Consider the following 60948-nt stretch of genomic DNA (forward strand, 5'->3'; position numbering starts at 1 on the left):
CCGAATACCAAATAGTTTATAGATGAGTTAAATATATTTACCGTAAAGGATGATAAATAAAATTCTGGGCAAATTCTCTTTATTCTGTTTGTGAAACTATAAAGACTTCTATATTAGTTTGCTAGGGCTTCCATAACAAATTCGCACAGGCTGGGAGATTTAAACATCAGCAATTTATTTGCCCACAGTTTTGGAAGCTGGAAGTCCAAGATCAAGGTATTGGCAGGATCGGTTTTTCTGAGGCCACTGTCTTTGGCTGTCAGGTGGCCGTCTTCTTCCCGTGAACGTGCATGGTCTTTCCTCTGTGTGTGCATGTGTCCTGATCGCCTCTTCTCATAAAGATGTTGGTCATATTGAATTAGAGCCCACTTCATTTTACTTTATTTGTTTTTTAATGTTTTTTTTTTTAAATTTTACTTTATTTTTTAATGTTTTTTAAAATTTTCTTTTATTGACCTCATTTTCCTTTAATTACCTCTTTAAGGACTCTATCTCTAAACATAGTTACATTCTGGCTTCAATAGGTAAATTTGGGGAGGCAGGGCACAGTTCAGCCTGTAACAACTTCCATCATAGAAATGTTTAACTTAAATAATTCGAGAAACTGATAATTAATACCAGCGATGAAAACAACAATATCAGGACTTTGAAATCATCCTGTGTCTTGCCTCAAATACTTCATTTCTGAAACAAAGAATATTTTTAGAGTAAACCTTATAAGACTTTTCCAAAGACTCCATAAAGAGCCATGTAAAGGTCTGATACTGTTAATACAGATGTGCATTTACTGTACAACAGGAATTGAAAATCCTATGACAAATCATCATTATGTCATGTTTCCTAGTGGTTTGTAATTGTGACTCAAAATTTCTGTCTTCTACATTTCATGAGGCATGTGCAACATTTTAGAGAAATTTCTAGAGTCCAGCTCATAAGCTATAAATCCTCAGAATGCTGCATCTGAAAATGCCTTTTGTTTGCTTTGTTTTCTCCTTGTCATTTTCAGTGATGCGTGATTCATTCACGCTTAGGAACAATGAAGCAATGTATAACATCGCCTCAGAGACTGTATAATAAACCAAACAGAAGAAATTCCACTCCTTGCCCTATCTTTGATAAGATCAACAAGTTAAGTACACAGTATTGGGGGGCAAGAAGAGGATGGTCACTTTCTCCAGAGGCCCTGATGCTGGTGGGGACTGGCCAGAAAGGAAACCCTGAATGAACTTTGTCCTTTCTACCCTCTTGATTTTTCTCATGACTTTCCCACTAATTTGTAGATTCCCAGACGTCTGCTTCCCACCCGACACCAGCCACTCACTCCCCATCTCTGCCTGCCAGTTGAATGCCATCTAACCAGCGAGGTCTGGCCAAGAACCCAGATCACCTCCTCTGGAATGCCTACCTGGACTGGACCTTCAATGCCACTGCCTTTTTTCAATATTTGTAGACCTGTCTAGAATGAAGCTCCTAGAAGACAGAGAACTCTTCTTGTCCCTAAAATGGTTTTATCTTAGTAATGCTCAATAACTAGGTACTAAGCGAATGCATAAATGAATGAGTCTCAGATAATGGAGCCCTCACTTTGGGCACGGTTTCTACATTAATTACTTATTGCTACATGACAAATGACCCCAAAACTTAGTCACTTAACACAACAAACATTATTTCACAGTTTCTGGAGTCAGGGATCTGGGAACAGGTTACAAAAGCACATGTACCTTAAGGTCTCTCACAGACTGCAATCAAAGTGGTGGCTGGGGCTGTAGTCTCATCTGAAGGCCAACTGGAAAGGATGCAGTTCCAAGTTGGCTCATGCAGTTGTTGGCAGAATTCATTTCTTTCCTGGTTGTTTCACCAAAGGCCTCCCTCAATTCCATGCCACATGGGCTTCTTTATAGAAAAGCGCACAGTATATCGGCTGGCTTCCTGCAGAACCAGTGAGTGAGAGAGATAAAGAGGAAAGATGGTAATTAGCATCTTTTCGTTACCTACTATTGAAAATGACATCCCATAACTTTTGTCATATTTTATTCTTTAGAAGTGAGTCATTATTTCCCACCTACATTCAAAGAGAGGTAATTACACAAGGACATGAGTACCGATAGAAAGGGATCATTAGGAGCCTGTGCCTATCACAATCCCATTTGCAGCCTGCATTTTTTCTTGCTGCACTTGGCACTTTTATCTCCAAGAAATCAGTTATAACCCCATGGAACAGACTTCTGGGGGCCCCAACTCTGGGCTGTGTATAAATGCAAATGCTGAATGAATAACTGTTGCTTTAATTGAAGACGGTTTCAAACAGATTCAAACATTTGCTCCTGCTCCTCTTCATTTGCGTTCCATCGATTGGGCTTCCCTTTTAACTCTGAGTGATTGTCCTGGATTTTTAGCTTTCTTTACACTCTGTAGATCAAACTACAATTCTGGATTTTTTATTGACCCATTAACCACAATTTGGATTCCTCTTACTATGTCACTTTGAAGATCATTATGGTTTCAAATTGGCCGAACTCTTTAAGTTTATCCAGAAACCAATAGAAAAGAATCTTTGATTTTGTAGAATACTCTTGCATGGTCTTGATTTAGGTTGAGAGAGATTTTAGAGTTAGGGTAAGAATGGCTTATTCTTCAAATCTAATTCCTACCACCAGTTGTTAAGTCAAAACTGAACAGGATACACCATATTAAGAATGTCATATTCCATTAATATACACAGTTATACTCTTACCTGAAGACCAGAAGTACCAGAACCGGATGTTGAAGAGACCTGCGTCTTATTTGCCGTGTGATGTGGGGAGAATCATTGAAATCTCTGTCCTGGGGTTTCTACGGCTCTAAAGTGAAGCTAATAATAGTGACCTCACCACATTATTTTCAAGATCAAATAAAATTCGTCCATCAACAGATTAAAAAACTTCATTCTGTTATCATGATTGGATAGTCTATTTTTGAACATGACAATCATGTGAACTTTTTGGATATATGAAAATAATGACAAATTAATGTTAATTTTTAAAAAAGTGTTCCAAAATATGAAGAAACCCACTACAGTAGTATTTAAGAACAAAGTCTATAGAGTACAACCATCAAGTTTGGGCCAATTTACTAGGTTTATGGTTTTGCCTCTATGTCTCAATTTTTATTGTCTATAAAATGAGTGTAGTAATAGTAGCTTTCTCATCTAATCAATAGAGGTTAAATAAGTCAATAGATATAAAAGTGCTTAAATGGTAATTGGTACATAATAAGTTTTCAATAAAAGTTAGTTTTCTTATGTGCACAAGGATTACAACACATGAGTGAAAGCCTTTAGGAAAAGAATAGAAGTAAATTTGGAGGGGTATAATAAGGCCGTATGTCATTAGTTTTTTTCATTTTCTTTAATATAATAACTAGCACATACTGTAAAGACACTATAAAGCTCAGAGCATTATAAAAATTATCTAATTCTCACACTAATCTTATGTGATAGTTATTATTCCCATTTCAGGATGTAGAAATGGAGACTTAAAGAAGTTAGGTCATTTTGCCAAAAATCACACAATAACAATGTGGCAGAGATGGCACTTGAATATAGATTTGGACCCGAAATATGTGTTTTTAATACATTTGCTATACTGCTTTCCATAATGGTATATTTTAGTAATACTTTCAATATTTATTGAATGTCTGCTATGTGCCAGACTCTTTCCTAGACACTGATTCTACAGGGGTAAATAAAATAGCCACAATCTCTGGCTTTAGTAGCGAGAGACAGAGAAAAAGCAAATACGTAAATAAATAAGCACCCAGAAAATCCAACTATGGTATGAGTTGTGCCATGGATTACAGTAAGATGAGGTGACAGAGTAGCTGGACATCTATTTCAGAAGCAAGTAAAGAAAAGCCTCTTTGAGGAGACAGCATGTAAGCTGAAGTCTGAATTTCAGTATAGTGTAATGGTTAAGAGCAAAAACTTCAGAGTCACCATTCTCATTTAATAGCTGTATGACCTTGGGCATGTTATTGTGGTAAAACACACACACACACACATATTGTAAAGTTAGCTTTCTTAACTATTTTTAAGCATATAATTCTTTAGCGTTAAGTGTATTCACATTATTGTGACTTACAATGCACATTTTGCAGGAGTTTGCAGGATGGGAAGATTGCTGGGACCCAGGGAAGACTTTAGAGAGCTAAAGGACTGTGAGAATCTAGTCTGAGGCAAGTGTAATATGACTGGTCTGATCAAGGTCATAGCCTCCATTCTGGGGAACCCAGATCTCAGAGCTCATGAAACATTTAACCAGGTGACATTCCAGTGAAGTCAAAGGTGCTGAACATACCAATTTAATCCCCAACATCTAGCAGAGTATGGCTGCTTAACTGATGCTCAGTTATTCATGAACAAATAAATGAAAAAAAAAATCCTGCGAGTTTTGTTGCTAAGCAACTTTTACCATCTTATGTAGGCCCAGCTCATGTAAAGTCAGTATTGGACTAAATAATATTTTCGTGCAAGTACAAAAATGGCCACTGTGCATCCTTCAAGAGCTCAGGGATGCTGGAGAGACTGATTGAAAGGCTGCTTCCTGGAGTTTTCTTTAGCGAAAAAAGAAAAAGAACTGTATTGTTTTCCCTCTCTATAGACCTCTAACTGCTAAGCATGAAGCTTTTCTCAGACTGTCCATAAACCTGACCCTTGGACCAAGAAAAGAAAATTCCAGGCTTTTTCTCAGAGTAAAAGCAAATAAGATTTCGACAAAAGTCTTTAACTCCAAGGAACGCTGTCCTTACTCTCACCAGAATAAACGATTACCCGGCCCCGGGCCTCGGGGCCTGTGGCTGGGCACTGCCAGTGAACACCCAGGAAGATGGGAGCCTGCTGAGGTCTGCGGGACTGCCACACAGCTGTTTCCCCTCAGGCTGTCATGCCACTCACCACGGACCTTCCTAAGAATCTTGCCTCTTCCTTTTATCAGTCACTTCTTCACTTTCATTATGACCCTAAATTGCTTTGCTTTAGGAAAAAATATCTACTCCCTTCTCTCAGGATAACAAACTATGCATAACATGCAATTGTGGTCACCAAAATGGCAGGGCACGAGTTTCGAGTCTCTCTTGAAAGCTACGAGGGTAGATAAGAGTCTGGCAACAACCTTAGAACAACACTTTAAATTGAGTTTGGTCCGTCTTCGACGCCATGCTATTCTGGCTAAGTGTATAAACAGCTCCTCCAAGATCCTTGTTGAGGCCCCGAGCTCCAGTGAGAAAGGGGCTGATGGTCAAAGGGGGCAGAGATTGGCTTTTGGAGAAGCCTCTCTGGACTCACACTGCCTCTCTTGTTGCCTTCCCGTACATTCCTCACTGTGCACTGAAGCTATCTCTGAAAATACAAATCTGATCATGTTACACACGCACACCCACCAGGTCTGCACGGCCTGGCATGGTCTGGTCCATGGGCATGTCTTACGTCTCATCACTTATCCAGCCACACAGTTCAGTTCCTTCAATTGGCCATGCGCCTTCCCACCAGAGGTCTTTGCACATGCTCTCCTTTCTCCGGCTTCATCTGGCTGGCTCATACACCCCTTCCATAGTGCAGCTCAATTGTCGCCTCCCCAGAAAGGCCTATGCCAGCTCTGAACAGGCTCCTTTCCATTCTTTACCCTCTGCTACTTAGCACCTGTTGATGTTTGTTCTACCTTTTGACTGTAAGCTCGGTAAGGTTGAGAAGGGGTTTTCTTCTATTTTTTTTCTTGTTTGCTTGTTAATTTGTGTTCAGCACTTAGAACAATGTCAGAGCTTAAATATTCAATAACTGTTTTTTGAATTAAGGAAAAACACATCCTAAAGACAGTGACTGAGACACTATAAATATTATATCTTCCCTTCTTGGGATTCCCTTGGAGTTTTGATATATTTTTTAATTTTTATATTACTTCTGGATAATAGAGGGAAACAAATATTTTTTAGGGAAGGAGAACTATAAAGAAAGCAAATTTCACACAGCCTACAAGTGGCAGGAAACCGATGAATTATTTGAATGATGTTTTCCGTTGACCATGAAACACATCAGTTTCTGGTTGTTGTTACTGGCTGATTGCAGACCAGTTTAGCTTAATGAAACACCTGGATACTTATTGAGAAACTTTCATGTGCTAGGTATTGTGATGGCCATTGCAGAGGATACAAACTGAGTAAGACACACTTTCAGCCCTTAGGAGTTCGTAATCTGGAGAGTGATAAAAAAAAAAAAATACAAAAATAGCTAGAGGAGAGAAAGGATGTGGGAAAGGTGTCGAAAAATGCTGTGAAGGATCCAAGAAGAAAAGGATTTCCTGGTCCACCAATTCCTACATCAGTCCGAGGATGGAGGGGGCAGGGACCTGCTGCCTTCTGGGGCCATGCAGGCTAATCTAGGCAAGTGAAGAAGAGGACAAGAAATGGAGAGGTCGCTGTAGACAGTGCATTTTCGCTTCCAGCCTTTGGTCTATTTTTAGCCCAATTCCCAGGGTGAAGGTAGCTTGTTAAAACATTGTGTTGTTTAATAAGTAAGAAAATTTGTATTTATAGCTCATACTCATGTTAAAATCTATGTCGAATTAGTAGCCTTTCAAAACTTGCCATTGCTAGAGTATCAGTTCTACAGTAGTAAAAGGCTAAAGAAAAAGTTCTTACAAAGATAATTTCATAAAATTCTCAGCTGTTTAATTCATCCAGAGAATTCCTTAGTTTTAAAGAATCTGACCACCAAGTACAACAAGAAATGTGAGAAAAATAACCTTTTAAATGCATCAGCAGTTCTAAAGTTCCCAAACAAAAAAACTTTATTGAGGAGCACCCGTACAAAGAGAACCGGGCTAAGCATTGTGGGGAGAACTGGAGGCATCACACATTACCCTTACAGCTTATTATCTATCTGCAGAGTTAAGAAATACAAGTTTGATGACAACGTACAAAAACCACACAGCAGAAGAGACTTCAGTCTTCTACATGCTCATCGAATCATGTAAAACTAAGTGTGGAGGGCACTTGGAGGAGGGAGATTTTACATCGGACTGGTGGGCTTTGGAGTCACTGGGACTTAGCTGGGATTGAGATAAAAACAACAACTAACACTTTGTGAGTGCTTACTAAGTCGGGCATCGTGCTAGGTGCTTACAAGTATTTTCTTACTCAATCCTCACAACAGCCATACGGAGCTGTTAAGCAACCAAAAGCTGACCACTGTGGCATCATTGAGCAGAGACTTATTTTTCCTCACATGATAAGAACCCAGAGGTCGGCAGTCTGGGGCTGATGCAGGTGCTTGAGAAAGCGTCCAGGGTCCAGGGCCTGCTCGCTTCCTGCTGCACCAGGCTGCGGGTGTGGTTTCCACCGCCACGCTGCAGAATGGCTGATCCACCTCGGGCATCGCGCTGCATCCCAGCAGAAAGGACACCGCTGATGATCAATGGAAAGAAAACTTCGCGGAGGCTCCCAGCAGACTTCCGACTTCCACTCCATCCCGCTGGTTTGAACCGTGTTGTATGGACATCCCAGCTGCAGGATTGGCTGAGAACTGCAGCCTTCTTTTGTCTTGTTTTTACATTCTAATCTGAGCACAGAGTTACCTAAAGCCTTTGGAGCTGTGGAGTGAAGGGCGGAGAAAGGAAAAGGATGTTGGCCGACACTCCGCGGTGCCTCCGCCAGAGTACTCCTATCGTTCTTATTTTCCACATGAGAACACCTCAGCGTTGAGAGTTAAGTAACTCGCTCAAGGTCATACAGTTAATAAGTAGAAAAGCTGGACACAAACACAGGCAATCTGATCCTAGGGTTGCACTTTCAACCCCGTGCTTGGATTTGTACTGGAGAGCGGAGGGGAAAGCACTCTGAGGCAGGGGATGGTGCCCACGAAGGTGCGGAGCGGGGACAGACCAGGTGCCATGGAGGTGTGAAGGCTGGAACAGGGCAGCCACACCAAGGAGTGTCAGGAAATAAGGTGGGAACGATAATTTGGGTTCATGCCATCTGCCTGGTTACGTCTTCAGGGTCATGAGCTTTGTCAGATCTGAGACTGAAATAATGATGACGTGACTAGGCCCGTGTTGTCGAGAAATGAAAACCTTGTCCAGGAGGCAAAAGCCAAGTCAGCTAATACAACCAGGGTCCGTACATTAGGAGATGGCAAATGTGAGCAGAACCAAGGCTGAAGCTGGAGCAGCTAAGGTTTGGTCCAGGCGTGTTCAGAGGTTCAGATGCTTCCCATAGTCTTAAAGATAGAGGAGCTAGAGGCCAGGCTCTGGGTCTGATGGTTTAGAGTCAGACATTTGAAGAACTAGAACCCTGGAATATTACACACTTACGGACTGACTGGTTTTATAGCAATATTTGTCCACTTCAGCATCCTTGGAACATTACTGGCACATTACTTAGCTCTCGTTTTCAGCCTTTACAGTTAAACACCTAAATCGAAGAGGATGTGATGACCCCAGACTATCAGAGCACCAAAGCAACAAAGAGAGATGTTTTCCATTGGAACTCATCACTTTCAAATATTAGCTCTCTCTTTGTCATCTCACAGGATAACCGGAATGGGAACACAAAGGAAGAGGTAGAATTCATAAGGATGGAGCTGTGAAAAATGGCTAACCACATCGGTTTTAGATTATATAGGTAGTTCCTGAGTGCAGAGCTTGGAACTTGAGATTCCAGGTTCATGTAAGGAGACATTACTTGTGATTTGGTACCTGAGCAAGACAGTGTACCACCTCTCCGAGAGGTGAGCTCTCCGGACTGGGAGTGTTTAAAGCAGCGCCTAGAAGATTGTTGATGAGCGAGGTTTCAGAATTGCTTTCTGCATAGAGTATGAGGACTTCAAATCTACATTTTTATAACTGTACAGCATGCGCATCTTAAATCAGTCTGAATTTTAGCCTCCAAGTAGTCATCTGAGAGCATTCTTTCCTGAGGCAGCTGCCAGACAAATAGAGAGCCTTCTGCATCCTAGCACAAGTCTTTCTTCAATTGAAAAAGCATAGCAGTTAAGGTATTTTGAAAAATAGTTATAATGACTATTCTCCAACAATGAAAAAAATGAAATTAAAAATTGGATACTATGCATTTATTTAAACGTACCAAGCCTCAGCATGCATGTACCTTAGTTTTAAAAATGAAAACAAAATATACACACATGTATAAAAGTAAACTCATGTTTCTCGTAGCACTTAAACTCCTGAACTCACTCAGCTCCTCTACTTTTAGATCCGAACCTGGGTGACCTACTTAACATTCCTTTGCTTCAGTTTTCTCGTCTACAGAGCATGAGTAATAAGGATTAAGGGTTAAAGATTGTGAGGATTACATGAACTATTACCTATTGAAAGGCTTGGGATTGTGACTGGCATATATAATAGCCATTATTATCGTAGACTTTTTAGAAAAAAACGCCTGAGCACCAAGAACTCAAAATCACCCTTACGCTGAAGAAGAACCACCGTTCGTTCTTGGAATGTCTTCCCAGTCGTCTGCCATGTGCCTGCCTTCTGTTTGCTCTCGCTCTGGAGTCACAGTCCAGTGTCTGAAATTTCAGTGCGTGAGTGTGTGCTCATACTCATGTACACGCATTCACACTTTGTAAATATTTCTTGTAAAGGTGAGGATATGTGCTTTAATGGTTAGATACTCCCACCTAAATGTGTATTCAGGATTAAGCTATGCACTGAAAGGTCAAAACTTGCTTTAATAGTTATCATATGGTCATTTTTCCAAAAAGAACAAATATTTTACCATTTTTTCCATGAAGTCTTTAATCAGGAAAAGTATATATTTCACAATTGGTTGCTTTGTCTAAATATTTACATTTTCAAGTTACATAAACACGGAAAGCCTTAGAACTGAAGTAGATTCATTATCTACACAACCTGTGTTTCATTTCAAAAGGGACAATGAGGACTATATTACCAGCTCTAATTGTAAGTCACTGACGAACTGCCAATAGTGTTTCAGGAAGCCGACACACCCCTTTACTCACCTTGCTCCTGCCTTCCTCTCCTTCCTTCCCCTTGTAGAGAAGTCATTTTATCTAACATGGACCTCTCCTCGCTTATTTGTGAATTGGCCTGCGGTGATCTTTCTCCCTTCTCTGAGTTTATGATTCTAGGTTTTTGTAGTAAAAGACATAGTTACTGTTTTACAAATTAGAAACTTGGAAGTTTCCAGGGAGAAGTGGGGAGTGGTCTCTCCTGTTTACTATCTGTCTTTCAGAAGGAACATGCTCTATTTAATTTCTTTTCTTCTTTACAACATGATTCCTGCAGGCCCCAGGACCATGCGTCTTGTTAGTGAGCAGCATCACCCAGTAAGTACACGGTAAGTAAGGTGCGATGATGACAGTGCGATTACTTACATGCTTAAGGCTCTAAGCTCTGTAAGTTTCATCATCTGACTCTCCTGGGCCTCCTGTCCTTAGGCTCCTGACCTTGACTGTGCTAACCATTTGCTTTATCTGAAGACTTTCTGGAGACAAGGAAGATTCTATTGGGAGGATGTAAGGCACAGAGGAAGTGTTTTTGTTTATCTGCCTACAAAGAGAGCTGGTCCCACAAACAATCGCTGTTTTTATCTATTTCTTTTAAAAATGACCATTTTAATGACTGCTTGCACCAGCACTATTGAGAGTGTTAATGGTGGGGCAATAGGAGAACTTAGAACTAAATATGAGTGCTGGCTTTATATACTTAATAACTTTATAGACTTAATAACTAAGTAATGCTATTACATTGAAACTAGGTTATAGCAAAACCTAGTCTGAAAACTCCGAGAGAAATTGGGGTGTCATGCCTCTAACCGGCATTTAAGGTCATAAGAAAAGACTATCCATTCTACAACTAGGCTTATGCTGCTAATAACCGAGAATTTAAAAGATACATTTATATAAGTCGGTACATGAAATAGCAAAGGAAAACATGCAGAGAAATCCAAATTCCCTTTAAATGGGATAGTTCTCCCTTATCTGCAGGGAAGACGTTCCAAGGCCCTGAGGGGATGCTTGAAGCTGCAGAGAGCACTGAACCATAGATAGACTATGTTTTTCTATATTACATACATTTTACCGCTTCCCTTTGTCATATCCTAAGCATCACCACTCTTGGGCCATTACTAAGTAAAATAAGGGTTACTTGAACATAAGCACTGCGGTATGTGACAGCTACTATGATAACTAAGACAGCTACTGCGTGACTGATGACTGGGTACTGTATACGGCGGGGTTATGCTGGACAAAAAAGTGATTCACGTTCTGGGTGGGCGAGAGCAAGATAATGCAAGATTTCATCATGCTACTCGGATCGTGCACAATTTAAAACTTACGTTTACATTTGGAATTTTCCATTTAACATTTTTGAATTGTGATTCACCATGAGTAACTGAAACCATGGAAAGCAAAACCGTGGATATAGGGAGAGTACTGTAATGTTTGTAATCAATTTTAAAAGATAAAACAATTAAAAGTAAAATAGCCAAACAGAATGCGCTGGCATTTCACAGAAGAGGAAGTACAAATGGTCAATGTTATGGGACGAACTGTATTCTCCTAAGTTTGTATATTAAAGTCCTAACCCCTAGTACCTGGAATGTGACTGTATTTGGAGATAGGGCCCTTAGGAAGGTCATATGGATACACCTTCATTCAACATGACTAGTTTCCTCATAAGAAGAGATTAGGACACAGGTATACACAGAGGAAGACCAGATGAAGACACAGAAAGAAAACGGTTATCTACAAGTCAAGGAGAGATGCTTAAGAATGAAACTGACTCTGCTGACGCCTTGATCTTGGACTGCTAGCCTCCGGAACTGTGAGGAAATAAACTTCTGTTGTTTAAACCACCCAATGTGTGGTACTTTGTTATAGCAGCACTAGCAAACTAATATAGTCACTAAACTTACAGATAACAAAATGAAGTAAAATTAAACAGTAATTTAATGATAGAAACAACTATTGCCGTGTATTTTTGAGTAATAGTATAACTTGGTATACTTTGAAGGGAAATTTGGTAATAATAATCAAAATTTAAAATACGCATTCCCTTTGACCAACAATTTTGCTTCGAGCAGAAATTATATGTCATTCACAAAGATATATATATATATATATATATATATATATATATATATAAACATAGTCAATTAAATTTTGAAAACTGGAAACAGCTTACATTAAAAGGAATTACACAATATGGAGTATTTATAGAATGAAATAATGTACAATTCTTAAACAAGAATAATGAGGTAATCCCATACATGTTGACGTAGAAAGATGTCTATGGCTTGGAAAGATGTCCATGGTCTGAACTTTTTACACTTAATTGGTTATTCTATCAGAAAACTCATAATATTTGCTTTAAGATTCTATCAGAAAACTCTGAAGTTTTGAGAAATCATCAACACAAGTCCCAGAAGACTTTTTGGCGGTATATACACATGTAAAATGAAGTGTCAGATTAAGACCGCCAGAAAATTAATGGCAGCTTGTCTTGAATTATCTGTTTAACTGAGATGAGAGGCGTGGTCCTGGAAAAAATGTTTCAAGTAGATAAATCTTGCCTCTGCAAACTGTATAGCATGTTAGACACAACAGAAAGTTCTCTAAATTTTAAGGAAAATGAGCATAAGTTTTTTCAGCAGCTAGTCTAAGGCATTATTAGTTTTGAAGAGGAATTCATTGGACAGACCCGTTTCTTAAGTCTAGGTTATATGAGGAAATGAATATTCATTTGAGCTTCATCAGCAATATGGCAGCTCTGATCATGACAAATGTTCAAGATAAAAATAATTTCAAGCAAACGATTTACTTTATTAGGTTTAGATCGTTCTTTGGATTACAAGGAATTTCATGAGGATTGCAATGGAATTTTATACTCCAGAATTTGGACTTCTCATTTCATAAGTCTCATGTAAAAATTTATCATTTATTTACACATTCTTTCAACAAATACTTATTACGAGTCAGTCGTTTGTATCAAACTGCCAGGTGAATCTCCACTGTTGTGATTCAGAACCTCTAAAGTTTCTGAATGTTAAGTATGTAAGAGCCAATTACTGTCAACAAGACCTGTCAGGTGTCCAAACAAGCATGACGTTCAGATTCTTCTTTTGATCCCAACCTCCCTGATCTTCTCTCTTGGTTCCTTTCTTCCGAGTTCCATACCTGGCTTTTTGAGCCCTTTTGTTGACTCCCCTTGTTTGTTGACGCATTTGAACGTTCACAAACCTCAGCTTCTGACTTAGATTTTAGCTGTTTAGGGTCCTTCAACTTCGGTGTCTCTTGAAGTTTTGAGTCAGAGACAATCCAATCAGTCTTAGCCAATTCACTTTTATAAGAAAAATGTAATGAGTGAGGTTTATTTATTAGAAAATATAAGAGTAGGAACCAAAATGAAATAAATGTGTTTCATTTTAGATTTTGTGAAAACTAGATAGGATGCTTAGGAAGAAATTCCGTAAAATCCATTCCAAATGCTGATCTGAGCAATGGCATAAAATTTGCTAAAAATATTCTTTCCGTAAAAATAGTTTACTAAAAAAAATCATTAAACCTACAAAAGGAGTCCTTGATAAAGCCACACGTTTGGTTTGAGGGCTAGTTAACTTTGACATTAATTTGCTTTTTCTTCAACAAAGACTGGGGACCCAATCTACCTGTAGTCAGGGCAGATGGCATGAGTCAGATTATCACTTTCCCACATTATCTGTCAAATGTGGCTGCAGTTGACTAAAAAAAAATCTTAGCCTCTCTCTCTAGGCATAATAGCTGTGTGTGTTAGAATTAAAATTCCAGCTATAAAGTATCAATTGGACATGGCTCTAATATATGCAAAAATACTTCTTAGAGCCTTCAAAAAACTAATGAGAAACTCCGATACTGCTTTTTAAAAAGACAAGTTAAAAATAAGTTAATAGAACATCAATTTCAAGAGTATGTAATTCTTAAAATGTCATCATAATGTTAAAAATTCAATGTTAAGTAAAATACTTTTAAACTTAGCTGAAATATTTTATTCTTCATTTTTTGAAACAAAGAATGTTTAAAAAAATCATTAATATTAACCTTATTATTTTAAAAAACCTAACAACTGGTTAAAAAAAACTGTCAAATTCTGCCAGTTAGCAAATGTGTTAAAATGCTTATACATGCACTTGATTTTGCTGTAAGTTAAAACACAAATGGTAGACCCTATAAATGTGGGTGTTTTATTCAGGGGATTAATGTCATTTGGGGACCATTTGATGCTCCCACGTGCTTATTGCATGTCGATGCCAACATTGTGTCCCATGAGGAGCTGCAGGCACTAGATCGAGAGTTGACGAGTTTTCTTTCTTTCTAATTAATTAACTAAGTAATAACATCCCGTTCTCTGAATGTGCTCATCAAACATGAAATTTGGCACTATATGTAGTTCCCTCCTTAACTGAATTTATGTTTGATATATCGAACAGTGCTCAAATCTGTAAACTTGTGGCCTTGAAGAAGAGCTCCCTTTAAAGCATATTTCAGTTTCATGTGAATCTCAAAGGAATCAAATTAGTCCTTATCAAATCCTAGTTGCTGTTCCCATACCTTCCTCTGGTTATTGTTCTTATTTATCATGTTCACTTTGAAAACATCTTGTTTTTTATTTCCTAGGCATCCTTTGCATATCTCTTAATGTTCGAACTATATTACATTTGGTACAATGCATAGGATGATGTCTAGGGCACCCTCTTGTACATGCAAGGGAAGGAAGAATAACTTAAGTCAAAAGGCAGTATTTCCTAAAATACTGGGGAAGCCTTCATTTCCCTTTGCATGTAAAACATCCGCTAACAATCAAGCTAAAGGGGTTAATATTTTACACAGGCCCTTTGCCATAGCGGTAACACTCTTTCGCTTTCTATTTTGAGACATCAGTGTTTTACAGTGTTAATGGAGCGATGCCATATTATTACCTGCTATAGCTAATAAACTGATTTATAAAATCACAGTTCATAGCCCTTCTCTCTTTTAAGTATATCATGGACTCGCAGATTTATAGGAGCCTATTCTTCATAGAGATCACCTTTGACCCATAATGAAAGTGAGAATGCTGATTAAAAACATGGATTAAATATATGTATAACTATTTTGGGGACAAATGATAAGGTTGTGGAAGAATGAGACGGTATGAAGAGATAGGTGCTTGGCTTCAGGTCTGGAAGTTTTAAGAGATGAGGTTATTAGGAAAAGTAAACTTGATAGGACACAGTCGGTAATCTTAATGTTGGACTGTGAGGCAATGGCTAGAGCAACCCAGCAGGAGGTTTTACTCATTCACAAAAAATTGACATGAAACACCTTTCTAGACAGCGCTGTGGTCAGATCTGCTGGCTACTCTGAAGCCAGAGTGTAAAACTGAAGATGAAATGCCTGTCAAACTTGCTTGAGAATGTGCTAACCTATCGTGCTGGCCTTATCTCCAAGCTGATTAAAATGTTCCTTTTTTCATTTCCAAGGTTCCAATAGAATTGTGTGTACAGCCATCCCAGACATTATCACATTTCACTTTTTTTCTACTTGTTTGTTTGTCTGCCCTGTCAGGTTTTGAGACACTTGAGAACAAGAGAATTTAGCGTTGTGCCTAGCATTAGCACCTAATAAATGTTTATTTAATTTTGTTTGATTTAATATCCAATAAAGGTTTGTTTGAAAATCTTGCTTTCTTAAAACTGCAGACTGCTCCCAGGTTGCTTGGCACAGACGAGGCTATTAACATCAAAAGTTCTCCATCTCCTCCTCTTGCCGTGTGGGAGTTTTTGACACACATGGCCTGGACACAGACAATCCTGGGTACTTTGCTTTGAGGCTGGCTGCACAAGGGTAGGGAATCCTTCTGGGGTAGGAGGCAGTTGCTGCTAAGTCACATGTAAAAGATGGTGAAATATTCAATTTCCTGCTGCAAGACAGATGCAATATGATTTTTTAAGAAAATAAACTGCAGAGGGGACATCTGCTTTATACAAAAAATTTTCACAAGCTTCTTTTGAGAAGCAAGTATGTATATGTGCAATTTTTTTCCTCGGAAAAAATTAAGCATTTAATTAGCTTCTCAAAGGGATACGGAACCCCAAAAGGTTAGTAACTACTGCTCAGTGTGAGTAAACAGAAGTTGGCTTTCAAATATCAAGCTTCTGCTACGATAATAAGTTTCTTTACAGGAAAGATAACATCTGAGCCTCTTTTTTATTTCCCGTACCTTGTACAACAGTTCCCAGAACAGTCAACAGGGGTTTGTTGGGATAAAATGCATCAGAAGTAAAAGCAAGGCTTACTTGAAAACCATCACTACCCAGGAAGGCCGTCATTACGTTGCTGCTTGCCTTACCCACCACAGTGTACTCGCTTGCAGGCTAGTGGAAAGAATTTACCCCTTTCTGGAACAGTAGGAATTTTCATTTTTATTGGTCCGTTTTGAAATGTCCAAACCCTTTTCAATGTCCAACTGCTACCACCACTAACTTTTATTTGTTTGGTACTTCTATTTGTAAAGATTTTACACTAAATTCTTTAAAAATTCTGTGGGATACATAGCTCTTCCAGGGAGTAGGACTTCTGTGATAATGAAAATCAGGCCTGGTTTCCCTCAGATAGGCGGCTTATTTTCTTATTCTTTTCCTCAAATGAAAAAGAAAAGACCAGAGTTCCTGTGAGAGCCCACACAATTCACGTTTTAAACACAGCAGAACAATCCGAGCAGGTCTGTAACAGCAGGAGACCAGGAAGATGTGAAACAGCCTGTGACTTTTCTGATAAAGTCCACACAGCTGGGGTTAGGCTAGCACCTGGCCACTACAAAGCAAGAGGAAAAAAAAAAAATTTCTTTTTTCTTTTTTTAAAGGAGCAGTTTAACTTGCTGGCTCAGCAAATGTTTTTCCGGACTTGACCTTACTCTTAGCCCTTCCTCCCGCCCTCGACTGTACCATTAAGTCTTAGATACTGGGGAGACTAAAAAGTATAGAGAATGAATCAGTAATTGCCCCAAACTTTCCCCCACATTGTGCTTGGCGGCACTTGCTACTTTCTTTTAAGTTGATTGTAATAATCAGGTCAGGGGTTTGCTCTGCATACAAGGTCACAGCCAGAGTGAGCATTGAACTTTGGACTGTAGCTGAGGAGTGAGGTAAACAACAGGACTATAAATATCGGAGTTTCTCACAGTGCCTTTGCGAGCAGCTGAGCTGAGCAAAGAGAAAGGAAGCTACCCTGTCAGAAGGGGCGGGTAAGTAGGAACTTTGTGTTCTCCAGTACTTGATGCCTTTAGAGTTTGGTAAATATTATGATTCTGAATCTTACGACAGTGTTTCTTTCCTTAGAAGAGATAAAAAAAAAGAGATAAGTAAAGAAAATAAAAATGATACAGAAGAGAACAAAATACTCTAAAACTGGGAGCGGTGAGTGCAGTTCGGCAGTGGGCGCATTGACGGTCTTGTTGATTTCTGCCCTGCTTTCTGCACAGCCCAGAGTGAAGATGGGAGCAGGGGATGATGGAGAAAGTTAACTTTGACTGTAGAAAGTCGTGATAAAGTCGTGATGTTATATAGGCAGTATTGTATGTGGAGCTTCATTATTTCTCACTGCAATGCAGAGTGAGAACTCTAGGGGCAAAAACAGCCCATGGGTTTGAAGAGCAGAGATAAAATATGGCCATGCTATCTATGGTGCTGTAGAAATGTCCAGGGATACTGTGAGTAGTTTCAGACCCCTGCCCCCTACCCCCCTTAAAAAAAAGGGAGAGCAAGTTTGGTCCACTGTGCAGGAATGGTCACCGTTGAAAGAGTGAAAATCCATGTCAAAATCGGGCGGGCTGGGATTAAGTGCTAAGTGTTGCAGTTGATGTGGTGTGTGGATGCTTTCAGGTGAGTGAGGAATAACCCTCAGATGCCTGGAGTTCAGGGGAAGAGGATGGAAAAAGGTTCTACATGCCCTGCCTTTTAATGGGGAATTTTAAACAAATGTAGGTTGTATGTGGCCAGCAAATCTAGGTTATGTGACTGAAAAGTGGTGGGATTAGTAAAATTTATAACTACTTTCTAAACATTATTGATCAGCCTCCAGTAAATACAATTTTGTTATTTATCTTCATTATTTTATGTAGCTGTCTGATCACTCTAATTACAATAAAAAATCTACTATGTAAAAAATTATCTTAAACACAGGTGAAAAGCTTATTGATTATAACAGAGGAAAATCTGAAACCTTTGCCAATGGTTTTAGTTATTTTTTCATCAAAAAATTAAATAAGGGAAATGAAATAGCCTTTAAATTCATATTCACTATTTAGCCAATTGGAACGTTATGCTACACGGCAAAGTGAGAGTATCAAGTGCTGATTTACGCTGAAGGTTCTATAATTACTAAACTACTAAATTTATTTTCTAGCTATTCCAGCAAACAACAAAACAGCTGGAATGACTTTAATGGTCTATTTGCCATAAACAAACAAAACCCTGGCTGCTGTAGTTATTGAAGGTGACCTATCTAAAAACTGCTATTTAGTCATGTTTTATATTTAGCAGAACTGGTTTGAATCCAGATTCTCTAGTGACTTTCTACCTGTGTGGATTGGGCAAGATGCCTAAAGTCACTCTTAGTCATAGTTTCCTCAACCGCAATAAATGGTCACATAGTTGTTAGAATTAACTGACATAATATAAAATAGTGCTTAGCACGACCTGCATATAGTTTTATAAATGCTCAATAAATGATAGGTATAATAAGGATAATTGTACCATCAATATAAATACTAAAGAAATTCCCTAGATTCCATCCAGATGTATCTTCTCCTTTTTTAAATATTATAATTTAAAAAATATTATAATAGTTGGGATGGTCTTAATTAATTTATCCTCTTAACCAACCCCTACCCCTTTTAGTTAGGCTCTTATTATAGAGGTAGGAATTTTGTGGTGTTAAATGATATAAAAGATAATCAGGTTTTATAAAGTTCTATCCAGATTTAGCAGTGCGCTGGAGCCCAAATCAATCTGATTTTAGCCTTTCTACTCCCCTCTTAATTCTCGGCTAAGAAACTTATTATTAGCTTCCTGCCCTCCAGGCACCCCTCCCACCCAGAAAAGTGTTTTTTTTTTAATCTTTTTTCTTAATCTCAGATCAGCGCCTGAAAATGTGCCAACTTCCTAGCTCTGGAATTTTGTCTTGATCTCTCTCCTCAGACTCCTATGTCAAAATGAGCCTGATTGCCTGTGTGAATTTTTCTTTCTTGGCTTGTCTCTGCTTGTGTCTGCTGAGTGTGTTTCTTTTTTCATCATCTCTCTACAATTCGCCTATTTTATTTGTTAGTTTCGGGAATATTTCTGGTCAGCTATTTAACTTTCCTACTCAGAGGGGGCATCTTTTTACCCGAGAATGTGCTGTCTAGTAACAGAAACTTCCTGAAAGTACTGGTAGCAATAAATAGAGTGTAGATTCCAGTGAGTCATAAATGGTACAGGGGACAGTGAGTTCTCCTTGGTAAGATTTTTTTTTCACTGGTTCTTATTTATCTTAAACATGGTAGTAACATTTGGGCAGGTTTTTAAATCTGAAAAGATTCAGATCCTTTAATATTTACATAGCGTTATATTTTAAAGAATAAGAGCGACAAAAGGAAGCCATACCCCAAGAGACTTATAAATGTAGAAGGTTTGAACCCGAAGAGCTAAGTGCCCCACATGAGCCACCTTCGTGTTGGCAGACTGTCCTCACCGCTACCTCCATTATTCCTGTGTTCTCTTTCCATGCTGGCTCTTTCTCTTTCTGTGCAGGATCCCTGGCTTACCCTTTCCTTTCTTAGATTGGTGGAGAATGGAAAGGAGCAATCAGAATATGCTGTATCTATCTCAAAAAAAAAAAAAAAAAAAAAAAAAAAAGCCCATTTGCAGAATGTTAGTTATAGTGGCCACAGTCTCAATTTTTATTCTAAATATGTATGTATCATCTCCTAGAGAAGTGCTTGGCTCCCTGTTCAGGCAAGTCTTAGCATGCTTGGTGCAGTGTCTTACCTAATAGCATATAGTTAAGAGGGACTTTGACAACTCCCTTGCCTCCTCCCGCTGATCTTTTCACCTTTATAGGAAGATTTGGTGCATGGAGGTCCAACATAATGAGCCCAACAATATGGAGACAGAATCTATGGCTAGAATTTATAGGAAAGTGAATTATATCTGCTGGATTTATAGAAATCCTAGATATGACCATGAAGCCATCTTTGAAGATGACATAAAGATTTTTCTCTTTTACAGGACAACACTAGCAATGTGGAGAAGCCTGGGCTTGGCCCTGGCTCTCTGTCTCCTCCCTTGGGGGGGAACAGAGAGCCAGGAGCAAAGCTCCTTTTGTAAGCAGCCTCCAGCCTGGAGCATAGGGGATCAAGACCCAATGCTGAACTCATATGGTTCAGTTACTGTGGTTGCTCTTCTTCAAGCCAGCTGATACTTTTGCATTCTACAATCATCTAGGTAAGATAGCCTTTCTGTGGTCTGAGGGAAAAGCTATTAAATACACACACATATAAAATAAAAATAGAAAAGATATATTTATTAAATCACATTTTTGGAAAAACTATACATCTTTGCGTAGAACATGTTAGAAGAAAGACTAGGAGGAAACACATCAAAATATTTAGTGGTTTTCCTCGGTCTATGGAAATTTTTTCTTCTTTTTGTGGACATATATTTTATAATGTCCTACTAAGTATGTATTACTTGTGTAATGAAAATGCTCTAAAATGTACTCCTGCAAATGGATTGTTATTTCGATATAATATAACAAGCAAAGATGAGTGCTTGCTGTGCCAGAGTAGACTGAACACTAGATTTGCTACAAAGGTCTTAGATCGTTTAACAAACATATATGTAATTGTTAAAGGTATATAACAAATGTGTTAAAATATTTCTTGGGTTCTTTGCCAAATATTTAGTGGGTAGAATTCTCTGTAACTGTAGGATGGATTAAAACATATACACTTCAACCAGAGGGTATAGGGGATGATGGAGGGGGAAGGTAGACAGGGAAGAAAAAAAAATTTAAATCAGTTCTTCAATTAAAAAAAATTAATTAAAAAACCATATACTCTTCATAGGATCAGTTTGAGGACTAGATGAGCTAATGTTTGTGCAAGCATTCAGCATAAGGTTTTAACTGGGCACAAGTGCTCAATAAATAATTTTAAAAATGAAAGTTTTAGTCCTTTATAACAATATAAAGAAGAGGTGTAAAGAGAGTTTTATGTGTAAAAAATAGAGAATGAGGAGAAAGAGATGTCACTAATAAAATTAAATGAATTATTTAATTTAAAATTGAATTATTATTATTATTTTTTTGTATTTTCCCCAAATATTTTAGTTTGGAAGATCTGCGAGTAAAACTGGAGGAGCAAGGTTTTTCTAATATTTCTTATGCTATTGTTAATCATCAAGGAATCTCTTCTCGATTAAAATACATGCATCTTAAAAATAAGGTTTCAGAGCATATTTCTGTTTATCAACAAGAAGAAAACCAAACAGATGTCTGGACTCTCTTAAATGGAAACAAAGATGACTTCCTCATATATGACAGGTGTGTACACACATGCACACACACACACCATAAATTAAAAGATAACTGTTTGTATTTAATAGAGAGTGATTTAAGATAAGACATTTGCTTTTATTTTATTACCACATACTCAGTTTCAAAGTGAGCCCATTAAAATGTTTGGTTTTCATATTTTTGAAATGACTTTCTTTCACATAAAAGAATTTGCCATTCCAGTAAGGAAATAAAGAAAAGTGACTATACTTTCCCCTCCTGTAAATTGGCTTTTTGGTTAAACAAAAAGAAGAATCAATTTGTGTATCACATACAATTCTAACCTAAGAATTCTGCAGATGAATAACCACACTTTGCTAACCATTTGCTTATCTCTAACCTAATTAATAATTTTAATGCTACATATCTAAATTTCTTAACTATAAAGTATGTTAATTATTTAGGTATAACCAGCAAAAATCTACCTTCAATTCCATGAACAAATAAAACATTTATATTTTGAGGGAACCTGAGTGCATATATTCGTTGATATTATTAACATTCCTAGTTGGTGCTCTGTTTCTTTTTGGCTCTTCAGAGATGGTGAGACACTGCTTAGGCCTAAGCCCTCTTGTTCTTACTCTAAATAATTTTTAATATTATAAGTCATTCTTTTAGAACCACAAACTTCTAATTTAGTCAGTTGCAAAGTACGATCCTTTGATATTCACATAAAATCATACATACTGGGTAAAATGTGGGCAAGAAGGACATTTCAATTCTACCATTTTTGAGAATGCCAAGTGTTATAATTCAACATAATTGTGTCAGATATATTTTTAAGTAAATGGGCTACTGGCCAAGACTCTTAAGATTTTTTAGTTATGCTGTGATTTCTTATTCTATGTAATTTGTGCTTCCTTAGCAGCTATGAAAAGCTCATGTGATTTGCAGAGCCTAATGTATGACAAGTCAGGGGTTTGGGCATTGGTAGAATTTTTAAGTCAATTACAAAATTGTATTTGACTTAATCACACTGACTATATACTACACGGTTTTGATATGCTTTATAGCGATCTATCTGTAACACAAAAAAATGCTAGTATTAGACTCACTGTAGTTTTGCTATGGCCACCTGACCTGGTATGCAGGGCCAAGGAACTTGTTTGAGACCCCATTGAAGAAATTTTACTGAACGCATGAAAGTGTCTTAGTTGTAAAACCATTAAACCTATATAATACTATTCTAGACCATGCTCAAGTAGCATCACGACACAGAAAATATTATAATGACAGACATTGTATTTGTCCTTTTTTTTTTTTAGATGTGGCCGTCTTGTATATCACCTTGGTTTGCCTTTCTCTAGCCTAAGTTTCTTATATGTAGAAGAAGCCATTAAGATTGCTTACTGTGAAGACAAATGTGGAAACTGCTCTCTGACGGTATTTTTCTCAATTATTTTTACTGAGAGAAAAGAGGAAATCTTTTAAGAGTTATCTAATTAAGTTAGTGTTTCCTGACCAATTAGCCAGTCCGTGTTTCTGCTGGTGCACTAAAAATAAACTATGACAGTATTTATTTTTAATAATTATACATACTTCCTGTTACGTAACACACACTTTTAGTTTAAGACATCCTTTCAAGACCATATTGATACTTTTATCTAGAAAGATTTTAGAAAACAAAAAAACAGCATTGATCACATATTTCTATTACCGCCAAATGACGTGACGTGAGTATAAGTGCTCAAAGAACTCTGCCAACATAAAATAACGTTAGTGTAATATCCTGAGTGTGGTTCACATAAGAGCATACCGGATAACTACTTAATTTGTCAAGGATTCAAGACTGTCATCTTTTCCATGAAGACTTTACACCATCTGCCCATTCTGCAGTTGGATTACTGCATTTACTTCAAAAAGGAATAGGTTTTCTACTCATTACTGATATTTTTTTCCTAATAAACATGAGCATATTTCTTCTTTGTAATAAGGAAGCACTATATTTAAATATTGTTTATAATAGAGATACTCAAGGAATTTTAATTTTTATTAACTAGACTTTTCTCCTTTTACATGGAGAAGGAAAATAATTCCAAACAATGTTTACTAGATAGGGTAGATTGGCAAAATTTAAACTCAGGTTTAAAAACAATTCTGAATTTTAATCATAAGCTATACTTCCATCACATTTTTCCCAGCTCTAAAAGAAGGCTTCTCAAATTTTAATGAATCATTTAATTTAGTTGCTAAGGAGTACAACAGGTTAGTTACTTTAATTATGTCATTTTTCACATTTTAATCTTCACAATAATCTTACTGTTTAGGGTCATTTTACTGTTTTTTAAAGATGAAGAGACTGAGATAATGCAAATAAAGTGTTAACTCAATGTCTAACTTTTACCAAGTGCTCAACCAATGCTAGGTATATTGATTACTCATATTTTGGGGTTATTTCAATATTTTGCATTTTTGCAAAAGCCTAATAGTTATAAATATATGTAGTCATATTGAAATAAAGGCAGTATCAATTCCAACGATATGCTCAAAATTTACAAATCATCTGTTAAAAGGAATAATGTACCATATGTATCTGATATGCCAAATAAAATTGGAGTTTTTCTATTTTATTGTACCCTGGATGCCATCAATTATACGACATATTATTTTATGTACTATTACAAAATGCTGTCAGTTAAAGTAGGACACAAGTCTACAATGCCATCAATAGTAGGATGTATTCTGATTTTAAAGATATTAAAATATGAAAAAAATATGTAGTAGAATCAATAAAATATGGTAATTGGTTTCTTGAAACTAATTATACTACTATAATTGTGTTTGTTTAATCATTGAACATTTAGAATATTACACAGCATATTCTAAACATTTATCAAATTGTGTTTTAAGTTTTTAATCAAATACTATTAATTCTTAAAAGTAATTTAATAATAACCAAAAAATGTGCCACTTAGTAGTTGTAAATCCAAAAGAATTTATAACTGTCCAAACCTTCAAAACACCAAATCAAACAACTTTGTTTTCTCAAGTTGATTTTGTAAATTTATTTACAAGTAACTTTAGGTTGAGGGTTCATATTACATTGCTATATCTATAAGCATTGAGCTATGATTTGTGGGCACACAAAACAATCGACTTTTAGCAAATTAAAATACTAAAGGCACGTGGAAGGAAATATTATGCTCAATGGAAAATGGGCAGCCATTTGCTATTTTCGCCTGACAGCATTACAGTAGGGACACACTGACAAAGCTTTGGTGAAGTTAACACATTTCCTGGGATATGGAAAACTACTGATTTTGACCAGTTTAGTGGCATTTTTTGAATTACCAGAAAGAAATTAGTTTGCCTCAATATAATATTAGATATGATACACTGTTGACACAGGTACAAAAGGTTCCATGTAGGTCAACTGATTTTTAGGATTTGATGTCTGGTTGACTTTATTGCAATTGATTTAAGTTTTTTTCACTAGTTTATTTAGTTTTGCTTCTGATGACATAAATACAGTAGTTTGACTTGCTTTTTAAGCCTTATGTATCTCTCAAGTTCTGAATTCTTGAAAATTTAGGAAATGCTCTTCATAAAAAAAGGAAAATTTAAATTTTGTTGATTTAACTAGTATAGAAGCTGAGGTGAACTGTTGAACTTTAATTATATTATACCCTATTTGATCTATTTTCAAAATATTAATATTAATTTGTAAGATGCTTGAGGATTCTTTGATTAAGTGCAAATATGCACTAGCAGCACTTTATAATTAGGTATAGATAGGAATCAAACTTTAATAAAAAGTCTAGGTGTTGAGATTAACATCTGATTCTTTTCTCAGTACGATGCTAGAAAAACAAAGCCAGTTCAATCCTAATTAATGAATTGGTATTTTACATGTTAACTCTGCAAATCATTTTTCATAGATTCCTGCTAAATCTATAAATGTGTTGATAAGTGATTTACAAATTTGTTCCAGACCCTGGAAGATGAAGGCATCTGTAAAAATGTATCTTTGGTTACTGTGGAACAAACAACTCAGACTCCACAGCCACATCATCATCATCATCATCAGCATCGCCATCGCCATCACCAGCATCATCACAAGCACGAGCATCAGCACATTAGGAATGGCCAGCTTTCAGAGAATAAGCAACCAGAAGCACTAAGTGCACCTGAGAATCCCCCTCCCCTAAGCCTTCATAACCACCATAAGCTCAAGGACCCACAAATACACAGTCATTCAAACAACTGCTATATGCCAGAAAGTGAAAATTTGCAACTATCTCTTTCACAAAAGAAACTCTGTGGAAAGAGATGTATAAATCCATTACTCTGCAAGTTGCTCAAAGATTCAAAGTTGGCTCCTAGTAGCTGCTGCTGCCATTGCCGACATCTGGTATTTGAAAAAACAGGGCCTGCAACCACCTGACAGTGTAAAGAAAAACTCCCCTCTTTATGTAGCTGACAGGGGCTTTGGGCAGAGGAGAACGTCATTGAATCTTGACAGTGACGTTTGCCTCCAGCTGCCTGACAGGCAAGTCAGCAGCTCGAGCCCACAGAAGCCCGCACAAATTGAAGCTGAAAAAATAAGGCAAAAATGTGAAAATGACCTTCAAACTAAATATTTAAAATAGGAAATATTCCCCAAGTCAATCTAGATACAATTTCATTTCCAGCATTTTTATAAGCTGCCCAATTAAATAACCAAAACATAGGAATTGGATTTGTGCAAACATAAAGAAATCTACAAACTGGCTTCCAAATTTCAAAATTTATTTCAAAGAAAAATTTGACACAAACCACTTTTTAAAAAAATTACAGAGCAACTGATAGGTGATTGCAGCATTTGGTTAATATGTCTTTTTCTTCTTTTTCCAGCATTCTACTTGCGTTAATGAGAACAGGAACATAAACTATGACCTAGGGGTTTCTGTTGGATAGTTAGCAATTTAGAACGGAAGAAGAGCAACAAAGACATATTTTCCATTTTTTTCTTTACTTATTTCTCAAAACAATATTATCTTTGTCTTTTTAACTTTTGTTTCAACTGATTAAACCTTTAAAGAAGTGAATTTTGTCTTTTAAGATCTAGAAGTACTTAACATTTTACTATGACTACATTTTAAATATTCATTTATACTTTTTTATATCTAAGACTCATATCTGATTTTTACTATCACATATGAATGAAGCCTTTATATACTGTTTTCTCTACATAGCATTGTATCACACTTTTTAAAAATTGAGAATGCTTGTCTTGAAGGTATAAGGGGGAAGATAAAAGAATGTTGTCTATCTCTTGATTGCTTAGAAAGTATTTCCATAGTCAATGATGGTTCAATAGGTAAACTAAGTCCTATAAACCTGAACTTCTTTATGGTTAATACTATTAAGCAAGAATGTAGTACACAATTGGCAAAAGTGTGGATTTGTTTCAATAAACTCAATTTAAAAGTTTAAAGTTATCTTTTACTCATTGTTATTATTTAGGTAGTATGTCATATTGACTCTAAATAGAAGTAAATTTTTCAACTGCTTTTCAAGAAGTTAAATAGCAACTAATTAATTTACTGCTGTACTCAAAGCCGTTTACGTTTAAGGTGAGAATCTTTGCCAGTAGATTTAAGGTGAGAATCTTTGCCAAGAGAGAGGCGTTGCTCTAAATCATGAATGGTATTACGAAGAGTTGCAATTTCCTTGTTCTTTTCTTCTTGAAGATGTTGAAGCTTCTAAATGGAGCAGAAATTTTTCATTATTGCAATGCAGAAATAATAAGATTAAGTACAAGAACAACAAAACAACAAAGACTATACTTCTGATTTAAGTAGGTATTTAAAAAATGCCTTATTTTGAAAGATCTATAATTTTATTTTTGTGGGACTTAATGGGGATAAAACTGGTATAGGGATACAAAAATACCTTTTAGTGCCATTTGTTTTAACTTGTTCCCTTCTCCCTATATATAGCTTGAAATTGTAAACCATAAATAAGGGAGTTGAACAAAAAGAAATCTGAGTCCTTGAATTCTGAATAGTAAGTAAATCTTAGTTCAAAATATATTATGGAATTACTTAGATGCTCCAGCGAGAGTATTTTGCTAGTGTTTTAACTTACTACTAAAATTCACTTGTTTCAATTGAAAGCGACTTTTAAAGATTATTCAAAATCTATTATCTTTTTGATTGCGATATATTTTAAGAAAAATTGTTAAGTATATCATTGGTAAATATTAGACAAGTTTTATGAAAACACACTAAGAAAGTTTATTAAGCAACAGTCAAGGAAGAAAACCTCACATACCCTTTTGTAGATACTCTGTGGCAAAACAGAAGAATCTGGATATGATTTTGATTTAGTTTGAACTCTTGCTAGTTTGGCATCAAACTGAATCAAGTTTAAAAGAAAGTTATTGAGAACATTCTAGTTAAACAATTAGAAATAATTGTTTCTATACATATAATTCATTATATCCTTTGACATATAATCTGTAATTTAAGTGTATTCTCTGTGTAACAGAAGATAGAACAGTCTTTAAGAAAGGACAAAGAACACCCAAACAAGATTAACTCTGGCTGTATGTTAGAATTACCTGGGGAGCTTTTTAAAAGTACCAAATACTGGGCACTACCTTAGATATTCTGGGTGAGGTCAGCATCATCTTTTTCTTAAGACATCAGGTTTTTCTATCATGTGGGGTTAAGAATCTAGCAAGAAGGGTTGAGAATCTAATTAACTAAAAGATAAAAATATTTTCATGTTACTTTGTGCCTCTTTAAAAGTATAGTATATCAACAATCATGGGAGAAAAACTCATATACTCTCAGTACAGACTTTGAGGCTGAATAGTAGAATTTGGATATGATTTTGTTGATTTAGTTTGAACTCTTGCTGGTTTGACATTAAACCAAGTCAAATTAAAAAAAAAAAATTCATAGGCCATTCTTACAGGTCATATGTTTTTTTTTTGCAAAATCTTCCATATAATTTTTCCTTTCTGGCTGAGTTCAGTATACCCTCTCTGGACTAAGAATAAACTCTCTGTGAGATTGTGTTCTAGTTTTAGGTAAAGATAGGGATAATTACAATGAAAATAAATATCAAAAAGAGTTCTGTATATCTGTCGAACAATATACTTGGGTTAACAGGACCTGGACGGCAAACAAAAGGCACATTTTCAATCAGTAGATTAGAAATTGATGATAGACTTTGAAACATGGCCTATTGTACCTCAGTTGGCCACCTAGCACTCTGTGGTTTGTGGTTTCACTTGACCACAAGGCAGTAGCAGCAGCAAAATGCCTCTAAAATCAACAAAGTCCCCTTTTGCTCAATGATTATGCAGTCTTCAACCTTGTGTACCTCACCCAGAACCCCAGGGTTACCAAACTTTCAGGAACATGAAAAGTAAGTTATCTGAACTAAGCCTGTGTATTCTGATAACATAAGGTAAAGTGGGAGTCAGGTCTAGGGAAAGTGATAAAATAATGATGAAAGAGAAGTTGATAAAACCTAGAAAATAATTTAAAGGACAAATATATTGTCAAAATTGCAATATCTTTGAGATTTTGACATCTAGTTAAACAACCTGAAAAGGCTTTCCAGCCAAGAACTGAAACCTTTGAGATGCCCTATTTGAATTCGCTTGAAAAAATTTTTTTTAAGTATCTGGTTTGTCTGTCCCTCTGATATATATTTTTCTACGTATTTATTAGGAAGAAATCTGTCTCTTTTTATTCTAAATAACGAAAAAGGAATTTCTAGTTGGTTTACTAGGATTCCACAATTTCTGCTGAGCAGAGAGTAATGTTAAGGATTAGAAACACTCTCCCCACAGCTGGAATGGTAATCCTATGACTGCCTGCATAGGCTCAGCTGTAAAAATGCAGGTCTCTGAATTACTTAACCCTTGTTCTCAGAGGAAACAATACCCTCTCTGGAAACCAAGATCTTTTGAGTGACTAAAGAGTCCCACCTTCAGGCCAAGCGCTGAAAGTCAGTGTAAGCTAACAGTTGTACCGGGTTTGAGCATTGTATGTGATGGAGAATGAGTTTGTGTGAAGCCCTCTCACAGAGGTGTTTCTATTCCCGAAATTTATCTTACTGTGATGAAAAATAACCAAAATATGGTCTAGACTAAGGGATGCATCCTCAAATTTAGCAGAATCTTAAACATTCACCTCTAGCTGTAGTTTGATGATTTCATTCTGTTTTTCCTTTTCTTGAGTTCTTAACTTTTCATTTAACTCTGAAATTTCCACTTCTTTTTTCTCTAACAGTTCTTTATTCTTTTCTTCATTTAATTCAACTGAATAAAACAGAACCAAATAAAATCAATTTGCCTTAACATTTTAAAACTCTTATAAGCTTATATTTCTTTAGTATTTTAAATAAGCCAAAAGAAAGTAAATTTTATTGGTAAAAACATGTAGTATTTTAGAAATTGTTTATGTGCAGGGTAGCTTTTAGATATTTTTGAAAAACCCCTAGAGAATAAATAGATTTAGTGGTTAAAGAAGGATACGAAGACTAGGTTCCTAGGTATGGAGGACTCCAAATTACTGGATGACTCTAGAGCTACATCAAATACCTGCTATACTCTATTCAATACAATTAGGCCTCTCTGATAGTCATACTATGTCTTTATGCTTCATTAAGCTTTCTCTTCTCTCAATTTCCTTATTACTATAAATGACACCATATTATCCAGGATAAAAGCCTCAAGGAAATCTTTGATTTTAAGAAGAAAAAAGTCAATTAGTCTATGACAAGCCCCCCAAATAATAACTCAGTCCCTAACTAATCTCCTACTTACTTAGTTTCGGGCCTCCTTTTTCCTCAGCTGGACTTTATCTAGACTATTGCCTATCTCTACCCCTCTAAATTCTGTTGCTGTTAGTCTTCCTAAAGCATACCTCTAAGTATGGCCATCACTTTCTTAAAAACCTTCAATCACTTCCCATTTTTTTTAGCCTGGCAATTCAAGAAGTCAAAGAATCCAGCACTAGCCTCAGTTTTTGGCCTTTCTCTTGCTGAACCTTTCTGTGTAGTGTGAAAAAAAGGTGGAATATGGACTATTATTCCATAGCATGCCCATGTCTGCCCCTCTGTGTATCTTGGCTTTTATTTTCTCTTTGCCTAGAGGATATTTTTCCCATCTTCACCAATCCACCTTACCCATATTCAAGATATAGGAGCAGGGCCTAGCACTAAGGTCCCATCTTAGCCTGGGATGAGGCAAAGTCCAGAAGGATATATTTAGCTATCCAAAACCTTAGAAAAATTGACCTACATCTGGACTCAGTCTGTACCCACTATGTGCCTGGAGGTAGTACTACTGAAGATATAAATGCAGAGAAGTTGTGATTAAAACAGAACTAAAGCACTGAAATGGATCCATCTTCAGATACTATATTAGAGGACAGAAGCATAATTTTCTTTATCATAATTCCCCTGAAAGGTTTTATTATTATGATTATGTTGGCCTTACAAAATGAACTAGAGAATGTTTCCTCTCTTTTTCTGTTAATCCTCTGAAAGAGTCTGTGTAAGATTGGCACTATTTTTCTGAAAATATTTGGTAGAATTTCACCAGGAAAGCCATCTGAGCCTGGAATTTTTTTTTATGGGAAAAATGTTTATAATAGACTTAATTTCTTTAATAGACATAGAACAATTCAGATTTTCTATTTTTTCTTGTGTTTTGTCCCTCAACAATGTATAATTCATCAAAAATTTCAAATTTATTGGCACAAAGGTGTTCATTATGCAGTTAATTATGAAGGTCATTCACTTTTTAAAGTCTGAAGTGCTTTTCTTATTCCTGATATTATTTTTACTTTATCCACTTTTTTTGATTAGTCTTGGTGGGAATTAATCAATTTTATTAGTCTTTTCAAAAAATTTTGGATCTGATTCTCTTTATTATGTATGTGTTTGTAATTTCATTAATATCTGACTTCCTTCTTTCTAATTTCTTTGGGCTTAGTTTGATTTTTTCTCCTAATCTCTTAATATAGGTATTTAGGTAATTGATTTTTAACATTTTCCAACATGTGTATTTAAGGTTATAAATTTACCCATAAACACAGCTTTATCAGTGACCCACAGTTTTGATACGTAGTCTAGGTAATTCACTTCAAAATCTTTTCTAACTTCCTTTAGGATTTCTACTTTGATCCCCAGGTTATTCATAAATAATTTATAAACATATAGGAATTTTCTATATGTCTTCTGCTTCTCAGAAGACCCAAAGAAATTGAAAATTCTTTTCTAAAGTAGCTATATAATTATAGTCCCATCAGTAAGGTAGCAGAGTTCCAGTACTTCTACATCCTTATCAACACTTGATATTGATAGTTTTTAAGATTTTATTGGTTCTAAGGGGTTAAAAGTGGTATCTCATGGTTTTAAGCTGCACTTTCCTACTCACTAATTATGATGAACATTTTTTCATGTGCTTATTTTCCATCTGTATACCTCAAGGGAAGTGTCCAAATATTTTACCCATTTCCTTGTTAGGTTATTATTAAGTTGTTAGAGTTCTTTTATATTTGGATGTAAGTTATTTATCAGATAGGTATTTGCAGGTATTATCTCCCAGCCTGTGGCCTGTCTTTTCATTTTCTTAATAGTGTTGAAGGACAGAAGTTAATAATTTTGGTAAAGTTCAATTTAGAACTTTTTTTCTAATAGAGAAAAAAATGTTTTGTGCTTTTTGTTACTTTCCAAGAAATTGTGCCTAACTCAAGATCACAAAGATTATCTTCTTTGCATTCTTTTAGCAGTTTTATAGATATGGCTTTACAGTTAGACCAGTCATCCATTTCAAGTTGATTTTTGCATATGATATGCATAAATAAAGTCTCATTAAAAGGTTTTTAATGTCCTTCTGAAACTGGTTAACTCTCAACATAAGTTCAGGTCCACTTTACTGAAGAAAGAACATTTCATTAGTGAAATGATATTCAATATGCTGAGTATATAAATATCAAAGTTAATTATACATTTTATATTAATTTTATAAGGACATCAACTATTTCATATTAAATAATATCAAATGCAAACATTATGAACCCAATTTAGAAGTGTAATTTATGTCACAAAAATATATAGGAAAGTAAAAATCCTAAATTAAAAGGTATTAAGGCAGTGTTCATTCAAGAATACTGGTTATTACTGAAAAAAGTTTATATATGCATTTCATTTGTTTTATGATATATTAGAATTCAGTAAATTAAAAATACTTACTTTTTTTCTGCATATCCTGATAAAGTTTCCTTATTTCTATCTTATGTCCCTCCTCTTTGATTTTCATCTCACTCATAAGTTTGGCAATAGTACTCTTATATTCCTAAAGATTAAAAAAAAATATTCATTCTTCAGTCTAAAGATATGTACACAATATTTTAAATTAGAAAGGTAAATTTTTCTAATTTTATATGGATTTTTTATATGTAATCATAGTTAGAAGGGAAAGATATTGTTTATTATTTGAATAATCAGCTTTGAGAAGGATCAATTTCTGGTCAAAGGAGATAAATACCATTTAGAGATGTCTTTTATCTTTTCTTTCTAAATACTCATCATGTGTTGAGCATATCATAGATGCTTAAAATATTTTGCTTTATTGTATGAATAAATGCCAGGAGAACATTAAAATAGGTCCAATCAAAGCCAAAGGTATACTTTAGAGCTAACAGTAGGCATTGTTCAAAATCCAGTAAGCTTATATAATGCTGGATGAACCTCTTTGAATGTGGGCTGAACTTCTGTTTCTGAAAATTATATAAACATCTCTAATTCTCAGAAGGAAGTTAAGCACTATCCATGTAAAGGGTTAGCTATATGAGAGGCTAGAAAAGGATGGATTTGTGATTTGAGAAGTTCTCAGCAGGTGCCTGAGATTAGCTTCTTCATGGAGGTGACTTATGCTAATACGGAGAGGGGCATTGAGAGAGAAAAGTCTTCAAAGATAAAATTTACAACTTTCCCAATAGTATGTTCTTACATAAAGAAATCACTCGCAGGCAGAAGAAAAGAAAAGCAAGAAGAATAGTGAAGTATGATAGTAAAAAAGAGACTAATGAAGGCAAGAGGTCAAGAAAAGCCTCTAAACACAAAGGCAGAAACTTTATTTTTAATCACTGTTGCATTCCCCACTCCTAGAGTATAACTCTTGATGGATATTTGTTGAATAAATGAGTGCCAATAAGAATTATTTAAGTCAGAAGTTCTTAGCTTAGACTCAGTGAATGGGCTTTCAAGGATCCATTAACTTCCTGAAATTGTGTGCAAAATTATACACACCAGTGTACTCTTGAACATTTTTCTCAGAGAGGGTTCACAGCTTTTAATAGATATTTGATAGTACTGAGGAGGTAAAAAGAAAATCAAGATCCATTGGCTTGAATGGCTATAACTAAATATGGAGGTATGTTCATCCAGATTACATAAATTCAAAGGGATATAGTCTAGATTCCTACTTGCACTACGTATCCTGCCAGGCAACTTGCAAGAATAGCCAAATCTATACAACCATTGGCTTTGATTAAAGTTTAGCAAGTAAATGTAGGGGTGAATCTCATAAATTGCCATTTTTCATGTGCATGTATCTAAATTACTAGGTGAGTAATTACTGACTCAACTGGTTGCACTAAGCACTTGCTACTCTAAAAGATGAATTTATCTATCTTTTCATTCCTCATTGACTTTGCCATCTGAAGATGCCACCACTAAAGTGGAATGCTTCCATTAATTTGGTGAGACCCAGAATTTTCACTCCAATCTTCAAGCATGAAGACCATCTTAATGTCTGGGCTGGGGCCAGGCAGTATCTCACTAGGTTCTTCTCCCTCACTTTAGCTTGTGTGAGCCCTAATCCCTCCTTCATTCTAAGGGGAACAAGTCCCAAAAAGTTCTTGGTGCTTTCTTTCTATTTGCCTTCTTGGGAACTTTAAATGCCAAGGAATAAATAGCCTCTGGCTATTGTATTTTTGATATTAGAAAACTTAAGATTCTCTGTCTACAAATTAATAAAAAACCTCTCCCAGTCTCATAAATATGACCATTAGGCACCTCCCGAGTTTCTTTCTAGGCAGTGTGGTTCTCATGTTTTGGATGTGCCTGGAGTTTTGTACTAGATAATTTTCATAGGATTGAGGTCATCTTGAGTTTGCTTTGGACAGCAGCTAATTAAGATGTTCAGAATCTTGGGTTTTGGTGTTTTCTCACTAATTTTCACCATCCTGAAAATTCCTATGGTATTCTAGACAAAGCAATATTCTATGCCTTGACATTTTAGAAGAAAAAGTAGGCAAAAATGTCCTCCCCTTCTCTCTGCCCCAGTTGCACCCTGACTTCATCTACTGTTAGCTCTAGAGGCAACATATGGAAAGGATGGGAAAGAGTAAAGGAAAGGGGTAAAGAAAAAGAAAAAAAGGTGGGGTACATTCTGGAGATATTTAAATTATCTCAAAATTAGTGATGAGAAGCTACCTTTTTTGAGAGCACAGACTGACATTATTCACACTCCTAAGAATTACCCAGAAGCCCTCGGAGGGTTTTTGAATTAGCTTGTGTTTCTTCAGAAGTTCCTCAAGTGAGAAACCAGATTAAATTTAGAGGTTATCCTTTGGGTTGAAGTTCTAAGCTTGAGACAGATCAAACCTGAACTTCGGAAATCTTAGATCTCTTAAAGTTTGACATATTGGCTCTTGGAAGATGAGAAAAATTAGCATAATAAACCTCCCAAAGGGCAGAGAAGTGGGAGCTGACATTGACCGAGCACCTTTTATGTGCTAGTAACAGTGTTACATGTTTTATAATTGCTATCCACTATTTTGTTCTTAAAGAAGAAAAGAAAAAGTAGCAGAGGGTATGGTGGCTCTTGGGAGAGAATTAATTGGTGATGCACATAAAATATTCCTTTCATTTGGATGGTTCAATACAATTGCAAGAGATTACTCAAATCATAAAGATTAAAGACTCATTTACTTTATAGTAAAAAAAAGTTAAAAAGTACTAATTAATAGAGTATACTCTAGAGTAAAAACATAATAAAAATATGTAGCAAAATAGTCGCATCTTTTTTCTTGGCAGAAAGAAAAAGTACAAGTGACATATTAGTGCATTATAGTCTGCAAAAGTACTAAGGTTCTCAAAATTTCTATTCATCAAAAATTCTGGCACATACATATATGTACTCTACAAATTTTGGCTGTCTTTATTAATTAAAACAACTGCTTTTTTTTCTAATTTGTAAAGATAAATGCTTTACAGGGAGGGATTTGATAGATATAATGATACATAAACTCACCTGTTCATGAGATTTTAACTTTTCTTTCATAACAACAGCATTTCTTTTTAGTTGTTCATTTTCACCTGTGTAAAAATCATCAAAGAACATCCCAATATATAACACTTTTCAATTAATATGGGAATGTTTAACATTTCAAGTTTTCATTCATGTATGCATTCGACACATGCAAACAGCATCTACTACACATCTACTACACATGCAGAGTGCACGACTGTGGCAATGTTGAAACATAAAAAATTATTGCTCTTCAGCCTCTTGATGAGACAGATGCATAGGTACTTATGATACGTTATGATAATTGCTCTGTAATGGTAGTATGTCTGAAACAGCATGGATACCTGTGGATGCAAGGCCTAATTCAGCCTGAAGTCAGAAAAGGGTTTTCAAAAGAGGAACCAGTTGGGCAGAGACTTAAATGATAAGGCTTACCCCCGTGTTGGAGGAGGGCATTTCAGATACAGAAAACTAAACAGAACACTTTGGGCTTGAGTGAGTATAGCAAATTTGGGGAAATTACAATTCAAGTACCATATTGTTGGGGCTTAAATTGTGAGGAGGATGTGCTAAATAGGTTGGGGCCATAATAGGAGGTAGACATATTCTGTGTGAATTACTTTAAATTTAATTTGATATGTTATAGAGTCATTAAATAATTTTGAACAGTGTAGTGAAATGATTAGTTATATGTTAAAAATATTATCTGGCAGTGCAGAGGTTGAATGGAAGGGTTTAGACTCTAGAAGAATGGATATCAGTAAAGATATATTAAGTAAGAAATAATAGGAGCCTAAACTAGGCCAGCGGCAGTAGGAGACAAAAGGAAAATGAAAATAACTAAATTATAAAATTACCAGAGTGCTTAGTGACTGACTGGATAGCTGAGGCAAAAGAGAAAGAGGGACCTTTGCCTTCTAGGTTTCTGGTTTGGGTAACTGAAAAATCTTCAACAGTTTGGGAAAAATTAAAAGGGAAAGATTTTTAGGAGTGAAATAATGAATCTAGCTAGATCTTTACCATGCTAAATTTGAAATGGTAGAGATATCCAGGGGAACATATCTGGTAGGCCAAGAAACATTTAAGAGTGGCCAAAGGAAGAATATCTTATGAATAAGACTGAGAAGTATCCAGAGATACAGGAGAGGGTGGTATTAAGAAAACAGAGGTTAAAGGGGTTATAATCAATGGCAATACACGCAATAAAAAAGATAAAGTGAAAGAGCTTTGAATTATAACTTTGGGAGATACCCAATTGTTTTAGTTGAAGACTAAGTGAAGGCGAGAAAATGGGGATATTGAGCACAGACTATTATTCCCTTGAGGTTCGACCATAATAGGAAAGAGTGAGGACAATTGAAGGGAATAAACCCAAAGTCGAGTAAACTTTGTCTTCTTATTTGTTTAAAGAGGGAAGAGATATGAGTTGATTAAATGCTGAAGAAATGGCCAATAAAAAGAGGGAAATGAAAGTCAGAGAAAAGAAGGAACGACAGGAGATGCAACACCCTGGAAGAGAGAGGGGGAGAGATGTGTCTGAAATAGCCCAAACTCAACGTACTGTACGTGAGATGTGTGCATTCCACAATATGCAAATTGTACTTCATTTAAAAAATCATTTCCAAAAATTCCATTAGAGTGTTAAAGCTAGTAATTATAGGAATTTACAGTTCAGGGAAAATGGACAAAATATAAAGGGTCAGTCATTCTGTATTTTATCTTTGGTGTTGAGGCTGAGAGTGCTGGCCACAAATGGGGCAGGGTACTTTTTTATCTATGCATTATTGAATGGCTATATGGTAGATTAGCATTAATTTATCCTGAAAACTTTCAATATATACTTAAATATTCTACATTTAAATTTAAACTTGTTTTTAATCAGTTTAAATACAGTGCAATATAAAAAGAAAAGCTTCCCATCGTACCCCTCTTCCATCAGTGAGTTCGACAGTGATATATTGAATTTCCCTTCATCTCTGAGTTGCCAACATCTGAATGGAATTTTGGATGAATTAAAAGACTCTGCAGTGATTTCCATTACTAAACATCCAGGTTGGTCTAAAACTCAAATTTTCTATTTCAAATTTGAAAGTTTTCATAACGCTTATCACTGGCTAGATTTGGGGTCTGAAGGACTTGATGGAGTGGGGAAGGAATCTTAGTTTTCTCTTTAATTGTCCTTCCAGTCTAGCTCTTCAGGGTTGGTCATAAGGACGAGGAGAAATTCTCTAGATAATTTTGGGGGTATTCTCTGATGGTTGTGAATTGCTTCAGTGGGATGAAATAATGAAGAGTCTGGATTCACCTCAACTTTTGGTAACATGTTAGCAGTTCTCTTTAGAATGTGAGGATATTTCACTTAAAAAAAAAATCTTAGGCCCTAGTTAAGTTTAATAGGAAAAGCCTCGCTCAACAGACCCCCACGCCCCACCACCTTAACATAATCAAGAACTAGTCAAAACAACAAATCAGTGTATATTTTTGCCATTATCTGAGTGATGCTTTAGGAACGGTTGTCTTACAGTATAGTAATTTTGAGAGGAGACCTTGGAAATGGAATCTACTTGTGAAACTATTGCAGGAGCATGGGTAAGAGGTAATAAGTATGCGTTTTATGGGTAAAAAAAATGATGATGTTGGCTAGAGTAAACAGTAACTGCAAAGTTGAAGTCTGGGTAATCAGGAGAAAAGAGGTATTTGGGGTAGAAAGAGAAAAGACAGAACTATGTTTACAAGGGAAGATGATGAGTAATACAAATATCCATTAGATCACATCATTAAAATGAAAATAAACATCTAAAATCAATTTGCTTTCAAAGATTATGATCAGATAGTAAAGTGTTATATCTTAAAGGATCATATTTTTAAAATACAGAACTTAATCTTGGTGGTGGCTTCATTTTTTTTGTTGAAAAATTTGCTGTTTCCTTGAATGAAAACTTCCAATAATTTGAATTTTTTTTTTCAACTGAAACACTTATCTATAAAATATCCTACATTCTTTAGAACAAAAGAAATGTTTTCTACTCTACCCTACTCCATTCTAATAGGATTTTCAAACCTTGGAGACACAATGCATTAATAGTCATGTAACCTACAAATTTTCAAAGTAAAATGTATCTTGTTAGCAGAATATGTGTATTTTAGAATTAGGAAACTAGAGATTTTAGAGGATTTGATCTTAATAATAATAAAAAATAGGCTTTACTTTCTTTTATCATTCAGCTTTGTATGATCTCCAAATCTAAGGGTGTGTGTGTGTGTGTGATAATAATTAAGGATTGAGAGCTGCTTAAAAAGAGATTGAACTAATGAGGCAACAAATACCTCTTGTATCTATTGGAAATGCTGAATCATCCACTGAAAGATGAAAGAAAAGGTGTTTGATGTTTTCCAATTTATAAAAGTATACTTGCTTGTTTTAGTATATGAAGCATCTGTAAAGGGAAGCTAATCATCCTTCCCCTGCCTCCTAACCTCATTGAAGTTATCAATGAGAACAGCCTGGTCTGTATCCCTTCCCTGCTTTTCTCCCAGCTTATACAATTATATATAAACATACCACACATTTCTACAGGTTTTACTTGTTTTTACTATATAAAATTGTACTATACATATTACATTGCAAAGAATTTATTATTAAAAGTGGACATTCTTTCAACTCTGTGATTTTTCTATGCATATATATGCATATATTTTTATAATTTTACATAAATAGGATCATATCATACATGTTGAGATACTTTTATGACAGTCTGTCTTCTTTCTTTTCTTTCTGTCTTCTCTCTCGTTTTCTCCTTCTTTCTCCACCTCCACACCCCTGTTGTAATTGTGAATCCTTCTAGTTTTTCTTCATGCTCTTAACTTCTGGATTATACATATGCATAATCCAGACACATACCCATTTCCATATTTTTATTCATATCTTTTACCCATTTAAATTTTTTTATTTACCTCTGCTGGTCAATTTGTAGAGCTCTTTGTATATTGTAGATATAAACTACATTGGTATTTGGAAACATGTTTTCAAATAAATTATTATTTTTTTCATTGTTGTTGTTGTTGGTGATTTGTTGCATTGCTGTTAAGAAAGTCTGTTTTTTTTTCTTTATATAGCATCTGAGGTTCGCACATTGGTTAAGAAGATATCCCACAGTTCTAGTTGCACATGTTGTATCCTGGACTTTCTTTTAACTTTTTATTCTTTTTACACTACAGTTTTTTACCCATCTGGAATTTATTTTTGATGTTCTGGGAAAGAGTCCAACTTCCTTTTCTTTCAGACGGAAAGCTAGCTGTGCCGGTACCATATGTTAAAATACCATTCTTTTTCCAATAATTCAAAATATTCCTGTATCATATATTATATTAACAAATATTGGGGCCTATTTCTAGAATCCAGTTTTCTATTCTTTCCATGGATATATTTTTCAATTTCTATGCCGATACTATTATTAATTTCATTCTAATGGTTTCAGAGCATGTTGCTATATAGTAATGGAAGTTCTCCCTCACATTCTTATTTTTCAATAGTTTTCTTGTTTATTCTTGTTTTTCTTATTTATTTGTTTCCTTTTGTCAAACAAACTTTAAGATTATTTTATGCAATCTTTTTAGTATTTTAACTAAAATTGCACTAAACGTATACATTAACTTCAGGAAAATGAATATTTTAATTATGATAAGTCTTCCCTTTGCCAGAAAAATTGACTGACCCATCTAAATGTTATACTATTGGGATATTATCTGGCTTTGGCATATCTATAAGTATGTTAAATACAACTATGTGACTTATCTGTGAACTAAAGCTATTGACTGAAGTAATAGCTAACCTCCTTCATACTTTATATTATATTTCAGTTGTCTCTTTGTTGACTTTCATCTATAGTACAATCAACAGATGATCATCGTTAGCACTGTTTTTTTCCATAATCCCACCAGATTCTACATTAGATTTTCAAGCACGTATTCCCACTGTGGCTACTTTCTTAAGGTATAAAGCTCTTGCTACTCTGGCTGGAGTAATTATGAATTTAAATAGCATTTTGCACCACTGTAGAATCTACCTGGTTCTGATATTTGACAAAGTAATATTTCTTTGACCTAGCCAAAATCCACTTTAATCTCTTGAATTCTAATAATTTTGTAATATGTTTTTCTGAAATTGGTTATAATCTTTTGGTATCAAACTGGGAGAAAAATCCTTAAGTGTGCATTGTTTTTAGATTAATTATATACTTATAATGAGTTGGCTTTCTTCGGTATCATTGATGATTGAATTGCTTAGCTTTGTAATAATTTCATTCCAAAATGATCTAAATACTTTTTACATTAGAAGTTCTTACTTGGTTGTATGAATAAAGGCTTTAATAAAGGTGTTAATTAAAATTGAGATCGTCCATAAGTGGCATTTACTCAGATTCTGTAAAAGCTTTTGTCTTGTAATAAACTATTTTAATTTTATTTATAAAAAATCAGATATTGATAGTTTATAACTGGCCAATTTTTTTTTCTTATTTTGTTTTGCCTTGTTTTCTAGAAAATTTAGTTAACTTTTGTGCAACGTTAAAGCAACTACCCCTTAGATTAGGCTTCTGATCAAGTATCTACCCAATTCTCTTCCTATTCATTTATAGGTAAGACCAGCTTTATGGGTGTGTAAGCTGTGCAGCTGCACAGGGCTTGGCACTCAGAAGGGTGCCAGCTCTGTCATTAATACTCTGTCATTAACGGCTTGAAAGTCTTAATAATTTTGTCTTTGAACTAATAGTTTTAAGTAAATTCCAGTGGGACAATGGAGAATGAATGTGAACAGAGAACATATGAGTAATATTTGTGTCTACTGTATTTGCTATCACATTCATACACAGCATTTGTAATGCACCATGAACATAGAATTCTGGTTCATGATGTTTGAGAGTTCAGCAAGACTCAAAGGTACAAGTACAAGATAAGCATTTTCCATTAAAAACTAAGCAAACAAGGGTTCTGACGGATCTGAGAGGTCACACTTTCCCTTTGAACTACAACTTGCTTCAAATGCAAAAAGAAAGGAATGACATTCTAAGAAACACAAATGACCAACAACTCTATCACATCCTTTTTTAACTTCTATACTTCCCTCTACTAGCCAACCAATTACACTGAACATGATGGCATAGAAGGAAAGGGAAAGAGGGAAATTCACAGTTCCTTTTCCTTTCAGTCCTTCTTTATTCATTAGTAAGCTGAAGGTAGTGTTGGTAGAATGTACACAGATCGAGAAGTAAAATGAATTAAAAATGGTTGAGGTAGTTTTGTGCAGCATTTCCACTTTTCTGGTAAGAATAAAATAAATATGCATGTATGAGCTATGAAGTATTAATTGTGTACTTTTATCATTTCACAGATGAATTAAATGCTATTATCTTTGTACATAAAATTGGTTTGCGCAACATAAAAATGAGTGGTAAAATTCATCCTCATAATTAAAAATTCTATTTATTTATAATTACTTAGAGCAACATTAAATAAAAACCTTGATAAGTTAAGAGAGATCACAGAAGAAAGGAAAAAGCTTATTTTAGAACCTTTAATATTATTATTTTTTCTACTTTTTGAACATGGGGCCCCACATTTTTATTTTACACTAATCCCTGCAAATTACATAGCTGGCCTCATTCATAGGTTTGTTCTTTAATTTCCTTTTAATGCTCTTTTAACAAATCTCTTCTGAAAGAAGGCAATTTTTAAATAATAAAGATTTTAAAATATATACTTATAACAGATAATTTTCCAATACAAAATATGATTATATAAACAAAGCATTCTTCTGAAGATATACTAGAAGCTAAATGTCAAATTATTGTAAGGAAATCTTTTTCACAATTATATTGAAAAAAGTATTTCTACATTATTCAAACTACTTTTAATTTAAGCAATACTTTTTTCTTACGGAGAAACTGATCATGAATTAGACTACTTTTTCAGATTATTCTCTTACAGAATATCACTGAACTATGTGCTATCGCATTTTAAAACATTCTGATCAATGATCAATTTTGATTAAATCCTTTTGCTTAGTATAATTTTGTACAGTAAAGTTGTACTATACATAATGTCTTTCTTGAAACCCGCCCTGATAGGATGTAAGAACCTAAGTAAATTCCAGTTATTCAGATTCATTTCAGACAGGAAAAAGCAACATTGAGTTGCCAGAAATTATCAACAGACAATTGGCAAAAATAAGCTCAAATTCTACTGATTTGGGAGGTACTCTATATTTGTAGCTAATTTCATGGGTATCCCTTTTCTCCACGTGACTGCCTGTGTGTTTGAATTTCTAAATTAAATTCCTGAAATTCATTTGATCTGGAACTGGTTATATGGTGATCATTCTTCTCTAATGAAAGAAAATCTATGAATCTTGTTTTCTTTGCCCTGGTAGTAACCACTGGCCATAAGTTAGAGGGCATGGCGCCACTATCTTTCATATAATGAATTAATGGAGTTGCCTTGATTAGCATCTATAAAAAATATACAATTAAGTAATCAAGAAAAATTCCTATCACATGATATATTGTGATGAATCATACTCTATTTCTAAGGACCCATCTCCGTATCCTAAACTCTAAACATACATTTATTTCAAAGATAGGATGGATCCATTCTTTGAGTAATAAAGACCAAAAATGGGGTAGAGAATAAGAGAATCAAGCAACAAGAAAACAAACAAACAAACATACAGATGCCAAAGCTGCATGATGGGCCCTTGCCTCGCTCCACCTGGCAAACAGCATATCAGCTGCAATTCATTAATACAGCTTTGTGACTTTCCTTCCCAGTGTCAGGTTAGCAGCAATAACAGGAAGAGCTTAATTGGTCGTTAGTAATGACAACATTTCAGAAAATATGCTTAACTTTATCATCCAATCACTCAAGAGTATGAGAAAAACTCAAATTTTCCCTTAAGCTATGAAATTCCAATGCCCTTGGTCCAAATGGTTTAATGCTTTAGTAAGCTGGACCAACTACTTTTTCACATGTGTGGGAATTAGAAGAGAATAGACTGGCCAACATAAGTAACAAAATCTAAAATGTAGTGACACACAGATGTGGTGTTCTAAACTAATAGTCTCCAAACTTTTACAATTGTATGCCCTCTTAATAAAAATAACGAACCCTAATTCATGTCTATTTATTTATAAATTATATATGTATACATAGGTATACTACATTCTAATTGTATATAATTCTTAAAACAGATAAAAGTAGAAATTAAAGAGAACCATAGAGAAAAATGTTAAATTATTTTAACATTTAAAATATTCATATAAAACTTTAAAATTATTGAATTATTGAAAACTTTAAAATTATTGAAACCATTTCTAAATATTCACTTGAAAATAATCTTGTTATAGATTAATTTTCTCCAAAAAGCAGTTACTTGGCCACCACCAGCTGATATTTCATCAAGTATGATAGATTTTCATTATTTTTAACTTTTTAATGTGTCTGATAAAGTACTTATACAGGGGTGGAAGTGACGACTCTGCTACTTTCTTATTGCTGACTTGTACTTGCGTTATTAATGTGATCACCAATCTGTGTTTTATTTCTTAAAGCTATTTGGTCATTTTGAAAGTATTAGTTTGATTTTAAGTAGCTAATATAATATATAAACCCTCTAAACCAGGCACATGTAAACTGTACCACATGTCAATACACTGAGACTAGAGAAGAAATAAAGACGCAACTAACTGCTCAGTTTTAGAGCTCCTACTCTTCTTAGGAGAAGAGAAATCTCATATATCATAAATGATGCATAACTGACATACAGGGAGAATAAGGGTTAACGTTTCATTATTAAATTTTCATCAGATTATTTGCCTTGGTTTTTAGATAAAAATAAATGTAAATAGAAATTCCAGTGTTTTCTTTCTACATCTTAATGGATCATCTTTACATAGCTCATAAACTCCTACTGAAAAGATTAATGGATGAGAGGAAAGAAAGGGAAGTATTGTTTCTCTTACACATGATCTTAGCCCAAAGGCCCAAAAGTGATGGTATCATTTCTCTTACAGCAGCTGAATAAACTCTTAAGTCTAGAGGGCAAGTGATTCACCAACTCAACATATTATCAAGACACCATGTTCTTTTAGTCTCTTTTACTGCTATCCTCAATGCTGTCATAATTTTCAGGCTGGAAGCAAGAGGCCTGCAACAATTTCAGGCATTATATGCATATTGATCAATGACCAGAAGAATACAGTTCGTCTTTAGTCCATCTTTTGGGAGAGAGGGAGATTATTCCAGAAGCCTTCCCTCAGAGCTGGGGTATAATTAGCTTCCCCTGAGATAGATGGTGGAGTGGATAAAGAATGAATGTCAGAAGAAAATCTGGTTTCTATTAAGAAAAAAAGAAAATAGTGTCTGGGGAGCCAACCATTTGTAACTACTCTGTAGCTGAAATAAGTGAATTAACCATACAATCTTGATGATCAAATGGATCAAAGAGGTGGAAGACAGATAGTTTACATCTATCACTTTGCCCAAACCAAGGCCTGGAGAAGCATTGGAAAATTGAAATCAATGAATCATTATTTCTTCCTGAGAGGCACCATGGAATATCCATTTTCAGGAATAGCTCCTTAAAAATTTGTACTACCATATCTTTGCAAAGATGGTGTTCTTGACTATTGGGCTATATTAGATATCCTTTTACAAAAAAATAATATATTCATTATTGCATTATAATTGACTTTCTAGAACTTCAAAATATTTAATTTCTGGTAGCTGTTTTATTTAAACAAAATCCAAGAAGGAGTTAAATTAAATATCATTTAAATCCTGGAATAAGAGGATTGTAAACAATTATGAACATTTACATACTTTTAAAATGCGATGAAGCATTGTATTTATTCACAGAGAAGGGAAAAGTTGTTTTGACTATCAGCATTGAGGTTGTAAAATGAAAGCTCAAATTAGATGTGGGATGGAGAAAAATGACTGAGAAAATAATGAGCAGAATGGTAGTACAAAGTAAAGTGAAAATCTATGGGACATATGGAGATCAAAAGCCTGCAGGAATTAGCCAAAAGAAAAGGCACTGGAGATGGTATGGTTCCCCATCTAGTACCCTTCTCAACTTCCAGAACAGCTTTTAATGGTATATAGATATGGAAATGAATCCTTTCTGTACTGTAGTTGCTTTTTGACAATGTAAATATGAAGTCTTCTAATACAATTTCTATATTTATTTCATTAATACTTGAGGAAATATTTTAAGAAAAATCAATGAGGGAAAAGAACTAATAATAATTTTTTAAAAAGAAAATCTCAAATATTAAAAAATATAAAGTTATAAAGACATAACTAAGGAATAACATGCCAAATAAGGAATAACATGCCAAATCAAGTAACTGGCATATAAGATCACTATTAGACCTCACCTAAAATATAAAGTACTCTATGATAAAAGCAGGAAACTAAAATAAGAAATTCTTGTTTGATGTAAGCTTTATGTTGGAAGGGACCTCAAAAGCAGTTTAGTTTAATCTCCAACAGAGTAGAGGAAAATCCCACAAACACTGCACTATAACTGAATCAGAACAGGACAAAACACTTGGTTGCTTTGTCTGCTTTGTCAGTGGTAGGCCTACTGGGTTAGCATGACTAGCAAGAATAAGATGTGCCAGCTTCATTTACACAAATGCAGTCTTAGTCTATGACAAAAAATTAAACAATAAACTATCACTGGAGTTTGAATAGAATATTCATCATGTAACTACTAGTAAATACTCACCTTTCAAAATGGAACATGGGGTTATTAAAGACTAAAAGTACTACTGAGAGTAAATATACTTCTAAACTTTCGAAAGTAATAAAGAGAATTATTATGACAGAGCATAAAACTCTGATGTCCCTGCCAGAATATGACTGAATTGTTCTGTTCAGCATAGTATTTCTTATTTCCTAATAACTGAGGACGATATTATTAAGTATAAGAAGTTCTTCCTTTAGCTGATGAAGTTAGCAAGACCAGATTAAAAGAAACTTATTGTCAACAAAGTAAAAACTCTATTTTTAAAGATACTCAAATATATTATACTTAATAAAAAATTTTTCTAACTTACCTTTTAAATTATGTTGATATTCAATGGTCTGTTGTAGCCCTTTTATCATACTATGAAGAGTAGCACATTCTAAAACATAAAAGATAAATTTATTTGAAGGTTGTTTGCTTTTATTTTGGAATTATTCTCTTAAAGCTGAAATACTTAAATAAGACTATTTAATTGATGATTATGAAATCTTAACAAAGCAACTAGGTATCTAAAAGTAAATTATATAATAACTTTTTAATCACCCAGACAAGTCAAATGCAATCAGGATTCAGTAATGAGTTTTCTAAGGCATTATAATTCCAGTATAGTAGGGATTCCCTGCAGCACCTGCCCTAAAAGTAAGGCATGTCTGGAATTGTCTGGGGGAACTAAGAGGAGAGTGCCCATGAGAGTTTCCCATGAAGGAACATCCCAAGGACAGAGAGTCAAGGTACATTAAATTTTGTTCAAAGCCAGAGCTCTCTGTAAAAAGGTGTCATTTGAGATAGATAATGCTTTACTTCCTCACTGTCCTTCAATCTGTCCTTTTAGCATTTTTGCCTGAGTCCTAGGGCAAGGGAATAGCAATAAAAGAAGTAAAAACAGTGTGTTGAGTTATAGGGCATGAGCAACTTTGGTGTCAATGACTTCTTCCATAATGGGAGACAGAGCCTTCATTGCAAACATTGTGCCCTAAAATGTGCATAAAAGCTTTCAGTATACTTTTGGGTATCACCAGCAACAGCTAAACTTTTGATGGGTAACAAAAGTGGTGAAAACTGTAACTTTAAGCAGTCCACCTGGCTATAAGCTCCAGGATAGCAAGCACTATTTTCTGTTTTGTTTATTATTTCTTCCTAATCCCTACAGAAGTTGTAGTTTATAGTCAGCATTTCATAAATATTTGTTGAGTGATTGATCTACAGACAGGCACTATCATAATAAGCTGAAGCAAGAAAGAGATAAGTGGAAAAGCTCTGGCCTGAAAATAATAACATATATTGTTATTCTAAGCGCTTTGTGAATATTACATCATTTTACCCTCTTAACCCCATGAGGTAGGTCCTAGTATTTGCCTCATTTTACATATGAGGAAACTGACACACAGAAGTTTAGTAAATTGCCCAAGGTCACACTTATAACTCGTAAGTGGTAAGAGCTAAAACATGAACCCCAGCAGTAGAGCTTTAAAGTCTACGATTTTAACTACTTTACTGACAACAAGAAGACAAGCCGAGAACTTCTTCAGAATAATTTGAGTAGGTTGGAGGCCCTGTAAAGAGAGCAATAACAGAACCAGAGAAAAACTCTTTGTGACAGTTATTGCTATCACATTTTTACTATAAGGTTAGGAAACACAGGTTGCGCTAGTTTTAATTTTACAATTATAACAGCTAAATATATAATAATGAAAACTTCATAAAAGAACAATATTTTTAAAAAAGAAATATAACTTTAAGGCTTAAGGGCAATTTCGCCTTTAAATGCTTGACTTAACAGCTAATAAATATTGAGCCTTATTCTCTTTCTTTCCGTTTTAGAGGCCCATGACCAATATTCAGGTGGTATGCACTAGTATGACACATTGACTAGCTGCCATTCTAATTGGCATCTGTTTTGATGGTTAAATATTAAATACCACATTTGTATCGAATACTAAAAAGCTGTCTAGGTATAATAATGGTACCATTTACTGAATATGTACTCTGCCAGGCATTACGCTAAATACATTATAAACGTTACTTCAATTAGTATAAAAATGATATTGAGAAGTTGGTATCATCGTCCTAATTTTACAAATGCAGGCATCCATAGAGGTCTGGTTACTTGCCAATGATTCTACAGTTAGTAAATGGAAGGTATAGACTTAAATACAGGTTTTTTAAGTCCTGTTATCTTAATCTATTTATCCAATACTTCCTCCAGAATTGTAAGATATGCTGATGCAACCAGAACTGGAATAGGAGGAACAGGATTAGAGTTTCCCCTTCTTCACTTTCAAGCTAGGACTCTTTGAGTAAGCTACTTCACCTATTTGAGCTTTATATTCTTCCTCTGGAAAATAAAAGTATGGGTAAAACATATTCTACCTCACATATAAGACTATTCTCATATGTAAGATTTTTCCGACAACCAAATGAGAAAATATACTTTCTAAATTCACTTACAAATATTTAACATTGTTACTGGTTGCTGTTATTATTTCACTCCATTGTGTCCCACAACCATTTGTATATATCTTTTCTCCATTTATTACATTGCATTTTAGTTATTTGTGGGTTCTCCCACTAGATAGCGAACTTTCAGATGAAGATGTTAGCTTTTTAATTTTGATATTTTTTTTTTGCATCTAACATGGTGACTATTTCATAGGTGTTCAACAGCTTTTTTTTATTTATTGACTAAATGAAAGAACCAGTACTGTGAGGGGAGAATGCAAAACTTCAACTTTCAGTGAGAGGTCCCGCACTCAGTCTCCATGTACACTAAATTATTTTGCAGAAGTAAAATCTGTATACAATTATAAAGTTGTGGGTTTTCACTTCTCTCTAAAACCCTTCTATCATCCACACCACCTACTCAGACAAAGTTCTCACTATCCTCCATTTTTTCTCTCTTGCTATTTCTCAGTAATAGAATGATGGTTAAATTACATTTGCCATTACCCACTTCATGTATGTTACTGTATTAGCTGCTAAAATTTCTTTCAGAGGCATGAATCCAGCAATTCATGAAATACAGCTAAAGGTATCTCGGTCATCAGCAAATTGAAAACAGTTCTGAAACTTCAAAGTACACTATTTCAAAAATTTGTATTTTCACAATTTGAACACAAGGTGGCTCTCCCAACACATTAAACAAACAAACAAACAAAACAAACAAAAAAACAAAGAACACTGGCTCAATAAGGAGTCTTTCCTAAGGTAGAATACCATTCTTCATTTTAGAATGGCTTTTAATTCTCTTTTCGAACATTCACATTATCATATCTATTGGACTTTATAGTGTAATTTGAAAAATACTACTATCTTACTCAGTTCTTAAAAACTACAGCTTAAAATGTTAAGCTACTTCTTATACTATATAATTTAGTAAATCTATTATTATTTTGAGCTCAAATTTAAGCTCTACCATTAACTAGCAATTTGGGCATAAACACCTATTTTGTAAAGCAGTTGGAAATGTTAAATATAATTATGTGCGAAAAGAACTTTTTATAGTACTTGGTCCTCAGTAGTAATATTATTTATCTTGAACTGGCAAAAAAGTTCTTTATCTGGTTATCAAATGTAGGAAATAAAACATCAAGAGCTCATTCATTATTGTTGAACAAATTCAATCATATATAAGGTTTGTTCTTCCTCTCTGAGCGAATTAGTATACACTTGGCTCTAAAAGTTGTCATTCTTGTTTTTTCTTTTTTTTTTTTTTTTACTTCTGTTGGTTATTATCCAGCAAAGAGGCCATTAGATTTAGAATAAGTAGAATTGAATTTTTGAAAGGTATTTATTTTTTTCAAACATAAAATACACATAAAACATAAGTATCGGGAGAAGTGACTCTCTCTCCAATCTCTGCCCCTAAACTAACCAGTTTCCCTCCCCCAAAGCAAGTACCTCAGAGTGACATCACATTTGTAGTGAGCAGCACCTCACTGAATGGAACCAAGGCTCCCAAGGCTCCCTGCCAGTCAGCTGGTTGCAGAGAAGGCACATACTGAGTGCGGGGTGCAGCTGGGATGGCGGCCCCCTAGGAGCTGAGTGACTCAGCTCAGGGTGTCTTAATAGTAAGGGAAAAGTGTCTGGCTGAGACAGCCCACTTTTAACATTAAAATTTTTGACCCATCTGAAATTTCTTTTAGAGTAATTGTGGGGCAGGAATTCAACTGTATTTTTTTCCCATGGTTCTGAAGGCCTGGATTGATTCTTGGACTTGCCATTTCTTAGCGAAATGGCCTTAGGTAGGTTACTTAACTTACTATATCCTTTGTTTATTATTCAGATAGAGTAATAATACCAGTCCTATCTGTCTATTAGTGCTATATGAAGGATAAAATAAAATGATAGTCTGGAAAGTGCTATATGAATTTAAAATAATTTCCAAATTCATGGGGCAATATTGATCACTGTTATACCAAAAAACACTCTCATTAGAATTAGTATTTCTTCAGGCAGCAAAGAACTAACCTTCTTTAAGTGAGACCTCCTTTGTTTGCATTGCTTTTAAGAGACAGTTGGTTTTTTCCAATTGTAAATCCAGTATATTGTTCTTTCCACTGGTTTCCATCATTTTCTGTAGAAGAAACAATATATATTATTACCAAATCAATGCTGCTATTTTGATTTTTTACCTAAGCATATAAAAAATAATGAAACACAAACTACTTAATACCTGAAAGTCTAATAATTAATTGATATATATTTTTAAATAAGCCAGCTTCTTAGTTTACCTTTTATTTTAAAAAACTAAAACAGATTTACAGTTATAAAAAGTTATAAAAAATAAAAATATGATGTAACTTGAACTCCCTTCTTTCCAAATATTTGACCCTCAGTGCTATGGTTAACAATTTCTTATATAAGTTTCCAAAATAGTTTATGATTATACAAGTATAGGAAAGGATCATATTATATTCTGTTCTGCACCTTGAGTGTTCCACTTAGTACTATTATCTTGGAAATGATGTCATATAGGTCTATCTCATTCTTTTAAATAGCTGCATTGACTTTCATTTTTGGCTATTCTGCTATTCATTTAGCTAGTCTCTTATTGAGGACAATTTGTGTTGTTTCCACTTTTCTGCTATTGAAGACAATGAATAAACATTCTTGAACATGTATGTCTCTTTAACATCTTTGTAAATAGTATAATAGCCACCATGTTTCTTTCAAATACCTCCAAGAATCATTAATTCACGACCAGTCTTGTATCATCTATACCTCTACCCACTTTCCTATTGTCACTACTTCTGAATTTATTTCAAAGCAACTCCCTGACATTATGTTATTTTATATATAAATATATATTTATATATAAATATTACTATTTATATGTATCTAAGAGATAAGACCACAATACCATTATCATATGAAAAAATGAATATTTTGTATTTAAAATGTTTGAGAATATGATAGATATTTCCAAATTAATCTTTAAAAACTTTGCACCAATTCCCTTCCCATCAACAGTGTTAAATCTTTGCTCTCTTCTCTCTTATTTTGGTAAGAATCATTTGGTTGAGAAAACCTAAGCTCATTATTTTAAAAAAGCTCATAATGTTACCTCGAAATACCCACTGCAATGAAAATTCTTTTATTATGGCTATACTACATTGCGAAGATGAAAAAAAAAAAAAGAATAGAGAAGAATGATAAGGAGAAAAAATAGAAACAGGTATTATTACCTCTCCCACTTATGCTTCACAAACCACCTCTCCAAATCTTTAATTTATCCATCTATATTTTCTCGATAGCTATTCCTACTCCTCTCCTAGGCAGAAGAGGGGGAAGAAAACCTAATATATGCTTGTGGATTTGGTCTACCATGTAATTTATCCAGAAATGGGGAGGGAGAACTTCTAATGGTAAAAAGGTAAAAGAGAAGGAAAAGGGAACAGATAGAATAGGAAAGACTAAAAAAAATTAAGGTTAGTCATAATGGTAAGAAATTGAGGACTCAGTGTATTTCAACTCTTACTAAATCATTCCTGAGTTTATGGACATCTTGGACATTTAAGAATATATTTTCCCATTAACTTCAGCAAAAGTATATCAATTATTTGTTCCTTTGCCCCAGAAACATTTTGATGTATTAGTACAAATAAGTCCAAACCAGACATATTTTAAGTGCAGATTTTTAAAATGAGAAAGGGCTGAGCAAAGTACATTTTCATTATCTTTACCCTGCTCAATTTTGGGGGGTATATTTTTCTTTCTTCCTAATTCCTTCCATTGGAAAAATCTGTTTCACTTTTCGCTATATGCTAAAACTGTCTGATAGCTTTACATACCTTTTCTATCTGTGAGAAGTCATTTATAAGTTTGTCAAGATTCGCACTGCTTATCTTCTTCATACATCCTTCACTGCTTTGATTCATGTCTAAACGAATGCAGAGAAATGTGTTAAAATAAACAAAATCTAAAGCACTACAACAGTGGTAATGACTAATACTAAAGTTTCTGTACTCCACTCATAGAGCACCTACTTGAGCTCCATTGCACTCAGAGAACTTTCATTATACCCATTATTAACAATAGTCAAATGATAAGTCTTCTCCACTCCTCTCCACCCCTACCTCAGCTGAGTTATCTCTAAACAAATCTAAAATTAGTGCAACGATATGTGCATACATGAAAGTTATCTGTCCCTACTATACAAAAAACTAAATCTACTACTGCTTAACTTTCATCTCCTTGCCATCAGTATGGCTGGACTTAAAATCTGATACATTACTAAATTTGATGATTGACCTTTAAATATAGGTATTCTCAATTTAAGATATTTAAAATATTTGTTTAACTATCACACTACAAATATTTTTTGCTGTATTTCTGGTACTGTGCTTACTGCCATGAACTGAATTGTGCCCCTCCCTGTGCCTCCAAAGTCAAATATTGAAGCTCTAAACCCCAAAGTGACTGTATTTGGAGGTAGCGTCTTTAGAAAATAATCCAGGTTAAATGAGGTCGTACAGGTTGGGGCCCTTATCCAATAGGACTGTGGCTGTATAAGAAGAGAAAGACTATGCTTTTCTGTCTTCATGCTAAGAAAGGACTAACCTTGCAACCTTGTGTCCGCCATCCATTAAAGAAAAAGAGGGAGAGAGAGAGACAGAGAGAGAGAGAGAGAGAGAGAGAGAGAGAGAAAGAGAGAGAGAATCTTACTTTCTCTCTCCATGTGCTCACACTGAGGAAAGGTCATACAAGCACAGGGTGAGAGCAACTCAAGGAGAGAGTGCTCACCTTGAGGGTCCAACCCTACCGGAACCTTAATTTTGGACTTTTCAGGCTTCAGAATTGTGAGAAAATAAATTTTTGTTGTTTAAGCCACCCAGTGTGTAGCATGCATATACTCATTTTCATATTTTGTTTGGTAACCTGTTTGTTGAACAAGACATATGGAATTAATATGCTCAAAGAAATCACTCAGTGTTTTTAGCCTCTTGTTATTTTGTGTAAGAATACCTTTGGGTATAGCCAGTTGACTGTTAAAGTGAATAAGAGTTTCAGTTTTAGTCCTATAGAGTCACTTATAAGAAGTTCAGAAAGGATGGAGAAATTGACTTTTGAAAACTAGCCAGTGTTTATATTTGGTGGTAGAAGAATGTCTAGAAGAATAACGATGAATACAATCTAAAAGTATGAGACGCTTATCTAGCAAAGGGTAAGGATAAAATACAAGTTTAAAATTTAGGTATTCTAGATTGAGGAAAGACCACATGCCACTGCCTGAAAAATAATTACTGAAAGTAATTTTGGGGGGCTTATTATTGTTTAAAATGAGATATACCAAAATATAGACATTGACAATTTGTTACTTCATTAAAAATCCAATTTCCTTCTTTTTTATATTATATTACTTTAACAACTATTAGTGGTTTATAAATCTAAAAAAAGAATCTGAGATGTATATTTTCAGTTTATTGAAATATTATCCTCTATATTACACATACAGTAAAACTCTATATAAAATCTCTTAAAATAGTCAAAGCTTGATCCTTAAGCAGGGGAATAATTGTAATAAAATTCCATAATAAATACAGTAAATTCCACTAGGGGTAAAAATTTTAAATTATCACTATTTGATATACTATTAATGTTTAGTAGAACTATAGAATAATCTGAAGTAGCTAATGCAAAGCCCTCCCTCCTTTTTCTTTCTTTTTAGTTCCTAACATTTTAAATAAAAAAAGATTTCACTAGGGTTTTGTCTTAAATGTAGCTCCTGAACTAAATTCATTTTTATTGGAGCTTAATTTTCTTCCAGTTGCCTTCCCCTAATGATACCCTTGTAGTGTTTTTCCCTGTAAAACCATCACTAATATTTACTGGCAGTTATTGTATGCTATCTTTTTGTCACACTGACCACCCCATTCATTCCTAGGTGTTTTCATTGTCTCTCCTCCAATTTCCTAGGTCAAGGTCTCTCCAGTGGACATGGTCTTCTTACCCAGTGAACTAAGTGACAAGCTCGTGATTCGGTGCTTGCCAAATTCTTTGATTAAAAACAGAGACTGACTTATGACCTTCACAGCCCAGTTTCAACCATCTCCACAGACGGGTAGCACCTCTACGGCCTTCTTTGGCTTCCACTGGCCAACCTGCATCCAGGCCTCCCCTTCTCCTGGACCCGCAGTCTGGGCCTGAGCACCCTGAAGCTGGGCTCAGATTACCTCCTTTTTTCTCCTCCATGCTGCCCTCCATGATTCACTCTCAGTCCCGGGGCCCACCCAGGGCTCCTGGTTCCCTCTACTCGTATCCTGGCGTCCTCAGGAGCTCAACTCAAACGCAGAATGAGCACCAAAGTCATGAGAGAAATGGCTGCCTCAAAACCCTGTTCCGACCCAGGAGACTGTGAGGAAATGTGGTAAAAAGAATATCCACGGAAAAAGTGGGAATTTCAAATCCGCCAAAAGAGTCTCGAGCGTAACCTACTGTTGCTCGCAGTCTCCTCACGACGAGGTCTCCCTCGTCGCCGCCTCAGGAGCCTGGTCCGCCCCTGATTGCCCTCCCCAGGAAGCAGGTTCCCTCAACAATGGGCCCGCCCTTCTCCTGGCCCAACCTGTGCCCTGCTCTAGTGTCCCACCTCCAGCCTTACCTCCTTGGCTCTCGCTCCTGTCAGCATCTAGCGCTTCTTAAGAATTTTCATAAGATTTCTGGAACAGGACTCAACACCCAGTGACTGCTAGATCAATAATTATTTCCCTAACCGAAGAATAAATCACTTATTTTAATCTTTAAAGATCTTTCAAGAGCTGAAACTTGGAACTTCTGGCTACCCAAGTAATCTTTTCCTGATATTAGTAACAACGCATCGAGATATTGGAAATGGCCTTTTGAATTGCTGGTTCTATCCAATTAGCACATATAAAATGTTTCATGTCACTCATACTATAATAGTTATTGAAACAAGCCCATTTTAAGACCCATCTAAATGCTACCTTCTCTACGAGGCACTCACTAATCATATCGATCAGCAGTGATCTACCTTTCCTCACTCTCTGCCTCTATTACATTTTGGAGCATGCATGCCTCTTGTGGCATGTGTTAGGGCTGCTTGAATGGATATCTCTCCCACTGTATTATCAGCTCCTTTGGGATAGAAAATTCATATCTATCTATCTATCTATCTATCTATCTATCTATCTATCTATCTATCGATCTATTATCATGCCTGTAGTGCCTAGCATAGTTAGAATACATAAAAAGGAACCAACATGTTAGAAATAAATCAGGAAATTTTTTCTAGTTTGAAATGAATCACAAGCTTCTCTTTCAGTTTATACATGTTAGCATTTTTTTTTTTCAAAGAATCCTGGTGAGTTCAAAATATGTCTTTCAATGAAAGACTATATGAGGTCCCTATGATTTCATCTTTAAAAAGGGAATGTCTTTTACCATTGTAGGCATAGTTTTATTCATCAAATACCATCTGATGAGAAGCAGAAAGGATTAACTGAACTGCTTGGGAGAGAAATTTTTCTCAGAAACTGCCTGAGAGAGAAATAACTTACATTATTATGCTATACTAACAAAGGGAGTATAAAGAAAACAACTTAGAATCCATTAAAATGTACCTTGATTTAGAAAATAAATGCATATACACCTACACAACTGAAAAAAAAATTAGAAGCTACTGATTTATGTATGTAAGGATTTTAAGATGAACTACATATTGATGATTTTTAAGTTGTATGGAAGTTCACTTATTAATTCATTCTAAAATATTTGTTAAGTATTTGCAAGGTACTGGCCACTGAGGGTCTAGACACTAAAGTGAATAAGACAAATAAGACACTTTCCTTCTGCTTTGGATTGCTAGTCTCATAGGATTGCCTTTTTAAGATAATCAGCACTTAGCCATCTATTTTTTTAAAGAAATGCTTGTTGCGCGCCAACCATATTCTAGGATCTATGAGAACACTAGGAATAAACAAACAAACAGTTCCTGACTCCAGAGGACTTATAATTTAGAAAGGGAAATATTTAATAAACAAGTAAATGACAGATAAATAAAAGTTGTAACAGCTGCAAAGAAAGAAGCACAAATCTATGCGATTGATTTAAAAAGTGAATGAGAGTTGCTTTACATATAGTGATCAGAGAAAGCCTCTGAGTAGTTAAGATGAAAGCGAGACCTGAAAGGCATTGAAAATTTATTTGTGGGCAACGGACAAATGCCAGGGTTGCCCTTTTCCCTCCTGCTTGTTCTCTTGACATACTTCTCCCTGCTCTAATTCCTCTATCTGATTCCCACATTTCAATATCTGCTTCTGAGCTATATTGTCTTGGCTTCACCTACAACTTCATGTCTCAGTTCTGTGGCTCCCTGGCTCAGCCTTACTTGCAGTAATTAGGTCAAAGACATCCTGTGCACCAGGTCTTTGACTCTCTGGAACTGTGTTGGTTGGACTCGCTCCTATTCTTTCTCATATGGAGAACGGAATTTGGATATAAAAAAAAAGTATTTGATTGGCTATAGTTTAAAGTCTAGTTAAACACTAGCAAAATATCTTGTTAGGGGGAAATGGGACTGAAAGATTTTATGGCTGGACCTAGATTGTAAAAAAAAGTTGATGAGGAAAATCCAATATCAAATTTTTTTCTTAGGGAAGGTGAAATGTGGCTGGAGGTGCCAGGGTCCAAACCCTCTGAGCAGAACTGCCTATATAATTTGTGGGGCTTTATATGAAATGAAAATGTAGGACTCCTGTTAAAAAACATTAATAATTTCGGGACAGAACAGCAGAACATTAATACAAGTGCAGGCTCTTCTTTGTGCAGGGTCCTGTGTTACTATACAGGTCCCACATCCATGAAGCTGGCGCTGTCTCTGACTCTTACATTTTCAATCCACATTTACCTTCTTCTCATTCTCCCGTTCATTTGTGTGGCTTGGCAGTTTAGGGGCTTTAATCTGTGTAGTGTGAATGCTTAAGATGCAGAAGTGGAGGGAGGTGCGCGGCCCCTGTTGACTTCACCAAGGCATTCCAAACCTCCTAGGAGAAAAGTAGGCATCAGCCAGAATCCTTGTACTTTGTCATCAACAGTCACTGTTTGTGAACCAGTGTAAAAAAATTCTTTAAAAATGAGCCTAGAAAATATTGTCAATGGGCTATTTAAAAAGACACAGGTGAATGTGGTTATTACAAAAATTTCTTTGTTAGCATCAGGAGAGAGGCTTGCTTTTTTCTGATGGTCATATTTGATGGAGTCAGGATACAAGACAGAATTAAGGTCACTAAGTCGATTCGTTCTTTTCCACCCAACGTTCTATCTCAAAAATCTGTGCTTGGGGGATTGATTAAAAGCATGACCTATTAAAACTTGAATTCTTGCCTTTAAACTCTGGTTCTGCCACTTTTGAACCATGTGATTTTTGAGCAAATCACTTCACTTCTCCATACCTCAGTTTCCACAGTTAGGGATACTATAATGGAGATAATATAGGGTTAAATAAAGATGATATAGGTAAATAAAGGGCCTCGTAAACAGTAACTGTTCAATAACCATTTGTTAGTATATTATTACTACCTAGTTCATTAAATGTTTGCTATGTTGTTATCATCAGCATCTAGTTCATTGTTTCTGACCACAAAAAAGGCTGTCATATGAATTTACTCATTCTGTTTATGCAGCCTTTTGATGATGGACAACACACAGACTCCAATTCCCTGCTACATCATTTTCCCTTATAAACCTTTTCAAGCGTTTCTCGGAAGCACACACAAACAAATAAGACTGGCAGGTCACGGGGTATGTGTTTACTCGGTTCCACTAAATGGTGCTCAATTGCTCTCTAGAATGGCTGTAGCAGTTTCTACGGCTGCATAATCGAGGCAGGAGTATGAAGGCTTAGACATCTTGGGATGATTTGGGATAATTTTGAAGGGCCGTTCCAAGTCCATAACTCTCTGTGGGGTCAGCCAAGGCTTTCTTGGGCCTGCGTTGCATCTTGACTTCTTGTTTTGCCCACTCCTGGTTCCTTCTCCTTCCTGTCACAGATGTTGCTCACAAGGGCACTCCCTGATAAGTAGTCTGCACGCTAAACTCTGCCCAGAGTCTGCTTCCTAGAGAACTCGACTTGAGACTCCATGCTATTTTTCAACCAAATTATAAAACACAAATAATTTAATACAATTACATTATGTTACATTATTTGAATGTTCAATCACAATGAATGGATATAACACACTAATGAGAAGTCCACCTAATTTTGTTGCGCTATCGAAATGGTTGTTTTTAGAAAAATACATTCTGTTCTTCATTTGTTCCCCTTTCTCTATTGAAGGAAGGAAAATATTGAAGGGCAACAGGATGTGCCACCCCAAAATATGCCTCTTTGGCATAAGAATTATTTTGAGCTGATTATTTCGAGAAAATGCAGACATAGAAAAAGGCTCTGAAAACAAAGTAGAAGTTACCATTTCATAAGTGTACTTTACATTAGAAAGAAGGCCTATACCAGGAGGAGAGCTTCATCAGAGATAACTTCACCTGAGAGACTTATCTGCTTGGCAGGGCAAACTTAGTTTACAAACATTTCATTTGTTTCTTTTTAACTTCCTATACATTGCCCTCCTCCCTTTGGAGCCCTAGGCTCCTATCACTTTCCTTAGTTTAGGATGGTACATAAACCTAAATCTTCTGGTTGCCTTTTGTGGGGCTCCTAAAAACATATTAAAATTGTTTTTTCTCTGTTTATCTGTTTTATGTCGATTTAATTTTTAGACCAGCCACAGAACCTAGAAGGGTAGAAGAGAAAACTTTTTCCTCTCCTATGATATTCATGGCCTAAAAGTGAATTTTCTGACTCTAGCAAAGACACCTTATTTATTATAATGATTCATTTATAAGTCAATGAGTTATATTTCTGATACTGATCTAATAGGAAATAGTCCATTATTTTAGACTTAGTAGGACTGCTGCTAGTCAGAGAATAGTCATATAATGGAACTAAGGATTAGTTCCATTAAATGTCACCTTTCAGTTGAACCCATTTGAGAACCACTCAGAAATATATCTTACTGGGATATAATGATTTTAGACAATCAATTAATTTCTTAGACTACTTTGGTGTTGTTAAAAGATAAAATGAGGCATATTAAAAATTTTAAGAGTTCATTTAAGCAGAAATCAATTCCATTGGGCAGTGCCAACGCAGAAGTGGTTAGGACATGGAGAGAGACTTTTATAGAGAAAAAGCAAAAGCAAAGCAAGGAAATTATTGATTGGTTAAAGCTTTAGGCCTAGTTGGCTGTTTGTGATTGGTCATCCTTAAGTTTTGATTTCTTAACCTTGAGGCCATTACAGGCTTAGATTTTGGTTTGCTTACATAAGCCACCATGGCATTAGAGTCACCTCAGTTTGATGGCCTTGTTTAATTAATTTAACAGTATAATCGAACTTGTCTTTTGTGAGTACTGACAACTATAAGACTCAGTCGATAACAATACGTCAGGTAAGGTCTTTAGAAGTAAACACCACAAGAGGCACCTTCCAGGAAATTTCAATCTGAGCTCATTTTGCCTACCAGAAATGTTTCCATACTCTTGCGTATCCTTCCCAGTTCTTTTTCCACTGTCTTACCACAAAATGTAACTAGTCTAAAAATTGTGAAAATCCAAGACCATAGAGGAGGAAGCTGATAATTCTGCCTGTGGATGATGGGGAAGCTTTTAGAGTGGAGGTAATTCTTATAGGTTTGAGCCTGTTACGGAAGCATAGGTAAGAGTTGTTCAGACTACATAAGTAAAAACA

General features: G+C 35.2%; 2 protein-coding genes across 2 annotated transcripts; one reads left to right on the top strand and one right to left on the bottom strand.

The window, feature by feature from the left end:
- Positions 1–17118: 17118 nt before the first annotated feature.
- SELENOP (selenoprotein P) lies at positions 17119–27032 on the top strand. Its single transcript, XM_016133703.2, has 5 exons — positions 17119–17267; positions 20290–20505; positions 21392–21604; positions 22882–22999; positions 25548–27032. The coding sequence occupies exons 2-5, from the start codon at positions 20303–20305 to the stop codon at positions 26190–26192; spliced, it is 1179 nt and encodes a 392-aa protein (XP_015989189.2). The 5' UTR covers positions 17119–17267; positions 20290–20302; the 3' UTR covers positions 26193–27032.
- Positions 26381–55673, bottom strand: CCDC152 (coiled-coil domain containing 152). The gene is made up of 9 exons (XM_016133705.2): positions 55624–55673; positions 52980–53068; positions 51157–51262; positions 47000–47068; positions 35886–35950; positions 32819–32921; positions 29749–29876; positions 27872–27955; positions 26381–27300 (listed from the first exon to the last, which is right to left on the bottom strand). Exons 2-9 carry the CDS (start codon positions 53064–53066, stop codon positions 27151–27153), a joined length of 792 nt encoding a protein of 263 aa, XP_015989191.1. The 5' UTR covers positions 53067–53068; positions 55624–55673; the 3' UTR covers positions 26381–27150.
- Positions 55674–60948: the final 5275 nt, after the last annotated feature.

Source organism: Rousettus aegyptiacus, unplaced genomic scaffold (genome assembly GCF_014176215.1).
Source record: "Rousettus aegyptiacus isolate mRouAeg1 unplaced genomic scaffold, mRouAeg1.p scaffold_m13_p_8, whole genome shotgun sequence".
Classification (NCBI taxonomy): Eukaryota; Metazoa; Chordata; class Mammalia; order Chiroptera; family Pteropodidae; genus Rousettus; species Rousettus aegyptiacus.

Excerpts from the sequence above, each read along its gene's own strand:
- CCDC152 (XM_016133705.2), bottom strand. The coding sequence starts at position 53,066 with ATGAATCAAAGCAGTGAAGGATGTATGAAGAAGATAAGCAGTGCGAAT. Across the intron at positions 51,263-52,979 it reads ACTTCTCACAGATAGAAAAG|AAAATGATGGAAACCAGTGG; the intron begins GTATGTAAAGCT and ends TTTCTTCTACAG. Across the intron at positions 35,951-46,999 it reads ATATCAACATAATTTAAAAG|GTGAAAATGAACAACTAAAA; the intron begins GTAAGTTAGAAA and ends ATTTTTACACAG.